The sequence below is a fragment of the Callorhinus ursinus genome, unplaced genomic scaffold (genome assembly GCF_003265705.2).
Source record: "Callorhinus ursinus isolate GAN/ISIS: 27379988/994484 unplaced genomic scaffold, GSC_fseal_2.0 scaffold109, whole genome shotgun sequence".
NCBI lineage: Eukaryota > Metazoa > Chordata > Mammalia > Carnivora > Otariidae > Callorhinus > Callorhinus ursinus.
The window spans coordinates 1,258,431-1,327,601 of NW_027397171.1; the positions used below are offsets into that span (position 1 = coordinate 1,258,431).

The following is a 69,171-nucleotide window of genomic DNA, read 5'->3' on the forward strand; positions in this document are numbered from 1 at the left end:
AGCGTCCTGCACCCCAGCACCTCGGCCCCCACATCATCTGTAAATGTCCCTCTGACTTCTGCCTCTACTTTTTACCCTCCACAGCACCTCCTGCAGTGCTGGGCACACAGCAGGTGGTCAATAAAGACTTGTGGAACGAACAGCCTGGGTTCATATATTCTATTATAACCTTCATGTGGCTCCGTAGCGGTTGCGTGGACAGCAGTGGCCTGGGGTCTCTCCTGGGACACCCCGCTGCCCCCGTGCCTGCTGTCTGCCCCCAGACAGGAGCCCCCACATCTCCCTCTCCCGCTGTGCTGGCCCCATGTCGACACCGAGCATCCATGCAGCCCATGACGGCCTGTGACACGGCGACATTCCGTGGCACACCCAGAATCTTCCCTTGGAAAATGCGCGGTGCCTGCCCAGAAGGAAACGCAACCAGCCGAGCCTCCGTCCTGCCCTTGGACACACTCAGCCACCTAACCATTTCCGGTCTCTTCTTTCGGCTGGTTTTTTAATTGCCATGTTAAAGATAGAAAAGGAAGAATTACATAAAGCCCTTTCAAGATCTCATTTATGACTCTTCCCCCTTTTTATTTTTCATTTGTTCTTTTTACTTTTCTTTCTAAATACGGATATGCAAAGTGTGTCAATTATTAGAAACAAGACATTAATATAATGAGGTCAGTTAATCTACAGTTGAATCTTGAGAGACAATAATCAGTAACATATTCTTGAAAATGTACATTTATTTTGTTGATCGATGTGAATTGTTCCCTAAAATTATATCTCCTAATCTTTTATTTATGGGAAAAATTTTAGAATTCTCAAAATGCCTTTTATCCTTTCTTGGAAAGAATTTTTATATAACGAGATTTCTGAAACTTTTTAAGGTGATCATTGTATAATTAAAATTTCCTAGTTATTAAATAGGGAACATTTGCATTTGAACAAAATATAAATGCTTTCGGGTAATGGTTTAATCAGGTTCCTGAGTGTGAAACTTCCAGAGTGAACTGTAGACGATGAAGTTTCTGCATGAAACAGCCTTTGAAAATCATAAACACGTGCATGTTATGCCACCACCTGAGGACAGAAAGTTGCCGTGTGGTACTTATTTGGCTAATTCTTTTGAACCTTTTTATTTTTTATAATCATATTTTTAAGTATTTTTTTATGTGAACGTCACCTACACGTATGGTCAGATCTACGTAGTGTTTATCACGGAGGGAGAAAAAAGCAGCCCCCTCCCTCTCCCAGGGCGCTTCTTGGCGGACCGTTTCCTCGACAGCGCTGGTGTGGGACCCTGTGGGACCCTGTCGTCCGAGCCCCCAGCAGCCGAGGCTCTGGGCCCGGCCCCGGCCCCGAGCGCACGCGCCCCACCCGTCGGTCCCGGCGGCCGAGCGGGAGCTCGGCGCCCACGGCTGTGTCTGCAGAAGCTGTCTGTGGGGACAGCCCGCGCTTCCTGGACTGGGGAATTGCCTTCTTCTGCCCTTTGGCTTCATTGCCTGCGTCTGTCTTAGTAATCAAAGCCCGGCGTCCTTACCCGTTGTCAGCACCCGTCGGGATGGCGGGTCGTCAGGGGCTCTGTCGTGTTGTCCCGCAGCCTGCGGCCTATGCACAGCTCTTCGGGGGTCGTGGCTTGGCTTTGCTGCTTCCTGACCCTGTGTTTCCTGTGTCCCTGACCCTCTTCTTAGCTGACTTCCTCGTCCTGGCCCAGTAGCTTCCTGAGGGCGCCTGTAGGTTGCTATTCTGAAATGCTGAGTATCGGCAGGTTTATGGCCCCTGGGTTCTGGGAACGTTACCGAGTTATTTCTTGATGGTTGCTGTCTCCTTCGTGGTCTCCAGCCTTCGCAGAGCTCCTGCCTGGGTTACTGAGAGGCCGGGCTAGGCCAGGATGTTTCCCGGCTAGGGCAGCGGTGAGGCACGCGTGCAGGTTATATTCCAGTGCAGGGCGACAGGCAGGGAACTGGCATAGGACGGTGACGGGCGGTGCGCCGCTGTCCGCTTTCCAGGTCAGCCAGGGCTGCTCCGAGGAGGACAGTCTGGGATCGCACCGGCCAGGGTCACGGGCAGGGACAGGCTGGGCCGGAACGCCCTCGTGTCTGCAGTGCAGTGGGCAGAGGGGCGGGAGAGCAGGGCAGGGGTGGGCACAGGCGAACCCTGTGGGCCTCGTGGACCACGCGGCAGGGTCCGGGGTTTCTCCCGAGTGCAGTGCGGTGGGGGAAGGGGCGGGAGAGCAGCCGAGGGGTCGGCGGCCTTGTGGACCGCGCTGCAGGGTCCCGGGTTTCCCCCGAGGGCGTTGGGAAGCTGCTCAAGCCTTACAGGGCAGAGGAGTAGTGGTTCAACTCACACACCAGTATGCTGCACCTCGTATTGACCAGGTACTGTTCTTCATTGGGATGCTTCCAGTCTTCAAGGAGCTCATTCTACAACAGACGCAAAGTTACGCATGACGGGCGCCTGGGAGCCTCTGGGGGTTGAGCATCGAACTCTTGATTTCGGCTCAGGTCGTGATCTCAGGATCGTGGGATCCATCAGTGCCTTGGGCTCCACCCTCAGTGGGGGAGGGGGGTGCTGCGTCTCTCTCTCCCTCTGCCCCTCCCCCGTTCATGCTCTCTCTCAAATAAATTAACAAATCTTAAAAAATAAATAAGCAAATAATAAAAATAAGCATGGCAAATACAAAACATAGCGTATGTTAGAAAATAAGCACAATGGACCAAAAACACTACGGTTGCTTTTTGAAACATCTTTGTGCAGAGAAGTGAGGAAGCAGGGAGTCCTGGAGAGGAGACGTTTGTGGTGAATCCGCCGAGTGATGATAGTGTAGACTGTGGTGGTAGAAGGAGCGGGTTCCAGGCGGTGAACACGACTTGCTGCAGGCTGGCGGCCCCTGGGTTTGGGGTCCAGGCGCGGGCAGCTACGCGTGGTTGGGGAGAGGCTTTGGAGGCCGCGGTGGCAGGATCGGGCTCTCGTCTTGCTCGTGTTCCGTCCGAGACGTCTGTCGGGCATCCGAATGGAGAAGTCACGCAGGGAAAGGGCTCTCAGAGGACCGAAGCCACAGACTTGGGAGTCAGAAACACACAGGTGCCAGCCAGTCAGGCCCTGGGCAGGTGTGAAACTCGACACTAGGATGGGGCCGTGCTGACCCCTGGGCGCACGGGCATCCGTCCACGGGCCAGAAGTGAGCAGCAGCGGGTTAGGAAGAGGTGCAGCGGAGGAGGACATGAACTCAAGAGCTGGTGGGGGGGCGCCCCCGAGCGGTCTCCGAGCTTGCATCGGAGCTGGGGCTCCCCGCCTCGCCCCTGCAGCGCAGTGATGCTTCGCCGCCCCGCGGGGTTTGCTGAGCCCCGCACGCATCTTTGTAAATAGTCCCTCCACTGAGCTCCCCTCAGTCACCCCTGTTGATAGAAGACCAGCCCTGGGCTGGGGTGATGGAGGAACGGAGAGGGGGCGAGGTTGCGGCTGCTGCAACCAGGAGCTGGCCTGTGACACGCGCATTTCCAGGACAGGAACGGAGAAGGCCCTCGGCACCTGGCTTGTGCTGTTCGCATTAAATTCCAGGCCCTTGGCCCTCCTGCGGAGGGGTAAGATGCTGATGATTCAGGTAGTCTTCCAAGGGCAGTGATAAGAGAAAAAGAGGAGCGGGCGCCTGGGTGGCTCAGTCGTTGAGCGTCTGCCTTCGGCTCAGATCGTGATCCCAGGGTCCTGGGGTCGAGCCTCGCATCTGGCTCCCTGCTCGGCGGGGAGTCCGCTTCTCCCTCTCCCACTCCCCCTGCTTGTGTTCCCTCTCTCGCTGTGTCTCTCTCTGTCAAATAAATAAATAAAATCTTTAAAAAAAGAGAGAGAGAGAGAGGGGCGCCTGGGCGGCTCAGCTGGTGACGCGTCTGCCTTCGGCCCAGGTCATGATCCCGGGGTCCTGGGGTCGAGCCCCGCTGAGCATGGAACCTGATTCTCCCTCTCCCTCTGCCCCTTCCCCGACTCATTCTCTCGCTCTCAAATAAATAAAATCTTTTTAAAAAGAGAGAGAGAAAGCAGCTTGCAGCAGGTGCTTGGCTTGGAGGACTGATGGGTTGGTGCCCTGCCCAGATCACAGCCCAGGACAGAGAGGAAAGATCAGAGGTTCCCAGAGAATCTGCCTGCACATGGGGAGCAGTTTTGAATAAAAACAGATTGCACAATGAACATGATGGTAGAAACCATGAGAGATTTCCTTCTTTGATCTCAATACTCACACTCCTTGGGTAAGTATTGCTCTTTTATTTAATTGGCTAGCAGGAGGATGACAGCATCTTTGTCTTGTTCCTCATTTTAAAAGGATGCTTCCGTGTTTTAGTTAGGATTATTAAGTGTGTTGAATTCAATGTTTGATGTATCATTTTTTAAGGTGTGCTTTATAGGGTAAGAAAATTCAGTCCTTAGTGTATGAAGCATTTTCAGTGGAAGGAGTATTCAGTTATATCAGGTGCATTTCTATTTCTCTTGAAGTGATATTTCTTCCCTCCGTTAATCTATTAATGAATGAGATTGATGATTTTTTTAATGTTAAACCGATGTTTATATTCCAAGGGTAAACTGTATGATTTAATACCGTTTTTGCCAAGTTCTGTTTATTAACTTTATTTAGGACTTTTGAATCTGTGTTCGTAAGTAAAACTGGCCGGCTGATTCCCCCTATCTACATCTAGTTTTAGTTTCTCATTTACACGGGGCTGATAAAGTGGTTTGGGGAGCATCTCTCTGTTTTCTGTAATACTTTGGTGTGGGCATTATCTCTTTCTTAGAAGGTTTGATAAAGTTTGCCTGTAAGATGCCAGTGGATCTGATATTTAATTTTGTTGGAGGGGAGGAGGAGGGAGGGCTTAAAATTTTAATTTCTAACTTGATTTAATAAATGGTAATAGATCTATTCAGGTCTTCTGTGTCAGCATGCGTCAGTATTGGTAAGTGATATTTTCTACAAAATTGTCCAGTACATCTCTGTTTTCAAAGTTATTGATGTAAATTTCTCCCCAATTCTGCAGTGGCCCTGTTTCCCATTGTTTTTTAAGATTTTATTTATTCATTTGAGAGAGAGAGAGACAGAGAGAGCACAAGCAGGGGGAGAGGCAGAGGGAGAAGGAGAAGCCCAGTCTCCAATGAGCTGGGAGCCTGACATGGGGCTCGATCCCAGGACCTGAAGATCATGACCTGAGCCAAAGGCAGACGCTCAAGGACTGAGCCACCCAGGCACCCCTCTGTTGCCCATTTTTAATATTGTTGTTTGTACTTTTGCTTGTCTTGACCAGTCTTGCTGAAGAGTTGCTACCTGAGTGGTCTTTTCAAAGAATGAGCTTTCAGTGTTGTTGAACATTCTAGCATTTCCTTCACTTATGTTTGCTCACTCACTTCCTCTTTCTTTAAGCTTACTACATTCTTTTTAATTTGTTGACTGAGATAGTTTAATTTTACGATTTCATTTATCTCTAGCAAATGCACCTAAGGCTGTAAATTTTCATCCCAGCAACACTGTCGTGGATTTAAAGTTGTGTGCACAGAGTTCTTTGCTATCTCCGTTCAGGAGATAAAGCTTAGTTCCTCTCCCCTGGGTGTGGGGGGCTCACTCCTCACAGACAGGACTCTGAGCGGTGCTTGTGAGCGATGAACTGGACGGTCCAGCTTCTGGCGGCCACGGCTGCAGCCGGCACCTCAAATGCCCAGGAGAGACTGTGAGCCAGAGCTGCCCAGCGCAGCTGCCCCCATTGCTGACCCACAGAAACCAGGGTCGTGAATGTTGGTCACCTCAAGCTGCTAAATTTGGGGGCCAGGTGCTGTTAGGCCCCAACAGCTGACGAACACAAGTGTTAGCTGCATCATGCCCTTTTGGTGTTTGCCTTACCTTTAGTTTTAATACTTCAAAATTTTCATTATGATTTCAAATTTGGCCCATAACTAATTTAGAAGTGTGTTTTTAAACATAAAATCTTCTATAAATGTAGAGAAATTGACTTTATTTTTTGATTTTTCATTCTGTTACACTGTGGTCAGAGATCTTCCTCAGACACACTTTTAGGAAAACAGCTCTGTTACTTGTGACTTTATGATGTTTGCGGGTGGGAGGGGGTTCAGGTGGTTTTTAAAGCTCTTTGGATTAATAAATCTTTCAAACATTTATACTTTTAGAAAGCATGATTATTCAGATATTATTCCCTGAGCAATTATGATCATGCAAGAAATCATTTAATAAAGCAAACACTGTGGAGACTAGAAGTTTTACCGGATTCTACAGAGCAGTCATAATATGTGGAGTTGAGGAACCCTGAAATACTCTCTTGTTATAAATAACATTTGCAAGAACACTTTTCTGACGGCAGAACACGGACCGGGCAGTCGTGGTCCTGAGCCGCCATCCAGCCCCACGACCTGTGATGCCCTCGGAGACGCCCCCGGCTAGACCCCTCCGCAGAACTAGCAGGAGGGGGGCTCTGCTCCGTGTGCCTTCCTGATACTCTTTGCACGGCAGCTGGGGTGCAGGAGAGTGAAACACGAGGGCTGTGTTGGTCACGAGCAAGAAAACAGAGCTGAAGGAGAGGGGTTAAAATTCACACATGGGGGCGCCTGGGTGGCTCAGTTGGTTGAGCGACTCCCTTCGGCTCGGGTCATGATCCTGGAGTCCCGGGATCGAGTCCCGCATCGGGCTCCCTGCGCAGCGGGGAGTCTGCTTCTCCCTCTGACCCTCCCCCCCTCTCATGTGCTTTCTCTCTCTCATTCTCTCTGTCTCTCAAATGAATAAATAAAATCTTTAAAAAAAAAATTCACACATGGAAGAAAGCTTGAAACAGACAATGATAGTGATGTTTGACTTTGGTACCTAGGACTTGTTCGCTTTTTTCCTAATGTTCCATGAGTGTTCAAAAAGACACTATGTTTGGGGCACCCGGGTAGCTCAGTCGGTTGAGCATCTGCCTTCGGCTCAGGTCATGATCCCGGGTCCTGGGATCGAGTCCCGCATCGGGATCCCTGCTCGGCAGACAGTCTGCTTCTCCCTCTGCCTCTGATCCTTCTCCCTGCTTGTGCTCTCTCTGTCTCAAATAAATAAAATCTTTTTTAAAAAAAGACTGTTTACTGTTAAGTTCAAGGTTCTTTGTATAATCATAAGATGAATTTTATTTTGTTATTCAAATACAGTGTATCTTTATTAGAAGAATCTTATTTTGTGCTTCAAATATTCTAGATCCTTATTATTTTCTTCGTATTTGAGTATCAGTGACTGAAAGAAATATCTTTTAAAATCTGCTAAGTTCTTTCTGTAACTGATCAGGAATTGTTAGACGTATGAGAGCTTAGAATTGTCACAGTTTCCAGATAAATTGTTCCTTTTACCAGAATTTGGTGTCCCTGTTTCTCCACCTAATAATACTTCTTGCATTGAAATATATCTTCTCTGATATTGATATAGTCACATCAACTTTCCCTTCACTATCGCTGCCCAGTATGTTATTTTTAATCTTTCAGGGTCATTGTTTTACTACTTATTTTGTGAACAGCATAGCTGGATTTTTTTCCATTTTAGAAGCTGATCTTTTGGCAAACATGAGTTATCCTGTTTACATTTATTGTGTTTATTGATAAATCAATAAATTTCTATGATGTTATTTTATGATTTCTATTTATCGTTCTTTTCTGTGCTTTTTTTTTTTTTCCTTATCTTTGTTAGGTTAAGTTTTCTTTATTCCCTTGTTTCTCCTCTGCTGGTTTGGAAGTTACCTATTTTCTTTCTCTCTTCCCATAAAATCTTACATGCATGCTTGAATTAACAAAAGACGGGGCGCCTGGGTGGCTCAGATGGTTAAGCGTCTGCCTTCGGCTCAGGTCATGATCCCAGGGTCCTGGGATCGAGTCCCGCATCGGGCTCCCTGCTCCTTGGGAGCCTGCTTCTCTCTCTGCTTCTCTCTCTCTCTCTCTCTGTCTCTCACGAATGAATAAATAAAAAAAAAAATCTTAAAAAAAAAAACAAAAACAAAACAAAACAAAAAAACAAAAAACAAAAGACGGAGTGTCTCAGTGTCCCTCTGTCCTTCCAGACAGTACAAGACCTTGGAAAGCTTGAACTTGGAACACATCTTCATGTGCATGATATTATTATTCATAGCTTGGTTCCACATTTGTGTCGTTTCCAGTCTCTCACCACCCTAACAATGCTGCGAAGTGTATCTGTGCCTCCCTCCCAGTGAGCGTGTGCAGGAGTCTCTCCAGGACAGACACATAAGTGAAATTCGGGTCATACCGTAGTACGTCTTCAGTTTTACCAGGCGATGCCAAACTGCTTCTGAAAGTGGTCATGTTGATTCACACTCCAGCTGTGGCATCTGAACCTTCTCACCACTCTTGCGTTTTGGTTCCGGCAGCCCTGTGAGCTCCTCCCCGTGGATCTCACTGTGGTTGTAGTTTGCATTTCCCAGCGAGCTGAGGAGGGTGGCTCTGGGATTCCTCTCTGGGTAGTGCCTGCTCAAGTCTTCAGTATTTTTCTCTGAGGTTTTCTTGCATCTGCCAGTTTGTGACTTATCTCTTCACTCTCTTTTGCTGTCTTAATAATGAGAAGTTCTCAACTTTAATGCTGGGAGATTTATGGGTCTATACCTTTGTGGCTAGTGCTGTATTTATCCATTTATTAATTGGTCTTACTTAAGAAATCTTCCCTTACCCCATGGTCATGGGGATTTCCCCCCATATTACCTTCTAAAAGTTTTACAGTGTCTCCCTTACATTTTGATGTCTAACTTACCTGAAAACAGTCATGTGCCCCTTGGTTTTCATATGCCTGCCATTAGGCCCTGTTATTGTTGGTCTGTAGAATTAGGGTTTCCTGATGTTCACTCACGTGTTTGCCGGTTATGAGTCACCGCACACTGTTAGCAGCAGCAGCAACGGCCGGGAGCCTTGCCCCGCGCCAGGCAACATGCCCGTATTTCCACCCGTTGTGAGATAGTAGAACGTACGTACATCGGTCTCGGCCCCGGTTCCTGGCAGAGTTCCTAAAACCCTTGTAATGTCCTACGTGATAACAGCACCAGGAGCATCTCCTGCTCAGTGTGGTGACTCTGGGCGGGTTCCCGGATGGGGGCTCCTCACCGGAGACCAAGCCACTACTAGCAGTTTGGAATTCCCCACGCCATCCCCCACTCTCCAGAAAGGTTAGAGGCTGGGAATGGAGGTAATGATTCATCATGCCTACATGAGGGAGCCTCCATAAAATCCCAATCGTACAGAGTTGAGGGAGCTTCCAGGCGGCTGAGGACACCCACGCCCGGAGTGTGACACCCCAACTCCGTGGGGACAAAACTCCTGCGCCTGGGACCCTCTCCCTGTGTGTCTCTTCATCTGACTGTTCACCTGCATCCTTTATCATGTCCTTAAATAAACTAGTAAATGAAAATCAGTGTTTCTCTGCGTGCTGTGAGCGTTCCTAACAAGTTAATCAACCCAAGGAGCCCCCATTGGAACTCTGATCTACAGCTGATCAGCAGAAGCACAGGTGATAATGTGGGCTGCTGAAGGGCTTCTGACATGGCAGGGGGGCAGTCCTGTGGGACTGAGCCCTTAACCTGTGGGGTCTGACACTGTGTGCAGTGGAGAGTGTCAGCATAGAGAATCACAGGGCATCCCCCTGCTGTCTCCGAGGACGGCTTGATGCAGGGAAAATTCTGCACTTGCTGACCAGAAGTGACGTGTTGCCTGCAAACAGGACGGGAGACTCAGTAGAAACACACAGTAGGAAGAGCTGTGTGTTTCCCCACCGAGAAGGGAAATCTGTGCTTCTCCTTACACAGGTATTGTCTCGTTCACGCCTTATAACAGTCCCAAAGTAGGCACTTGTTCTCAGTTTTCAGACCAGCAGACCAGACGTTTAGGAAGATTAAGTAAACCTCCTGAAGCTCACACAAGTAAAACGTGGGAATCCCTGGTTCCTAGAGCCCATGGTTTCCACTGAGCGCAAAGGTACGAGGTCACTGCTTTGCCGGGGGACCTGGGAGACAGTGCATGTGCTTGGTCCCCAACCCTGTGGGAAACAAGGTGATGCTTCAGGGCGTAGAAGCCCACTCGTCCGGCCTGTGAATGGACTGCTCTGTGAGCACAAGTGTGAAGACACACGGTCCTGAAGGTGGGAGGGATCCTCTCTGCTCTCGGGCCCTGGGCAGAGGGGAGGATTCCCCAAGGTTGAGTCAGGTGCAGTCAAGAGCCCTTGTTCCCCAGGGCACTGCGCCGACTTCTCGCACACTCACTGTTCCTTCTGCACGGCTCTCGGGCCCCACCCAGCCAGTCTCTGGAGGCCTCTACAAAGAGACATCTGTGAGCCGATCCTGGTGGCAATGGCCTTATCGTCACATGAGGATAATTAGCTTTTTGTCCTCTTTCGGAAGGGGGTAGGGCAGAAAGAATATACAAAGATAATATTCACTGCTGATAGCCACCTAGTCCCAAACTAAAGGTAGTCTACACAGCGCTTCTCAGTTTAATTTTCTTGCCTCTTCTGTTGGATTTGAATACACTACCCACCCCCCACCCGCCCTATTCTGACCCTCCGGCAATGAAGCTACAGTGCTCTTTGAATTCGAGAGGTACCCAGCCCTGGAGATGCCGGAAAGCCGGCCACGATCAGAAGCCACTCCTTCCTTCACCGGTGGTGCTGAGTGTGAGCTCTGGGCCTCGGTCATCTCTGTCCCTGAGTGTTGTACTGGACTTAGCCCAGATTTCTCACTTTGACCACAGACTTTTCAATTACATGTGAGGGAAGGAACAGATAGTGGAGATTACCCGGCTCCTAAATAGGTTTGTTTGTTTTTTTTTTTTTCTGGCAGATGAATGGATAATGAAGAAGTAGTTGCATAAACACACACACACAATGGAATATTACTCAGCCTTCAAAAGGAATGAACTCTTGCCATTTGCATCAACGTGGATGGAACTGGAGGGGATTATGTTAAGTGAAATAAGTCAGTTAGAGAAAGACAAATACCATACAATTTTACTCCATGTGGAATTTAAGAAACAAAACAGATGAACATAGGGGAAGGGAAGGAAAAATAAAATAAAGCCCTTAACCTGTGAAATCTGATGCTGTTCTTGGGTAGATGGTGTCAGAATTGAGTGGAATCTGGTGGACACCCAGCTGGTGTCCAGATCATTGGTGTCAATGTCAGGAAAACCCAACTACCCCACATTGGGGTTGGGTTCCAGAATCATATTACACATATTAATCCATTTAGCCACATTTAATCCTATAGAACAGGCATTTTGATCTCTTCTTCACATGAGGCTATGACTCAGAGAAATTAAGTAAATTGCCTCTGGCAGAACTATGGTTTGAACTCATAATAACCAAGCAAAGGGCTATGAACTGCAGCAGGTACTGTTGGCCACAATGATTGGCCCTGAGGTGCTTACCCAGGGTCACCAGACACACATGGGCTAGTGACTTGCAATCCGGCACAGAAGTCAGTACCCAACCAATCAAAAGCCTCTGTCAGGAATTTGGGATTGAAGGTCCACAGTAGGGTGTGTTGGGTGAAAGCAGTGATGTAGACCCCCACTTAGACTGGGGTCTAATTGCAGTCTTAGCGTCACCCTAGAGCTTTTAGAAAATCTAAGTACCTCCCTACATTTTCTGAATCAGAACTGGCATTTGAACAAAACTCTCAGATGCTGTTTAAATGCTAAGGTTTGTGAAGCACTGAGGTAGATGGTGGCTCAGCCAACAGGGTCCTGGGCGGGTTAAAGAATCTGTATGTGATTATGAAACACTTCAACAGTGAACTACATCGTTATTAGGTAAAGTTATCAGAAAAGTCAGGACGCCTGGGTGGCTCAGTTGGTGAAGCATCTGCCTTCGGCTCAGGTCATGATCTCAGGGTCCTGGGATCGAGCCCCATGCCAGGCTCCTTGCTCAGCGAGGAGCCTGCTTCTCCCTCTCCCACTCCCCGTGCTTGTGCTCTCTCTCTCTCTCACACACAAATAAATAAAATCTTTAAAGTTATCAGAAAAACAATGATGGTCTAACATCAGACACTCTGACAGTGGGATGACCACACCCATGGTCAAATAGAGAGAAATCACAATGATTATCTTGAAACATGAAAAAGGGTATTTGATAACGCTTAAAACTTAGGTATTATTTGAAAAACTCTAAGAATACTAGGAATAGAAAAGCTCTCTCTAACTTGATGAAGGCTTTCTACCAAGAAATCCACAATAATCATTATGCTTAACCGAGAAACCTTAGCGAGCTGCTTTTCCTGTTAGCGATGGACTAAGGATGCCCTCTCTCCGTACTGTTCAACAGCATGCTGGTGTGGGCCCACACAACAGGATGCAAAATGGCAGTGAGAGTTATATAGATTAGAAGGAAAGAGTCAAAACTGTTATTTTCAGATGAAGAAATAACAATTTTCTACATAGGTAACCCTATGAATTAACAAACTATTAGAACTAATAAGGATGTGACAAAATTGCTAAAAACAAGATTAGCAAAATCAATATCATTCCTCCATATCAGAATAATCAATACGAGTTATAATTTTTTTACAAGGAATGTTTTATAATAACAATGCAATCCTTATAACAATTGTAGCCCCCCCCCAAAATGTACACATTTTATGAAGAGCAAGTTTTGTTTTTTCTTATAAAGTATTTCAGATCCACAGAAGAGTGTTCTAAGTAAGCCACTGCTCAACTCCCTCAAACCATTGTCTTTTGAGGAACGTGACTTACTTTCCTCCCTGCCCTCCAGACCAGAAGGAGCCACTATGATTCATTTGTTTTCACTGTTGTATGGTGCTCTCTATGAATATACCAGTTGGTTATCTGTTCTATGACGTAAACTATGCCGTACCAAACTGTTGTACGCTTGTGTGAACATTTGTCTGGAGGGAAAATGACCAGGTCAACGGACAGACATGTCACTAGATGTTGCCAAAGTCTTATCTGCAGAAAACCTCAAAATTCCATTAAAGGCATAAAAGGAGATCTAAACTGCCAGAGAGATAACACGTTTATGGATAGGATGACGCCCATTTGCTCCAAACTAATTTCCTCCAATCCTCAAATCCAATAAAATTATGATCAATGCCAATGTAATTTCAGTTAAAAGAGCACCAGGATTGTTTTAAAAAGAACCTGACAAATTGATTCTAAATTTATAGGGAAGCATAAACGTCTACAGATAAGTAAGACACATTTGAAAAAGAAGCCAAGGCGGGGAGAGCAGTCCGATTAGACATTACGTTGCATTACAAGGTCCTGGCAATAAAAAGCAGCACGTCCCGGTTCCAGGGACAATGGAATCGAAAGCTCAGAAAACAGTGTCTGCATTCATGGGAAATGGGTGTTGTAGACGTGCTACCAGCCAGTATGACCAAGATGGATTATCTAAGCAGATAGGGTCAGAAGAATGGGCTTATTATGTGAGGAAAAATAAAGCTGGTTGTCTTCTTCATTCCACATAAACTAAAGGTATTAGTGTGAACAGTAATATCCTAGAACTAGTGGCAATATGTTTAAACACACACACACAATCTTGTGGTGGTGAAAAAGGATCTTAAAAATATAAACCACAAAGTGAAAACTTTATCAAATTTGTCATCAAAATTCAGGATTTTTTAAAGATTTTATTTATTTATTTGACAGAGAGAAAATACAAGCCGGGGGAGCAGCAGAGGGAAAGGGAGAAGCAGGCTCCCCGCTGAGCAGGGAGCCCGATGCAGGGATCCATCCCAGGACCCTGGGACCATGACCTGAGCCGAAGGCAGATGCTTAACCGACTGAGCCACCCAGGCGCCCCCAAAATTCTGGATTTCTATCTAATGAATAACACCACTATCAAAGTAAATAAGTGAGTGATATTTTCAAGCCCAAAATGAGCAAGAGATTAGTAGCTAGAGTAAGTAAGAAATTCCTGGAAATCAATGAAAGAAAGATGGGAACATGAAAGATGGGGAAAAGATGGAGAAAATTCGAGAAGAGATGCACAATCTGATGGGTGGGAAAGGACAAATTTTTAGAAAAATGAGGTGTCGCTTGGGCGCCTGCGTGGCTCAGTCGGTTGAGCAGCCAACTCTTGATTTCGGCTCAGGTCGTGAGATCGAGCCCAGTGTCGGGCTCCGTGCTCAGTGGGGACACTCCCTCCCTCGCCCTCTGCCACTGCCCGTCGCACTCACTTGCTCTCTCTCCCTTTCTCAAATAAATAAATAAATCTTTAAAAAATGAGATAACACATTACAGTCATCAGATTTGCAGAAATGAGCAAGTCTGATAGCACCCATTGTTGGTATGGGGGTCGGAAAGCAGGAATCTCTGTGCCCCTCTGGTGGAAGTATATGTGAATACAGGCATCTTGGGGAGAAACCTGGTGGCACTGAAGGAAAGTGAGTGTGCAAATGCCAGTCACCCCCTCCTGGGGGTGAACCTTACCTTCATAAGGGGAGAGTATGAGGCTGCTTGTCGTCAATCTTGCTCACTGTCGTAGGCAGAAGGAGGTAACCCACATGTTCTGTGCCAAAAGGAAGTACAATGAAACGTGGCTGACGTGTTCTATAGAATAGTATTCAGCCATTAGAAGCCATAAACTAGATGCATGGACAGCAACATGACTAGATCTTAAAGCTGTGGTACTAGGTCAAAAAAAGGAAGCAACAGAGCTAGTCCTGTACTAGGTATATATTCAGAGATCCGTCTGTATCCAAGGTAATGCGAAAACACTAGAGTAGTGCCCGGGGGGTGAGGAGAATGGGAGAGACAGGAGAAAGTATAAAGAACACGAGAAGACCTGCCTGGACTGCTGATGACTGCGCACCAGGAACCATGCAGTATGACTGAGACAACTCTCTGCCCTGAAGTCACAGGAAAAGGGAGGAATGGAAAGGAGTGGGAAAATAAAGGGCACAAGGAAAGCCAGCAAACCTGCCCACAGACAGGAAAACTGCCCTGTGCGCAGAGCAGAGCGAGTAGACTGGAAACAGTGCTGGGGCTCACAGCTATAATCATGGTTCTTGGGCTTTGGACAGATTCCTCCTACAGACCCCAGCTGGGTCCTCACAACCACCCATCCGGTTCTCTGGGGCACCTCAAATGCATGACAGCCCCTTACAGAAGCCAGCAGCCTGGCAGTTATGGGGGAGGGGGGGCAATGTCTTTTGCCTCCTGCCCCGAAGCAGACAGAGCTCGGCCGTCTCACATTCCCGGAGACAGGCAATGGTTACAGAAGCATTGAGCCCAAGGCGGATTGGGCTGAGGCTCCCCTGCAGGAGATAAGCGGTGGTTTACATCACAAACACTGTAACACAAATATTTTCCGACCACCCAGTGCGGCCACCAGAAGGATTCTTTCCCTCCAGGCAGCACCCAGTCCTCTTATTTGAGTCTTGGAGACTCCTAAACCTCCTTCTCCTCAAGCTTTTAAATTCCATTTTCTTTCTTAAGCAGTGCAATTTAATTTTGTCCCAGAGCCTCCATCTGTGCCTATCCACACCCCTAAATTACCTGGGCCACTCACCCTAAATTTAATCACACTTGGAAATACAGTGTAAGTGGCTCATTTGTTTTTTCAATTTCATACTCGGCCAAAAAAAAAAAAAAAAAGCCTTGCTTGTCCAAAACAGTAGATCAGTGCATAGGAAGTGAAACAAAGCCCCATCATCCAAATAATAATAATGGTAATAGTAAATATCTGAGAGGTTCGTTAAACCTGAACAGTGGGGTCTGGTTCCACTGCCATCAGGAGAGGATTGTGTCGTGGTCCCCGAGACTCCATGGACTTTCCGCGCGAATGAGACACATGACATGCAGAAGTCTGGCTAGTTCCTACACTTTATTAGACATCCTCTACAAGAAAGAAACATGGCCTAAACGTCAGAAAGGCAGGGGGCCTGGGTCCACCCGGGTCTCAGGAAGAGGCCCTGCGCCTGAAGCGTCCCCAAGCACGTGTCACAACTGAAACGGTCAGCTGTTAGTGCAAGCCCGACAAAGTTCTGCTTTCCCCCACGATGATTATTTCTGAAGCTCTAGCAGTCTTTATTGGAGTGGCGTTTTGTTCGTTTCTCAAAAGCGCGCGGGCTCCCCAGCATTGCCTGGGTGCCGTTGTAGCCCCTGGGTCTCCTGTGGCCAGCTCGGCCGCTCTCCGCTGCAGCGCCCCTTGGACGCCCCGCTCGGCCGCTCAGCCCGGCAGGAACCCGCTTCGCAGACCGCGAAGCAGGGGAGTCTGCGGGGACGCAGGCGGCGAAGGCGGGGTCCCGCTCCGCGGCAGGGCGGAGCCGGGCAGGTGCGCACCCGGAGCGGCAGGTGCAAAAGCGGCAGGTCCGAGCGCCGGGCCCGCCTCCTCGCTGCCCGCCTCCCCGCGGGCTCCCGGCTGCACCTGCCGGTGGTGGCGCCCGGAGGGACAGCCGGGGGAGCCCCGCGCCGCCGGGACACCCTCGGAACGCAGGGGGCTGTGCGGCGGGATCTGCTTGTCCCGGGGGAACGTCGCCGGCTTCCTGTCCTCGGAGAGGGCCAGGCTCCGGCTGGCGGTCTGAGCGTCCAGCGTGACGGCCCCTGCGGGAGGAGAGCGGGGCCTGGGGGGATGCGCCCTAGAGCGCACGCCATGCGTGGGGCACTGCGCGGCCTGCCAACGCCTGGCTTCCCCTCGGTTTCCGGACAGAGAACGGCGGACTTCCGCCGGCTCGCAGGTGCTCCTGCGCTGGGGGGGTTCGCTTCTCAGAGCGCGGCCGGAGACCAGCGGCATCCGCTTGGCCAGGGAGCCGGCGAGAACTGCAGAATCCTGGGCCCCGTCCCAGACCTACTGAATCACAGTCTGCCTTTTAACAAGACCCCCTGGTTGTTTCTTCTGCACGTTAAGTTTGAGACGCAAAATGAGGTGATATTTGTGGAAATAGTTTCTAAACTAAGCACCATCTTCGAAGTAAATGCTATTTTTTTTTAAATTATACAATATTGGGGCGCCTGGGTGGCTCAGTTGGTTAAGCGACTGCCTTCGGCTCAGGTCATGATCCTGGAGTCCTGGGATCGAGTCCCACATCGGGCTCCCTCTCAGCAGGGAGTCTGCTTCTCCCTCTGACCCTCTTCCCTCTCGTGCTCTCTGTCTCTCATTCTCTCTCTCTCTCAAAATAAATAAATAAAATCTTTAAAAAAAATAAAATAAAATAAAATTATACAATATTTGTGTAAGTCGACAGAGTCTGGCACAATGCTGGGCAGAACACACACACACCCAACCAAGACCTTCGTAAGTATTTTTGAGGAAATAATATCCATACACGGAACAAACACTAACAGCACTAAGCTCTTGACATGTATGCATTCCTTTATCTCGTGGCTGCTCATGGGGTCAGGACTAGTGTGTGTTCCATTTTAAGGTGAACAAACCGGAACCAGGAGGTACACTGGCTTGCCCATGGCTCATAACCAGCAAGAGCGAGAACAGAGGACCCAGGGATCAAGCTCCAGACTTCATATATGTAATTGCTCTGTTTGCTGGCTTGGATTGAGTGGAGGGAGGAGAGAATGGATCCCCAAACCCCCAGCTGTTTACCTGAGTCTGTTTCCAGATGGTGTGCCAGGTTTTCTGAGGGAAACAGAAACAGAAAGAGATGTGACTTGTTATTTCCCACAGGCATTCCCAAGGGCAGTGCTGGGAACCATGTGAGCACAGGGGTGGGGGACGGCCTTCTGCTCTACGCCTTCTGCTGGGGTCTACTGAGACAGAAGCAGTCCTCACCTGCCTGGTCGCTCAGCCCAGTGCAGGCCCCTGGGGAGAGAAGATGCTCTCGGGATGGTCCCGCTGGGCAGAGTGGTACCACCAAGGGAAGGCTTAAGGGAAGGAAGACACCGTGAACCAGGCTTGGCGGGTAGGGGAAGACGGTGATGCGTGGAAGACACTGCTGTTCCGCCATCAGGGGATGGGGAAACCTGCTGCCCCTCCTCTTTACCTGAGAAGGTCCTCAGCATCACTGGGAGGGGGAGTATTTTCCTGTGGAGATCTCGGATCTTCTCGACAAGGTCTGGAGAAATGGTCTCTGGACTCACAAAAGTCTTTGTTTCATACCTACAGACAACCAGTCCCTTAAGAATTAGAGGTCGGTCCTTTAAGAGAATGTTTGGGGTCTGTGGAGGCTGCACGGGGCAGAGGTCATTACCCTGTTTGCCTCTAGAGGACAGTACAGTGTCACTTTAAAAAAAAACGACCTTAAACTCCTTTCTAATTTGGGTGCTGTTCATCACTAGGGGAAAGGGAGTTGGGGCGGGGAGGGGATGAGAGAAAACACGAATCAGCTCCGTCCCTGCCTGTCCCCCAAGGCGTGACCGCGAGCAGGCTCAGGGTCCTCGTAGGCGTGACCACGAGCAGGCTCAGGGTCCTCGTCACACCAGAAGACCTGCACAGCCCTTTAGCTCCACACCTCTAACACTCTTGGCAAGTTTGGGAGACACCTCCTGAGTCCGGGACCCCGGGTCCAGGTCCTTATGGCTGCATGAGAAGGGTTCCTTACGGGGCGAGCGCGGAGAAGGCGCAGGTGCTCCCAGCAGGGGACACACGGGACCAGCGGCTGCCCTTTGTGGTGGGGTCTGTGACCCGGAAGGACACGCAGCAGCTGAGTGGGGGACATGAGTGAAAGGACAGGCTGGTCTTCCCCCGCTCCGCTCCGTGCCTACCACAGTTTAGAGACGGTATCTCGCCTCGGAGTTACAGTTTACATGCTGTTCAATACGGACTCGAGCACCAATAACTTCGGGAATTAAACAGATGTTCCTGCATCAGCCTAAAAACATGATTATGGCTTATAACTTCACCTCCAGGGGAAAACTGTATCCCTGGTGCCAAACAACCAGTTTAAAAATGGACTCGTAGGGGCGCCCGGGTGGCTCAGTCGTTAAGCGTCTGCCTTCGGCTCGGGTCATGGTCCCAGGGTCCTGGGATCGAGCCCCGCATCGGGCTCCCTGCTCCGCGGGAAGCCTGCTTCTCCCTCTGCCACTCCCCCTGCTTGTGCTCTCTCTCGCGCTGCGTGTCAAATAAATTAATAAAATCTTTTAAAAAAAATTAAAAAAATGGACTCTTAGAGCACAAACTTTTATGTGAAGGCTGTGTGTGTGTGTGTGTGTGTCAAAGTGAATTTGCATTTCTGTGGGGGGCAGGGTAGGGAGTGACCCCCCCTCAGTCTCCGTGTCCAGGGGAACAGAGGTGAGAAGAACAAAGTGTACACGCCAGGCAGAAAGGAGGCCCTACCTGCTCTGGTTGCCTCTGACATCCTACAAAAGAAAAAGAACATGCACTCAGTGTCCACAAGTCCTTCCCACCGAGACTCTGCACAGCCTGTCGCCTTAGCATCTGGCCTCAAAGCTCTCTCTTCCAGAGAGTTGTATCCGCTCTGTTACATCAGGCCTCCTGACCCACTTGGGACTCTGCTCAGGTCATTTGAGCTGACTTCTTGGTCCTAGCCTTCTCTCAGAACTGTGTTCTACCTCCAGGGCTTGAGGGATGCTGGAGAACAGGGTCCAGGCTTGACTTACCCGCCGGACCTGATGTGAAACGGGAAGATACAACGGTAGTCACACGGATCTGTGTGTGCCAGGGACCGTGCTACACGTTCTGTATGGATTGTTTCTTATACTCCTTGCACGAGCTCTGTGAGGGAGGTGCTGTTATTATCCCCCACGTTTAGGGGGCTCACAAGGCTCACCACGGTCACACGGCTGGAAGAGCCTGCCCTCGAACCCAAGGCCCTCTGACTCCAAAGTCCTTGACACGACCACGGTGGGTGGCAGTCATCCAGCCTTCCTGGGTCTGCACGTCTGTAAGCTCTCCAGGCCAAAGGAACCCAAGGACTGGCAGTCCCTCCCCGCAGAAACAAGGTTCGCTTGCCCTTCCCGCCTGTGTCCAGCAGCCCCGGCCCTCTGCTGGCATCCCCGCCTGTGCAGCCCCTCTCCTAGCCCACAGGGTGGTGGGGACGGCCTCACTTGTAGCAGGGCCCTGGCTGGCTGCTGACTCTGCTCCTTCAGCTCCTGGGCCTGGGCCCCAAGCCTGGCGACCTCCTCAGATGACCTGAAGGTGTATTCGTCTCTCTCCATGTGGAGCTGCGTCTCCAGCTCCCTCAGCCTGGCCTGCAGCAGACGCTGCTGGTCCATCAGCTCCTGCTGCAACCTCTCAAACACTGTGTCCACCTGCTGTTTCTTGCTTTCAATGTGGGTCTGCAAGGGGTGGAAAGATAGACAGGGCCAGGAAAAAGATCAAGAGGCCGGCCTGCAGGAGGATCATCTGGGTCTTCCTGATTCAGAGACTAGCTCCCTCAGTACTACGTTAGAAGCAGGTGGGTCTCAGAATTGACTCAGCAGCAGTGAGGGCTATATGCTTTTGTCTTACCTGGGGATTCTAACAACAATGCCCCATACGCCCTCAGAGCCGTGTTGAACTTTTCAAGCATCCTTCCCCATCTACAACACCGTCCTAACCCCACCATGCCTTCCCTAGAGTCAGGAGGAGCAGGGGGTAGTCGTCCATCGGAGAGCCACTGAAGGAAACAGGCCGTGGTTCGAGTCAGTGCAGAGGGTGCGGCATCGCTCTCGGGCCCTGACGTCGCCTTCTGCGCAGCATGCTTGGGAGGGAGCCGAGGGGTGCTGCGGATCTCTTCCTGCCCCCAGCTCTGCCGCCTTGCTCAGGGCACCAGAAGTTCTCAGACTGCGGCTTTCCTCCGGGATGACTGAGGAGCTCACCAATACACCGCTCTCCCACAGTGGGCAGGCCAGCTTCAATCAGGACTGGAGGCAGACACGGGTACCAGCTTCTGCCCCACCCTTCCTGTCTGAGGGCAGTGCTTTCGGGCACACAGACTGGGATGGGAAGGGTGGCTCCGGGTCAAGACACCCAGCTTCTAGGGACGCCTGGTGGCTCACTCGCTGAAGCATCTGACTCGATTTCAGCTCAGGTCAGGATCTCAGGATCGTGAGATCCAGCCCCGTGTCGGGCTCTGAGCTCAGCGGGGAGTCTGCTTGTCTCTCTCCCTCTGCTCTTCCCTGCTCTCTCTCTCTCTCTCTCTCAAATAAATAAATGTTAAGAGAGAGAAAGATCCAGGTTGTAGCCATGTCCTCGTGAACATGGGCTTTGCTCTCTGTGGACCGTCACGCTCCTGGACCAGTTCTCGGCTCTGTAGAATGGCTGGTAAGATGGGTCTTGGGCTAGATGTCAGAACCATCTCCAGCTGCGAAGCTCTGGGATTCCATAGCCTTGACCCCAAATGCCCTCACACAGATGCAGGGAAGTGAATGAGAACAGTACAAAAGTACCAGACAGCAAGCTTCCCCAGAATCTGCTCAGAAAACCCCCAAGAGAGCAGGTGGCAGAAGCACTTTACCAGAAGCGCTTGGAGCTTCCCGTCTTCCCGCCTCCGTGTGTCCTCCATCTCTTTCTTCTCCAAGCTCAGAGCTTCCGACTGGTTCCGGAGATGATCCTGTGCGGAGAAGAATGGGCAGGAAGAGGTGGCTGAGTCTACAGGTCTTGTCTGCTGAGTCCCAGGCGCACGGCTGATGGTGAGAGAGTCAAAGGTGAACAGCGCCCGTCTGTGTCCCTGCAGAGATTACCTCGAGGTCGCCTCCAGCCTGGTCACTCATGGCTGAAGTACGGACAGACAAAGGCGGGGTCAGTGTGCCAGTGTGCTGTCAGAGACAGCAGGCATTTACAGTGGGGTGGCGAGGACCACATGCCCCGACTGTACACTTAGAAATTGCTGAAGTGGTTTAAAAAGAAAGAGTTCGGGGAGAGGAGAGCAGTCTGGGAGGAAGAGTCAGAAGCAGGAAAGCGCAGAGACGTCCAGGAGACAGCAGGTGCACACGGGCCAGTCCGCCGGACACGCGGTGCCTGGGGGGGCGGCTGGGGCTGAGGTGGACAGGCGGGGTCCACGTCCTCAACACAGGGCATTGGTGCCGCGCTGATGAGGATGGGCTTTCCCGGCGCTGGGGACCCCAGGAGGGTTTGGCACCGGGGTGCACCATGGTCTGCTGTGTGTTTTGGGGGATTGGAGGGTGCTTCAGAGGGTGAGAATGGAGACAGGGAGTGCATTCGAGGCTGTGCAAGGTCTGGCTGAGGACGGCGACAGCCTGCATTTGGAGGTGGTTGTGGGGACAAGGCCGAGTTCAAGATTCAAGAGGTACTTCTAAGGAAATCACTTCTAGAGCTGGACACTGGATGGCCAGAGCGATCTGAGGGCAGCCCGGGGTGGGGGGCTCCACGTCGGGCCTCCCATTCTCACAAGGAAGAGTGGCACCTGCAGGCTGCCCTTGCTGGCCCCTCGCGTCCCTCTGAGCCCAGCAGTCTGGGCCTCGGTAGGTCCCACAACCAGTGTGCGTCCTGGGAGACTTGCAAGTTCACCCTGCCCATGGTGGGAGAAGACCCTCCCATGCACTCATGCCTGCTGGTGTGTCTCCTCCTTGTGTCTCTACCCCACAGTTCTGTCCCGTAGGGCCCCCTGAGGCGGGAGTCCCGCTAAGCCTGGGAATGGCCCCAGGTCCCCGGGGAACCGCGGTCCTTCATCCAGATCCCTATCGATTCCCTTCACTATGGATGACGGGACACTGTCCCAGCCCACACAGGCCCAAGGAAAAGCCATCCATCTTACCCGGTAGGGCTGAACCGCTGCGTCGAGGACACCCACGGGGTGGGTGCGGTGGGAGGGACCCTCCCGACAGACCATACAGAGGAACTCAGCATCGACCTTGCAGAAGAAGTAAATCTTCTCAGCGTGCTGCTCACAGCGTGTCTCCTCCAGAGGGTCCAGGAGCACAGGGGCCACGAGAGTCTCCGTGGGCTCCTTCTCCTGGCAGATTGCACAGAGCAGCCCCTGGCCGGAAGGCTGGGCCCCCATCTGGGAGGGCGGGAGGACGTGCAGCCCCACAGAAGGTGTGTCCACAGGCGCTGGTCACTGCATCCTTCTGGGGTCCCCTGCAGGCCAGACAGGTGGTCTCCTCATGGGAAGGCGTGGAGGACATCCCGGTGCCATCCCCAGCCTGTCCACGGAAGCCTCTGCCTCAGGCCACACAAATCCCCGATCCCTGAAATTAGTCACTTCTGCGTGAGTCATGGAGGGAAGACAATAGGAGGCTGAGAGCAGAAAGCAGGAGGGTTCAGCCTGGGAAGCCACCGGGCGCCACCTGGTCACCACCCATCAGCTGAGTGGGTTCAAACTCCAGGGCACCTCGAATGACCCAGCATTCCCAGCAGGGGCCTGGTCAGCCCGTTCTCCACTCCTTCTGTCTCCTTCCGTCCCTGGGGTGGGGAGCCCAGCGTGTATGAGCTCACAGGGATATGGGTTTCCTGGAACCGCACCCTTGGCCACTGTGGGGTGGAGACACAAAGAGGAGACACAGCTTCCTGCCATTGGAACAGGTGGGAGCCGTCAGCTTCTGGCTCTGAGGTGTGCTCTCAGCATCAAAGTCCAGACTGCGGTGGGAGGCGCGGTCGGGGCCCCTCCTCTGCTTCCTTAGCTCCTCATCTCATCCACCCAGGCTGGCCTCCTAAACTCTACTGCTGCTAGGCCTGAACCCAGTGCCCCCAAACACGGTGACACTGGGTCACAGAGTCCTTCGATTTTAGTTTTTAACTTCAGGCGGGAGAAGGCAAGAAACTAATACAAATGATTTATGTCCCTAAGATTTAGAAAACTCAGCCCAAGCGATAACAGACTTAATAAGTACATTTATGCGGGCTCAGTATTTTCCTATTACTGCACCCAATCAGATAACAGCCCTCTGGGACAGGCATGATCACCTCCATTTTACAGAAAGACACGTGAAGTGACTTCCCCTCGGTCACGGAGCTGGAGAGCTGCGAGGCGGGGTCAGTCCGAGTCTCCTGGCTTCGGCCGTGGTCCCCCCGTGGCCCTCCCCCCACAAGACGGTCCACACCTCGGTTCTTCATCTGCGCCCTGCATCTGTGCGTAAAACCCAAGGAAACTCCCACTCTGACGCTAGCGATCCGCCCTGCACTGTTTCCCTCGCTCTGAACCTGAGCTGGTGTGTGTACCCCGTTTCCTTCCCGCCCGCCCTGGCCCTCCCGGGGGTGCAGCCCCTCCCCCACCCTGCACGGGAGCCCCCAGCCCCACGGCGCCGCCGAGCACAGGAATGCAGCCGGTCCCAGCGGAGATTGCGCGGCCGTCCGAACTACACATCAGTTAGAAGGAACGCAAAATATCTCATTACTAATTCTTAGACTGATTACACTGGAAATGATCATATTTGGGGCTAAATAAAATAAATATTAAAATTAACTTCTTTTTTTCAAATGTGGTACGCGGAAACTAGCTGCACAGGTGGCTCACGTGGTGTTTGTGTGAGGGCAGGGCTCTGGGACACTCAGATCTGAGTGCACATTGCGCCCCCACCTTCCCACGCACACGCGGGGCTGGCCGCGCGAACAGCGAACTCACCGCCGGGAGGCTCCGCTCCAGAGCGGCCAGGGGGGCTCGGGGCGCGCCGCGGACGGACGCAGGCCTGGGGTGTGAGTCATTAACAGGTGCGGGCTGCTGCGGGTTTCCTTCCTGCTCCCGCACAGGGCTTATTCCAACCTCCGTGGAAGCCGGTGCCCCGCCGGTGAAGTGCTCCGCGAGCATAGCCACCTTATCTGCGCCCTCGCGCTCCCTGCGCAGGCTGATACCCGTATCTCCCTGGAGACAGCTGGTCCTACTGCGGGGGGGGGGGGGCTGGTGTGGCGTCTCTGCTCCCCGACCAGGTCCCCCTCCCACCCCAGAGCAAGGACTATTTCTGTCGGCTGTGGACGGCCAAGATACCACTTCACCTTTACCGTGAGCGTGTGCGGATGCACGGGAGCGACGCAGGGCCCCCGGCTGTGGGCAGCAGCCCGGACACTAACTGAGGCCCTGTCTGGAAGGCCGTGGCCCCTCCTCCCTCCCCCTCCTGGAGCGTGTGTGTCCGCTCCTTTTGGAGGAGGACGGGAGGACCTGGGCATGCAGGTGGGCGCCCTGCCCTTGGGCGAGCATGTCTGCGTGTGCGTGTGCGTGCGTGCGCTCGTCCACGACCGTGAGGCCGTTGGCGTGTATTTAAGGCGGGCCGTGTCTGGCTGTGCGGGGTGAATGTGTGTCCTTGCTGTTCTCCCAGATCCTCCCCGCTCAGCCACGCACAGACGGTAACCTTGAGGAGCCAACGGGCACAGCCACGCCATGGCCTCAGCCGCCTCTGTGACCAGCCTGGCGGACGAGGTCAACTGCCCCATCTGCCAGGGCACCCTGAGGGAGCCGGTCACCATCGACTGTGGCCACAACTTCTGCCGGGGCTGTCTCACCCGCTACTGCGAAATCCCAGGCCCAGACCCCGAGGAAGCCCTCACCTGCCCCCTCTGCAAGGAGCCTTTCCGTCCTGGAAGCTTCCGGCCCAACTGGCAGCTGGCCAGCGTGGTGGAGAACATCGAGCGCCTCAAGCTGGTGTCCACCCCGGGCTCAGACGAGGAGGACGTCTGCCAGGAGCATGGGGAAAAGATCTACTTCTTCTGTGAGGACGATGAGACGCAGCTGTGTGTGGTGTGCCGGGAGGCCTGGGGACACCGGGCACACACCGTGCGCTTCCTGGAGGACGCAGCAGGGCCCTACAGGGTAGGACAGGGGACGCAGGGTCTCCCTCTTCCCGTCCCCCCTCAGGCAGGGGCCCGGGTGTGCGTGCTGAAGCATGTTCTGTGTTGTTTACTTATGGCCGACACAGACCAGGGCTTCAACAAGGACATGCGGGGTGGCTGAGTGACCACAGTGGGTCAGGCAGGCGCTTCTGAGGATGTCCGCGTTTGGGGGAACAACTGTGCAAATAGTGTGTGATGTGCACGAACGTGTGCATGGTTCCCGTGCATGTGGTGTTTGGGGGGAGGTCTGCGTGCTTGTATTTTTAAATAAACTAGTGTTTATATGCAGGGCCAGTAAACATGTGGTGTGCAGTCTTATCCACCAATAACTGCCTGCTCGTTTTAGTCATTTACACCATATGCTCTAGTAAAAGTGGGCCTCTGTCTGTGCCGATTAGTTCCCTAGCGTTTGACGGTGAGAGCGTTAATTATATTTCTGAATGTCCCTATGTGGACATTTGTGTGTGAATACCTGTTCCTAACTCTATTCTAGAGCGAGCAGTTTTTAAAACAGAGTGTCGACTCTTTATATTATCCAAGTTTCTTCTCCCATCTGGAATCATACACAGAAAATGGATTCTGTTCACAAGAAAGGATTGTGTGTATATGTTCCCTTTGAGATATGCGAGCAAGTTGGAACACTTTCAAAGAAGGGCATATCAGGCTGGGGACAGATCCCAGATCTAACTTACCAAAGAAAAACAAACCAGGGATTTTAAGCTGAAGGCTGCCAGGCTCAGATGGGGAAACCGAGTCGCGGACTGTGCCGGCACAGGGAGAAGGGACAGCTCTGGTCAGAGTTCCTGGAGAGCAAAGCTAGAAGGAAAAGGCCTGGAGAGGGCCAGCTGCCAAGGACAGTCCGGGTGCAGGTGTTGGCGGCGAGGGGAGGGCTCACTCCCTCCCTCGGGCGCGTCCGTCCTGGAGGCAGCGGGCCGACCCCTCTTCACAAGTCATTGCTTCCATGTAACATAACTTCATGCTCTTTCTCTCCAGGAGCAAATACAGAAGTGTCTTGAGTGTCTAAGAAAAGAGAGAGAGGAGATTCAAAGAATCCAGTCAAGAGAAAACGAGAGGATACAAGTCCTCCTGGTAGGTCTCCGTGCCCTCCCGGGACCGGCCTGCCCGGGGATCCAGCGCCCCCCTGAAGCCAAGGCAGGGTAGCCAGCGTAGGCGGTGGGAAGTCGCTCTAGTCCCAGCACTGACCAACTAGCACGTCTCTGTTTTTGTGTGAGGTGGGGAGTAGAAGTCGGCAGGCCCTCCCACACTTGCTGAAACGCTGTAAGGACCGAAGGCGATTGGGCCCACGAGGCAGCCTCGTGCTGTGCGGACAGTGCAGGGACCTGGGGCCGGGGCTCCGATTTTCCACCGAGCGTGGAGGACGTGGATGTGGGCCAGAGGGAGCCAGGGGTGGACAAGTAAGGAAACAGAGGGATCACCCCCCGGCCTCCCCCCTACCGTCCCTTCAGGGTCAGGTGGCCACCAAGAGACAGAAAGTGATCTTCGAGTTCGCACATCTGAGCCAGTTCCTGGAGGAACAGCAGAGCGTCCTCCTGGCCCAGCTAGAGAAGCTGGATGCGGACATCCTGAAGCAACAGGATGACTTTGACGTCCTGGTCAGCGAGGAGATCAGCCGGTTCAGCAGCCTGATCTCCGAACTGGAGGAGAAGAACAGGAGGCCGGCCCGGGGGCTCCTGACGGTGAGACCTGCCCCCCCCACAGGCCAGCCTGACTCCTGGCATCTCACTGTCCAAGCCACCTGCCCTTCATCCCGTGTCCCTGCATCCCGTGTGCAAGACAGGTCCTGAACTCCTCTCCCTGCTCCCCGGACAGTTCCCCGGTCACTCTGCTCCCTGGCCTCTCACTGTCCGGCCCACATCCATCTAATCGGGGGGCTCCTTCCCTTACCTACCTGTCAGGGGCTCTGTGAGGATCCAACGGGAAAATGCAGTGGAAACTAGCAGTCTGGAAAGCATCATGTGCTCTGCAAACATGTCACGTGCTGTTTCTGAGGCAGACTATGTTGTGTCGCCACCCTCAGGAAGTTCTTCCTGGTCTGTGGCACCTGAGGGAAGATATCGGGGTCCCAACAAGGCATCAGAAGGGCAGCATGATTGGGGGCCACACTCCTGGTTTATGGGACTGAGAGCAGGGGCCTTGGCCTCCAGCTGCAGGCAGGTCCCTCCACTGTGTGGATGCATGAGATAAAGGAGTGGCCTCTGTGACCCCAGACACCTCATCAATCCCAAAACTCTGTGCCTACAGGATCTTGGGCCCTTTTTCCTATGTGGGAATGTGGTATTTGTCTTTGCTGAATTCCTCTCCCCTCTCTCTCCTAGGACATCAGAAGTACTCTGATAAGGTAAGCTGCCATTCCGTCATCCTCCGAGGGCGCGCACACAAACTGCTTCGCGCATCTGGCTATTGCACGCCGGCAGGGCACACCTTCATGCATGCGCATGCATTTGCACGGGCAGTTGCCCAAGCCTGGGCAGTGGGGTGCGTCCCTGAGGAAGTGTGTCTGCCTGTGTCCGTCTCCGTGCCCAGTTCGCAGGCAGCCAGCTGGGTCTGGAGAATTCCCAAACCCCACTATTTCTGTGCCCCTAGATGTGAAACCAGAAAGTGCCGGAAACCAGAGGCTGTGTCCCCTGAGCTGGGCCAGAGGATTCGGGACTTCCCCCAGCAGGCCATCCCTCTGCAGAGGAAGATGAAGATGTTTCTGGGTAAGAGGACCCCAGGGCTCCCCGCGGGTGGGAGTCCATGAAGCCCAGGCCTAGGAACGCCCCCCATGCTCCACTGCCAGAGGCTTGAGTGGCCTTTGGCTGGTACCCTTCTGGTGCCTTCCTTGGCTATCCTTACTTGCACATCTTTATAAAATCTGCCTATCGGGATAACATGACACTGAACAGAGATAGTAAAGATGAAGATTTCTGAAAAAAAAAATTAACTGTCTTGAAAAGTAATTACACAAATAAATCTGATCCGCTGACCTTGAACAATATAAAAAGTAATGATTAACAAAACCTGCCATTCTCAATAATTTAAAAAATCTACAGAGGCCCTTGTAATACATGATAAGTTTCTGATGATGAACACGGTTAATTAATAACCAGAGATAGCCTTTCTCCGCACTGTGGGGCGGCTGACTCTCTCTCGCATCCCGCCATCCCGCGGGCGCTCCAGGCCCCTGGGGGGGACTCTTCCGGCTTTCCTGGAACCGGCGGTGCTGGTGGGAAAGGGCGTGATAATGGGGAATGAGTCAGGCGCGCCGCTCTCCGCCAGCACCCTTCGGACGCCCGCAATGATGCCGCCCCGTGGCCCGCCCCATAGCAGCGTCGCCCCGGGCGAGCCCACACTCAAACTCGGGGCTGGCCGTGACGGACATTGTCCTCTAATCAAACCTAACCTTCGACTATTCCCAAAATTGTTTCCAAGGACAGTAAGAAATAAATTAAGCCCCTTATCCATTCATGCGGTGGATGGGATCTCATCCTGGTTTGTATCCTCTTTACAGAGAAACTCTGCTTCGAGTTGGACTATGAGCCAGGTAGGCAGCCTGGGACGCGAGGGAGTGGGGGGGCCGCGTTGCGTAGGGTTCCCGCCCACGCACGCCCATGCGCGCGGGCACACACATCCCCCCGGCTCGGAGCGCGTGTTCTCATCTGCTCGTCACAGGCCGGGAGAAAGGTCAGACCAGAACAGGACGAGGGCTATCAGGAGGGGCTTCCTGGGCGAGGGGACTTTGATCTGGGTTTAGGAGCCCATTGTTGGAGTCCCTGGAAACCGCCCCCCGTCAGGTGGAGCTTCACAGTTAGGGTAGCTGGAGGGAAGGCGGCCGGTGGCAGGACGCCACCCAGGGCGTCTGTCAGCCAGAGACCCGGGGAGTCGCGTTGTTGGAAGGGACTCTCTGACCCGTCGCCACATCGGAATTTACGAGTGTCTCAACTTAACGGATATTTTTTTTTTTTAAAGATTTTATTTATTTATTCGAGAGAGAGAGAGAGAGAGAATGAAAGATAGAAAGCACGAGAGGGAAGAGGGTCAGAGGGAGAAGCAGACTCCCTGCTGAGCAGGAAGCCCGATGCGGGACTCGATCCCGGGACTCCAGGATCATGACCTGAGCCGAAGGCAGTCGCCCAACCAACTGAGCCACCCAGGCGCCCTCAACTTAACGGATATTAAAAGCCACACTGGGCAGGGTGCCTGGGAGCTCTTCGTGCTAAGAAGTGGTCCTCTGACTCTGGTGGTCTTAAAATGACTGAGGCAGCAGAAATAACCCGCGGACGAGCCAGAGAGCTTGCGGGAGCGGGTGGTGAACGCGCCCTGACGTTCGGGTGGAGCCGAGGCGTCTCCGCCCTCTGAGATCTCAGACGCGGGAGCGGGGCGGGTGTCGGCGGCAGCGGGCGCGGCCTTGGGAGACCACCCATTTGCCGGGACAGAGCTGCTTTCCGAGGACCGCGCTGAGCCGATGATGGCGGGCGTGCGGGAGCCAGGCGTCCTGTGGGCAGGCGGTAACACGCGCCAGTCACCAGCTCAAAGCCCAGACTCTGCTCGGGGTGGTCTGGGGTGAAGTCGGAGCGAGGGGATTTCTACCACCGTCCCGGGTGACGCCCACGCAGCCGGTCCACCCGGACTCTCGCGCACACACACGCGACGTGGAGAAGGACACTAGCGGGTGGAGGCAGGGCTTTTAGGGCCTCCTGCAGGTGATAGATGTCTGCTGACGCCTCTGTCCCCCGCAGCTGACATCTGTCTGGACCCCCAGACCTCCCACCCCAAGCTCCTCTTGTCTGAGGACCAGCGGCGCGCCCAGTTCTCCTACAAGTGGCAGAACTCGCCAGACAACCCCCAGCGTTTTGACCGGGCCACCTGTGTCCTGGCCCACGGCGGCTTCACAGAGGGGAGACACACGTGGCTGGTGAAGGTGGACCTGGCCCACGGCGGCAGCTGCACGGTGGGCGTGGTGAGCGAGGACGTGGCGCGGAAGGGGGAGCTGCGCCTGCGGCCGGAGGAGGGCGTGTGGGCCCTGAGGCTGGCCTGGGGCTTCGTGTCGGCGCTGGGCTCCTTCCCCACGCGGCTGGCGCTGGGGGAGCAGCCGCGGCAGGTGCGCGTGTCCCTGGACTATGAGGTGGGCTGGGTGACTTTCGTCAACGCTGTCAGCCAGGAGCCCATCTACACCTTCACGGCCTCCTTCACCCAGAAGGTCTTTCCCTTCTTTGGGCTCTGGGGCCGAGGGTCTAGCTTCTCCGTGAGTTCCTGAGTCACCCTCCCGTCAGACGAACTTGACCCTCCGGGCTCACCTGGCGTTGGGCAGAAGCGCGGCAGACTAAGGACTTGCAAGGACAAAGTGGGTGACCATTTCCCTGACCCCCAGGGGCCAGGGGCTCCGGGGACGTGGCCCAGCGGTCCTAGCAGACACAGGAGACCCAGGTCTGGAGCCAGCTCCAGACCAGCCTGTGGCCGACCGTTGTGTGATCTTGGGCACCTGTCTTCATTACATCTTCTTCCAGAAAAATGAGGGTTCATATACATGAACCTTCAAGAAACATTTCCTGGGTGCTACCTGTGAACCAGGCAGGATGGTCACCACTGGTGGTATGAAAATGAAAGGAAAGTCTGTTTGATATCTGGAGGAACTCAGGGACCAGAGGCAGGGAGAGGACATGGCAGGGGGGCGGCAGGTGCTGGGTGGGCTGCCCTGTGTGTGGGGAGCTCAGGGCAAGGGGCCCAGCAGCAGGGAGGGCTTCCTGGGGAGGACAGCTGTAGGGGACTGGAGAGCTGAGTCAGGGGAGGAGGGCTGGCAGACACCCGGCTGGCTGACCCTGCAGCCCTTGGACGCTGGGCCATGAGACCCTGACGCCAGCTGCGGCCTCCCTCCCCCGGGAGCTCGTCCGGCTGAGAGACGGGAGGCCTGGCCACCACAGGGTAACCCACAGCCCGCACTCTCCCCTGCGGAGAACCCCGTTCCTGCTGCGGTGAGCTCACCGTCTGAGCTCGAGCGCGGGAGGGTGGGAAGGGATGAGGCTCAGAGAGCTCCACTGCAGGGGCAGAGACGGCAGGGCGTGCTGGGTGACCTGCAGCAGCATTGACGAGGCTCTGGGGCTGCAGGGATGAGCCTGGAATTCGGAGAATGACGTCAGCTGCCCCAGGGTGGAATGTGAGATCCTAGGCCCAGTAGAAGTATGGTCTCCACACCTTTTGTTTCCTGGTTGCTGTCTTTCACTCTGTTTAAAGGTACCACTCACTGACAACCTCTTTAATACGATGTGTTTGCTCTGCTTGGACACAAACTGAAGTGTTCGGTCACCTCCCCACCGGGGCCCAGGAGGCCTGTGCAGGCTGAGGCCCTGGGCGCGGGGGTCTGCCTCTCCTCCTCCGGCCAGCAGGTGGAGGAGACGTGGGCCCAGGGGCAGGGGCTGCACAGGGGCTGACTGCTTCCTCTGGGCATGTTCTCATTGTCTATAAAATACAGTCACAGAAAATGTTGTATATTCCAAACAATAGGCACATTTGAGTTTCTGTATGATGATAATACACATCCAAAGCCCCAAACCTGGGGTTCCACCAAGACGTGGATTGTGCTTTTCTGTGTATTTTTACTGGCGTTAGCAGGGCCTGTTAAATGACAATTGGCCTACAGGGTCTCCACCTGTGGGAGGACGGGCGTGCTTTATGTCCCCTAACCTTGGTCACTGCAGGAGGTGCTTCCTGCTGGTACCTTCCGGTGAAGCGTGGGTGTCTGCACAGCTGAGATCACGCAGCCAGGATTGGAAGCCCGTCTGACTAAGGGGCCTGAACCACTGCGGGGCACACCTCGTTCAGAAACAGGTGCGCAGGGTCCCGGTGAACAAGCTAACGGCGGCCACACCCCCCACGAGGGGCCTGCTTCCCGAAAGACAACTTGTTTCCCTCGCTGAGAAATACAACCGCTAGTGAGTGAAGACACTCAGACTGCGCGTCCAACCCTCAGTTCTGCTGACCTGACCTGGAGCGGGAGCCTCCGTGCAGAGGAGGAGGGTGGATCCCTCCACGGGTGACTCGGTGACTCAGCCTGGCTGCTCTGCTTGTCCCAGATCTGCCCTTGGGGCCCCTGCCCTCCCCAGAAGTGCTCGGGTCTAAGCCCCTCCTCCCGCCACCCTCCCCAGGCCCCATGGGAGGGATGCAGCCCTGTCCTGACCGCTGTGGGCTCACCTGAGGTTTTCACACCCTACGTGGCAGCGGCGCTTTCTAGTACTGAGAACGGAGCTTCCTCAAGTTAGTCCCAAAAAAGAAAAGCTTGTTGTAAGAACAGACGTGTAAAGAAGGAAATGGGGTTTTCCACCATTAGCCAGGCGTCGTGGGAAGCTGTGGCCGGGGTGGTGAGGGGGCAAAACCAGGCCTCGGAGGAAGAGCTAGGAAACACACATGGAACTCTCCTCTGACACGTCCCCCAACAGCCGATGAGGAGGGTGTTGGCACTAGTAAGCCCGCTGTGTACGTGAGAGAACAAGACCTGTGCAGGCTGACCAGCCGTCCCAAATCAGCAGGGAGCGAAGAGCAAGGACACACACGGCACATCTGCATTCGGGGGTTTGGCTCCACTCCCGCGCCCAAGACCCCTGTCAGTGTCTGGGTGTCCCGGGCCCCGCGGAACCTCTGCCTGGGGTCTCCCCAGGCTGCAAGCAGGGCGCAGCAGGCCCGGGCCTCCCGGAGGCTCGCTCAGATGGTTGGCAGGGCTCACGTTCTTGCAGCAACAGGACTGAGGGCCCTGCTGCCTGGGGGCTGGGGGCTGGAGGCTGTTGCTGGTCGGAGGGGCCGCCTGCTGGTCCCCATGCCGGCCTTTACCCTTCATCAGCCAAGCAGGTTCGGTGTCCGAGGAGTCCTACCAGCCGTGACCACACAGCACAGTCTCCGGAGGGACACTCCATGCCCTTTGCCGTACCCCATTCCAGTCTCAGTCCTGCTCACGGGAAAGGGGGTCACGGAAATACAGAGCGGGAGCGGGGGTCCCGTGCAGGCGTGTGGGCCCCCCCGGGCGTCTGGGCGTTCCTGTCCTGTACGACATCATGAGGGTACCACCGTCTGCTCTCAGACTGAGCGGAGGCCATGGGCCCTGACGCGTGTGGGGGCAGCCGTGAGCAGGAGCGTAGCTCGGGAAGGAGGCCATGACCCCCGTGCCTGGGTCAGACGCTCAGGCATCGGGTCCCAGCTGCGGGGATGAGCTCAGGGGCTCATGTTCGGGAGATGGGGGTGGTGAGGACATCCTGGGCTGACCTCGTGGGGGGCTGGATGGGCTGGGAGAGGGAGAGCCAGGAGGTGAAGGCGAGTCTGAGGCAAGGTGGCCCGGGAATGGGCAGGTCGGAGCCGCTGAGGATGGCAGAAGGCACGGCTGGATTCTTTTCTCCAGCTGGGGGTACACAGCCTCTAATTTCTGTGGTGTGCTCCTAGAAACAAAGAAATTCTTCAGTATGCCCTGTTGAATCGTTCGCTGGCCGTGCTGCATGACGGGACACGAGCGGCGGGCCAGGGATCCCCCAGACCGTGGTGAGGCCGAGCGCAGGTGTGTGTTTGTGGGTGTGGCAGCGCGGGCGAGCGTGGGAGACGGGACGGCTCCTACCTGTCCAGTAAGTCTCTGGCCTCCTAGGACACAGGGCAAGAGAGTGACAGTCACAGTGGGTCCCCAGGTTCCTGCCACCTGCAACCCCCTCCCCAACCTGTCAGCGGGCACCACGCAGAACCAGAGGGGGCACTGCTCCCCAGTGCCCTACTCTGCCCCGCGCGTCACAGGGAAGCCTGTCCCTGTCACACCAGCCAGCAGGTGCCCCCAGCTACCGAGGAGGAGCACAGCCTTCAGGGGGCCTCGCGGTCTGCACCTTCAGCGTGTCCATGCCCAGTCCCTTGGTGGTCTTGTCCAGAGCGGCGACCAGGCTGCGGAGCTGCGCTGTGGCCCGCGACACGTCCAGGATTCTGGCACCCGGGGCCGGCGTGTCCTCCAGCAGGTCTGGCCACTGCTTGAGGGGGGCATCCTGCTCCCTCCTGCTCTGTGGCTGGCTCTCCAGCTCAGCCTCCAGCCTGCAGGTCCCACAGCCTACCTGGGCCTACAGAAAGCAGATTCCCAGAGACTCGCTGTCGGTGCGCCCCTCCCGGCCCTTCAGCCTCTGGATATTCCCGCGAGAACGCTTTCCCCCACCCCACGCTCTCAGACTATCCACAGAGGCCACAGCACAGCCTGCCTGGAGCTCCCTGCCCGTCCCAGGCGGAGGAGAGACCCCACATTTACGGGAGCAAGAGGGGCAGACAGACAGTCTTTGGGGGCCTCGCGGTCTGCACCTTCAGCGTGTCCACGCCCATCAGAGACAAAGGCCTACGGTTTGTGTGATTTCCAGTGGTGAGCTGCTCGTCAGCTTTGATGGTCGCTGCAAGCCGGGCGGATGAGACTGGCTTCGACGCACGTTTAAACCACACGAAGATCACAGGGCTGGATGTGACCTGAGTCACCCAGCCCACAGGCTTCTGGCCCCCAGGCCCCCCTCCCGACACACCCATCAGGCTGCTCAGACATGGTGGCCAGAACAGGGCATCCGGCTGCCAGGACCCTCAGAGGCGCCCCTCCCGAGACCCCGTGAATCCCACCTGCACTGCCCACAGCTTCTCCTCTTCCTGCGCTCTGAGCCGGCAGAGCGCCCTCAGGTCTCTTCGGAGTCTCCTCCTCCTGCGGCTGAGCCGTTCCTAGAGAGATGCACACACCTGTCTGTCAGCCTGGGGGTGCAGGGGTGCTTGATGGCATGCACCGGGCGGTTGTGATCCCAGGATGAGGTACAGGAAAGTTCTGCCGAAAACCAGAGCATGCTGGAAGCGTCGTGCTTGGGGCAAGGGGCACCCGAGCTCACTGAATAGAGGATGTCGGGGAAAGCAATGGGTAATTGTTTAAAGCCTTAACTACACAAAAATAACACAGTAGCAGGACTTTTTCCATTGACTCCAAGGTGTTTTCTGCCAACATCTAAAAGCTGTATGGGGATCCGGGCAACTGTGCACCCAGTGAAGCCAGTCTAGCAGGACTGACTCCGCGGAGACGCAAAGCCTCTGGCACCTCCTCCCCCGTCCTGGCTACGTGGACAAGAGCCCCAGGGCCCACAAACCCACAGCTCGAGGAGGCAAGGCCTCTCTCTCAATCCCAAATCAGTGTCTCAGTGGGTCCCTATGTCCCTGAAGCTACAGATATATTGAATGATTTCAGTTCCTAAAAAATCTGCTTTCAAGTTTTTTATAAACAAGGGAAACTAAACTAAGCTGGTGCTGCTATCGACATAGGATTTCGTGATGAAAGTGGAAGGGAAGGTGGGGGTGTCAGCAAAGGGCAGCCCCTGTCGGACCAGCTACAGGTGTGTGTGCCCTGCGGGATGACAGGACCGACAAAGCCGTGGAGATAAAACGGTACAGTCCCAGGACAAGATCACACAGAAACTGTAGAACGTAATCAGTGAGGGAAGGGGCCGAGTCTGGAGAAGACCACGCTGTGAAAACTGGCTCACAACAATAGAGAAAAACTAAGCTGGGTCGCTCCCTGGACCCATATGTGACTCTAGATGGAGTAAGGACCCAAGCGTGAAGGTAAACCTATAAAGTTAGCAGAAAATAATGTCAAAGAATAAATCGTGACCTGTGGGGAGGGAAAGCTGTCTGGAGATGAACCCCCATCAACAGTCACTATTGTGGTTCAGTGACAACACCATGGACAAAATTCACAGCGAAAGGCCAGGTTGAGAGGTCACAGCACAGTGTCCAAAACCAACAAGAGACTTGGATGTGGAATACGGAAAGGAAAGCCGGCACATCAGTAGCAAGACAGGAACCTAAGAGAAAGGTTCGCAAAGAACATGAATAGTTAATTCCCAGAAGCAGGCATGCAAAGGGCAGTGTGTGAATTGATGCCCAAGCTCACCAGTGACCAGAGAAATGGAAACTCACAGAACGACGAAACATTATTGGATGTCCGTCAGACTAATACCAATCAGACACCTGGATAACCCCTGGGCAAGAGGAGATGACGGTGATGTAAGGACTTGTGGGCAAGCCGGTGACAGGTGCACAGGCTCAGCCACCTAAATGTGCTTTCCTCTATGATCCAGTGGTCCTGTCTCTGGGTAAGTGTCCCAGGGGCTCCCTCACGTCGGTGCTAAGAGGAAGGCTCATGACAGCATCCCTGTGCCACCAGAGAGATGGGGTCACGTCCAGTCCGCTCCTGGGAATGTGCGAGGGCAACGTAGCAGTGAGGAAAAGCAAGAAACAGCACGAGCCTACAATAGCATTGTGTTAATTCAGCACAGAAGCACACGGTGCAGCAATATGTTTTACCAAGCCATCTACAAATAAAAATCCAAGAAAGACTTCAAAGGTTGCCCTGGGAGGGGGAGGGACAGTAATTAAGTAGAAAAATAAGTAAGACAAGAAGGGCATTTGTGGGCTGAAGATAAGGATGTGCTGTTAACTGAAGAGTAGGTTTCATTCACTAGATCTTTCCCGCAGCAGGTCAGAAAAATATTTTTAGGAGATGTTGTTGTTGCTGTTGGCTCTTTATGAGGAGCATTTTTTTTTATTTTTATCATTTTTTGCCTCATTTCCTCTTGTAAACTCTCAAAATGCATTGCTTTGGTAAAGGAGAGATGTATAGGGAGAGCCTAGAGTTGGAGGAGGTGACTTCGGAAGTTCTTCCTGGCCCTCAGAGTCTGTGGGTGAATCGAGGCCAAAGGCCAGAGGTCAGCAGAGACATCCAAGCAGTCAGAAAGCCAAGTAGGCAGAGTGGGCAGGAATGTCACCAGGTGTCACCTGCAGCATTTGGCAGAAGGAGTTGGGCGGGGGGTAAATGGGTACCGTGGATGATCCCGAGGGTCCCGTGGCAGAGGTGGAGGGGAGATGTCCAGGTGAATGCAAAAGCTCCAACAAGCAAACAGACGGCCCTCACCTCACGTTCCCAGGCTGTTCTTTCTCTACTCTCACAACCCACCTTCTGGGCCCCACTTCCTCAGGGCCCCTGCGCTGCTCAGCCAGGGGCTGGCTTCTCTTTGGAAACCTCTCCCTCCAAGGTCCCCAGAGATCTCTGGGAATGAAGTCCATCCAGAGGGCCTCTCTTCTTTGAGGTGACTGTCCCCATGTCCCTCCCCATTTCCCCCACCCTCACCCATCCTTCCTTGCCCTGGACCCTCCCACTGCTGCCCCTCTGCCTCTGCACTTTTCCCGGGGAAGGGCGCCTTCCTCAGGTTGCTTCTTGAACCCTTCTCCATCTCCACACTGTGCCCTTAATTTTCCATTCTGGAGGCTTCAGATTTCATCCTAATTCCCAACACAGATATTTTCCCCTAACAGTCGATCCCATGTTTCCAGCTGAGAGCTAAGTCTCTCCTACTGCCCTATCAGCAGCTCAAAGTCAACATGGAACGTCAAGCATCATCTTGTTGGCCACTCTTCTGTGCAGTCCACTGCTCTGTCATTGGACTCACCATCTGCTGTCCTCCTGCTGGACACCTCAGTCATATTTCATCTTTGACCCATGTTATTCCTCTCTTCAAAATGACTTCTCATTACCAAAGATAAGCCCAAACTCCTTAACCCCGTGTCCAAGGCTCTCAGGGACCTGACCCCACACTCCGTTCCCAGTGCTTCCCCCCCGCCAGGCTCCCCACTAACCAGAGGAATTACGTGTGGCTTCCTGAACACACCCCATGCGGCCACACCCCCTCTAGCCTTATCGCTGACTTCCCTCTGCCAGGAATGCTACCTGTTTCTGCCTGTCAGAATCAGGCCGATTCTCAAGATCCAGGTGAAAAGCCACAGTCTTACCTCCTGGTATAGTTTAAAATTTATTTTTTTAATTTAAATTCAATTAGCCAACATATAGTATATCATTGGTTTCAGATGTAGTGTTCGATAATTCATCAGTTGTGTATGACACCCAATGCTCATCACATCAGGTTCCTTCCTTAATGCCCATCCCCTAGTTACTCCATCCCTCACCCCCTCCCCTCCAGCAACCCTCAGTTTGTTTCTTATGATTAAGAGTCTCTCATGGTTTGTCTCCCCCTCTGCTTATATAGTTTAAAACTTTAATAAAAAGTTTGAAGTCAACTGCAAACATTGTGTAAGTGAAAAAAGAAAGCAAAGGTAGTAATAAAGATAAATGCATGAAATAATCAAAGATAATACAGACCTATCATCGCCAATATTCAAATGAATAAGGTAAAGTCCACTTTTTTTAATGGATCCCTCCATTTTTGCATTAAAATAACATTTAGTAGGTGAATGTCATACGAATGTGCACTCATTAGAATTAAAAATCAAAATTGTATAAACTTTTGCTTTCCTAAAATATCCCGCAGAGAAAAAAAGTACAGATTGAAATACAGGGAATAGTGCAAGACCTCTTTTGTCATAATGAATATTTTTAACCGTTTGTGATCCTATCAGATATGAGATAAAATGTGGTTTCACAGTAAGAAAAACTGACCAAAAAGGGCACTGAGTAGTAATGAAATGTGAGAATCTAGCAACATTGAAATTCCTTCTCAAAAGCTTTGTTCACAAAATGCATAACAGAAGTGGCTAACAGACCAAAATTTACATTTTCCTAATACAGTAGCCAAAACAAATTACCAGCTTTCAAAAATATGCTCCCTATGAAGCCAAAAGTGTCCCAAAATATGAATAAGAATGAAATCACCCATTACATTTTATGAGGGGGAATGGTGTTGATGACCAAGCCTGACAATGTCCACATGACCGTGCATCTAGAAAAGATCCGGAAAGTAGCTTACAGGAAATATGAGCCCAGCAGACTCTCATTTGAATCTACAGTACTAACTGCCTGAAAATGAACGTTATAATACAGAAAGAGCATTTTTAAACTTTTTATTGTATTATATATATATAGTTTTTATACATATATTAGTTATACATCTATATATATATGTTAGTTTTTAGTTTTTTTCTTCTTTTCCTTTTCTTTTCTTTCTTACGACCTTTCTTCTAACAAGCTTCTCATAACAAGCAGACCAAAACACACCTAGGTACTAGCTTCCTATATGTATATTATTTTATCTTATGTTATTTTTAATTTTTTAATTTTTTTCATTTTTATTTTTCATTTTTTTATTCTTATTTCTTTTTTCTATTTTTTCTTTCTTTTTTATTTCCTCCAAAATGACAAGATGGAGGAATTCACTCCAAAAGAAAGAACAGGAAGAAATGACAGCCAGAGATTTAATCAATGCAGATGTAAGTAATGTCTGAACTTAGAATTTAAAACAATGATTATAAGGATACTAGCTGGGCTTGAAAAAGCATAGACGACACTAGTAAGAATCCCTTACTGCAGAGATAAAAGAACTAAAATCTAGTCAGGCTGAAATAAAAAATGCTACAACCGATATGCAGTCCCAAGTGGAAGCCATAAAAACAAGGATGAACGAATCAGAAGAGTGAATCAGTGATACAGAAGATAAAATGATGAGAAATAATGACGCTGCAATGAAGAGGGAAAGAAAACTATTAGATCACAAAGGTAGACTTAGGGAACTAAGTGATTCCATAAAGCAAAATAATATCCCTATTATAGGAGTCCCAGAAGAGGAAGAGCAGGGAAAGGGGGGAAGAACATTTATTTGAACAAATTATAGCTGAGAACTTCCCTAATCTAGGTAAGGAAACAGGCATTCGTCCAAGAGGTACAGAGAACTCCCCTCAAAATCAACAAAAATAGGTTAACACTATGACATAGTATAGTGAAACTTGCAAATTTCAGAGATAAAGAGAAGATCCTAAAAGCAGCTTGGGACAAGAGGTCCTTAACCTACAAGAGTAGACACATTAGGCTGGCCGCTGTGCAGCCAAGAATACTATGTCCAGCTAGGCTGTCATTGAAAATGGAGAGATAAATATGCAGCCAAGAATACTATGTCCAGCTAGGCTGTCATTGAAAATGGAGAGATAAAAAGTTTCCAGGACAAACAAAACCTAAAAGAATTTGCAAACACCAAACCAGCCCTACAAGAAATATGGAAAGGGGTCCTCTAAGCAAAGAAAGAGCCTAAAAGTAACATAGACCAGAAAGGAACACAGACACTATACAGTAACGGTCACCTTACAGGCAATACAATGGCACTAAATTCATATCTTGCAAGAGTCACTCAGCGTAAATGGACTAAATGCTCCAATCAAAAGACATAGGGTAGGAGATTGGACAACAAAATAAGATCCATTGATATGTTGTCTACAAGAGACTCACTTTTGACCCAAAGACACCTCCAGATTGAAAGTGAGGGAGTGGAGCCATTTATCATGCTAATAGGATATCAAAAGAAAGCTGGAGTAGCAATCCTCCTATCAAACAAACTAGATTTTAAACCAAAGACTGTAATAAGAGATGAAGAAGGACACCATATCATAATAAACCTTGTTAAAATGTCTATACTACCCAAAGCAATCTACACATTCAATGCAATCCCTATCAAAATACCATCAACATTTTTTACAGAGCTGGAACAATCCTAAAATTTGTGTGGAACCAGAAAAGACCCCGTATCGCCAGAGGAATGTTGAAAAAGAAAAGCAAAGCTGGCGGCATCACATTTCCGGACTTCCAGCTCTATTACAAAGCTGTCATCATCAAGACAGTATGGTACTGGCACAAAAACAGACACATAGATCAATGGAACAGAATCGAGGGCCCAGAAATGGACCCTCAACTCTATGATCAACTCATCTTTGACAAAGCAGGAAAGAATGTCCACTGGAAAAAAGACAGTCTCTTCAACAAATGGTGTTGGGAAAATTGGACAGCCACATGCAGAAGAATGAAACTGGACCACTTTCTTACACCATATACAAAAAATAAATTCAAACTGGGTGAAAGACCTAAATGTGAGGCAGGAATCCATCAAAATCCTAGAGGAGAGGGCACCTGGGTGGCTCAGTCAGTTAAACGTCTGCCTTTGGCTCATGTCACGATCCCAGGGTCCTGGGATCGAGTCCCACATTGGGCTCCCTGTTCTTCAGGGAGTCTGCTTCTCCCTCTGCCCCTCCTCCCACTCGTTCTCCTAATCTCTCTCTCTCTCAAATAAATAAATAAACTCTTAAAAAAATCCTGGAGGAGAACACAGGCAGCAACCTCTGTGACCTTAGCTGCAGCTACTTCTTGCTAGACACGTCTCCAAGGCAAGGGAAACAAAAGCAAAAATGAACTTTTGGGACTTCATCAAGATAAAAATCTTCTGCACAGCAAAGGAAACAGTCAACAAAACTCAGAGGCAACCCACAGAATGGGAGAAGATATTTGCAAATGACACTACGGACAAAGGCCACCATTACTCCCATGTCCGACCCTTGTTTATTTTCCTCCTAGCTCATAAAAAAACTCACAGTTTGCTTGACTTCTTGTCTGTCTCCCGCCCTCAGCTGCGGAACCCTCACAGCAGGGATGGCATCTGTTTTGTCCACCGTATTCCCAGCATATATGGTCATTTCTGACACACTCCAGGAATTTCTTTAAGTCTTTCACAAGTGAACAGATATTGTTAATTTCAGGCTTCCTGTCATAATTTAAAGGCAGACCAAGGACAGGGGTTCTGAATCACCTCTGCTTCCTGCAACACCATACAACATCCTACACAGAGCACAGAGCTGAATAAATCACTGAGTGATTGTGCCGGGCTCGCTAGTGGTGGGAGACCTCTCCCTGTGCCCTGCACCGAGGGAACCTGGCCTCCCTGGCTTTCTAAACTATGTCTTCACTTCCCATCCTCCCCTCCAACCTGGACTCCCCCTTCTCCTATATCAGAACACGTTCTCAAAAAGTAAAGTATCTAAAGGAAGATTCTGAATAGTCATCTTTCATTACTGGACAGAAAGACACCCTGGTGAAAATATGTCAGTTTTCCACCCAATCAAATACTAACTGGATTGGGGTTGGAGGGTGGGCAGGTTCATAAAAATAATGATAAAGCCAAGGGGCAAAATAAACATAATGAATATCCACAAAAAATCTAACATATCAGAGTATCATGAGGGTTCTAAGACCTACCTGACGTTAATACACGTTGCAAAGGTGTGTATTTCAAATGCTTGGGCGCACAGGCAGGAAGAGACAGAAGAGGGAGTCAGGAAAACATGCAGCTATATGTGCATATGAAGCAGGGATCCAGATCCGTGGGGCAACTCTGGATTAGTCCATAAACTGGGACGGGAAAAACCATCCTCACTTGGAAGGTAACTCACACTGTCAGCAAAATGTTATCTTGGATACGCTGAGTCCTCTAAAACATGTGTTGAAGGATGTTCCCTGCAACGTTCTATGCGATCTCAAAACAAAACAATAACCTTGAAATAACTCAATGTCCGCCAGTTCATGCACTCATAGAATTGAGTACCGTGTGGTGGTTGCAAAAGACTTCACAAGAATTTATCTACACACACTGATAGGAAAATGGGAAAATGTCCAAGATGTACTTATAGACGACAAAAATGACTTACAAAAAAAAAAAAAACATGGAGAATCCATGGTGGGGAGTGTTAAAGAGTGCATTCACACGCACAGTTCTCTGGAAGGGTGATACACAAAAACCAACAGTGGTTACCTTCGGGAAGCAGGAAGATTTTTATTTTGACTTCATACCTTACAGTGTTGACTGAATGTATTACCAAGAGCATGTAACTTTTATGATAATAAATTAAATAGGATAAAAATAACCACTATAGGAAGGAAGGAAGGGAGGGAGGGAGACAAAGGAAGAGGTAAAAGAGAGAATCATGTACTAATTTCCAGGCTTCAATATATTTTCAGGACAGACAAATACCATATGATTTCACTCCTGTGTGGTATTTGAGAAACAAAACAAATGAGCAAAGGGAAGAGAGAGAGAGGAAACCATAAAACAGACTGTGAACTCTGGAGAACACCCTGATCACCCGAGGGGAGGTGAGTGGGGATGGGGGAAACGTGATGGGGATGAAGGAGAGCACTTGTTGGGACGAGCATGGGGCCGTGTATGGAGATGATGAATCACTACGTTGCACACCTGAAACTAACATTACACCGTATGTTAACTATACTGGAGTTTAAATTTTAAAAACCATAGTTACAAAAGTCTCATGAAATATATATATATTTGCAGGATAATTATCAGCATATGCAAAAGCTGATTACATCTCCCACCAAATTTCTAGTTCTATCAAGCAGGGGAACCAGGTAGTCTAGGCCTGAAAGATCTGTGCATTCTCAGGCTCAAGTCCATCCTACAGATGAGCAAACTGAGGGCAAAGCATGCTTCCTGGGAATGCATCACCACAGAGACAGCGCTGCTCAGACTCCTATCAATGCACTGACACGTATATGGTGGAAAAGTCAGGGCAAGGGTCCAAAGTAGAATGAAGCAGAAGAACCAGGAAACTGTTAGTTCCGGAGCCTGTGTGGGCAGAGGGTAGGAGGGAGCTCTGGGGCAGGTGGTGGCCTGGCCTTACCTTGTAGTGGCTGAGTGCATCTTCAATGGCCAGCTCATGGTGCCCCTGGTGCTCAGGCGACACCAGGCACTCCCCGCACAGAAGAAGTCTGCTCTCCTCACAGAAATAGCACACTTTCTTCTGGTGGCTGGAGCAGAGGTAGCCCGCCCCCAGCACCCCCTCGGAACAGGGCTTCCGGCACAGGGGACAGCGGAGGACTCCGGAGGCTGAGGCCTTCACCACGTGCCAAGCCAGGCACCCTCGACAGAAGTGGTGTCTGCACTCGGTGCTCACAGCGTCCTTCAGGAGCTCCTGGCAGATGGGGCAGATGCCCTCTCCCCGGCCATCCTCCTGTGGAGGAACCATGGCCTCTGCCGACCTCCCGGCCCCAGGGCCTCCTTCTCCCACTGGGTTTTGGAGGGCCTGAACCAAGGCAGTCCAGACAAGAAGGCCCAGCTGGGGGGGGGCAGCCCCCCGGCAGCGAAGAGAGCTCGGCTCGGCCCCCAACGTCAGGCAACTGCTGGAACCACAGCCCGACCACGCACGCCCCAGTCTGCACCCGTGGCAAAGCTCTCTGCTCAGCCTTGATGCGCTCCCTCCAGCCGCTGAAAATCTCTTCTTATTTGTCACACGTCGGGAGCAAACCGGCGATTCGGAAGCCACTGTTTTCCTCTCAGAGCTTTCTGTGTTTGCTCAGCTCAGAGTGACAAGGCCAGAGCGTCATGAACTTTGAAGCTGGTCGTCTTTGCTGACGGGCCCGAGGTGGAGACAGTGCGGCAGGGGCTCGGCGTGTCCTCCCCCACACGGGACAGCAGGAGGCTCGTGGCAACAGCCCAAGAATTTAGCTACTGCCACCGAGTCCAGCCGTTGCATCCGTGTCTCTTTCTCTCAGCCAACATCCTTTCTGGGGTTACATGGATTCCACGGTGAGAGAGAAAGAGAAAGAACAGGGCGTGTGGAGCAGACCAGGGGCCTGTGCAAAGTCTGAAGGCCTTTTCCCTTCCTTTCAGAGTGTCTCCAAAGAGGGGCCAAGACGGCCGCACTTGTCTGAAACATCCTCACTCCTGCATCCGCAAACCGCTTGCCTGGTCCTCCTCCCGAGAAGCTCCCTTGGGCTCCACTCCAGGACGTCTTCCGGGCTGTCTGGACAGAGGGCCAGCAGGTGAACGGCTCTCTTCCCCGAGTGCCAGTTTGGACAATGGCCGTGTGTCGGGAACACCCTCTCTGGGAACACTGGATTGCCAGGAAGGTGAAGCTCGCGGGGCCGGGTGGCGGGTCTAGGGTAGCAGACAGGTGAGGTGGACGTTGGCTGGAGAAGGTGTGGCTTGTTTGCACACAGGGAGGAGGAAGGTCTCCGTGCGTTCCGTGTGAATATGACACAAGCGAGAGCCAACGGTCAGCGTGAACACTCCCCAGAACCCCAGCTTGTGCAGCCCTGGGTCCGGTGTCCCTGAACCCCACATCTACGCACGACCCCGGGACGGTCCCGCCCACTGTCTTGGGGCTGACCCCCGCCCTGACACCAGGCTGCCCGGGGGTCCTGCTGATGAGGCTGACAGGAGGGTGCCGGGCTGGCTCCGTCGCTGGAGCCTGCGACTCTTGACCCTGAGTCCAAGCCCCTCGTGGGGTATAGAAATGACTTAAAAATGAAATCTTTAAGAAACGAAAACAGCTGCCACAGATGCTGCAAAAGTCCGGGGTTCTTGGGAGAGCCTCACTCCGCAGCCCCTCTCCCCCCTCTGGCCCCGGCCTGCTGCCCAGGTCCTTGACTTCTGCTCCGAGGAGGCAGCTCCCGGGAAGCTCCGCGCATGGGTGGGGTGGCATCCTCCTCACTGCACGCACCACCTCATTGCGTGGCTTCCCTGAGCCGGGGAGCTCGTGCCCACTCTCCTCTTCCAAGCCGGCCTCCACAGAGCTGCCTCTCGAAATGCACACGCACGCACGGGGGCTGTGTGCAAGAGGCCCCCAGCTTCTCCCCACCTGCCCCCTGAACATCCAGCATGGAGCCCCTTCCACTCCTTCACTTGCTCAGCCCAGCGACCTCCCTCTGAAACGTGGCAGAACTGAGATTTCACCTCCTGAAATCAGCAATGCAGGACAGCACCCCAGCTCCACCTGACCGAATCTGTTCTTCAGGCTCTAATCCTTGATCCTTCCACATTTCTGTCCTATTTCATGATGTGAGATGGGGAACCTGCCCATGGCCCCTTAGGGCAAATGGAGAGCCGGGACCCAGGTCCCGATGTGTGTCGTGCTGAGCACAGGCTCCCTCACCACAGAATGTCGTGTCTTAGAGCTCAGCACAGGCTTCATAAGTGGATGGGGGACAAACAGCTGGATTCTGGACAGACGGGAAGAACCAGCACCTTAGACCATCTGGTAGTGTCTACAGTCACTCGGTGCTCTCTTGATTTTCCTACCAGCTAACTGAACAACTGCAAGGCAGGGGTCCACTCTATCCGAGTTCACACCAGCTTAAGAACATTTCAGTGAAGACATCGTGCAAGGAAAGACAGAGTCAGCCCCATCTAGAAAGATCTGCGTGGAGGGAGTTCGGTCAGGACCCTGAGATGATATTGCATGGGAACACATGGTGACGGCGCTCGTGGTGATGAGCCGCGCGTACTGCGCGTGACTGTCCATCCTCCATGTTGTGCGCCTGAAACACAGTAACACTCTTGTCCACTATGCTTCAGTAATAAATAGTTTCTTAAATCTCTCCGCGGAAAAAAAAACATAAACGCAATGTCAAGAGATGAATGACCAAATGAAATCGTAAAAACAAACATGTTGGCAACTATCATCAAATTCAAGGGCTGATTTGCCGACATAGCGAGAGTGCTTACAAACACAAAAGTAATATTAACTTTAGGTAGAAAATTGGGCAGAGTAAATGGACACTTCATAGAAAAACTACAAAATAACTCATAAGAAGATGCTCAATCTCACTCACATGAAGAAAATCCCTTTAAAATGACACTGAAATCAGATGTCTGGGTGAGTAGAGGACAGGACGGGGACCCCACCTGCACATTTTAACTTGGAACAAAGTTTAAACCATTACTTAAGTTTTCACATGATTTAGAAGAGGAACAATCGGTCACTAGAATGAAAGGAATTCTAGACTCAGCAAAACGTCTGGGTGTCAAGGCACCTGGTGGCTCAGTCGTTGAGCGACTGCCTTCGGCTCAGGTCATGATCCCAGGGTCCTGGGATCGAGTCCCCTGTCGGGCTCCCTGCTCAGTGGAAAGTCTGCTTCTCCCTCTCCCTCTGCTGCTCCCCCTGCTTGTGCGTGCTCTCTCTCTCTGTCAAATAAATAAATAAAATCTTAAAAAAAAAAAAAAAAAGCCTGAATCATGGTCCTCTAATTCCAGAGGTTTAGAGCTCCCTGTTTGGGGCCCTTCGGCCTGCATCCCGGACAGTGGGTCAGGTGTCCCAGCTGGGAATGGAGGTGCAGTTATTGGAGGATGCTGTTATTACCCCGTCTCAGGCCTATGTGGCCTAGCTCCTGCATAGAGTAGGTGCTTAATATGTTTTTGAACGATTTTAGCTCCTGTAAAATATCGCAGCCAGGAGTCAGATGATTTGCATCTTTTCCCTCTGCTTGGCCCCCTGTTGCTGCCTCAGTCGGAGGCTTCCCTGCATCCTCCCTGCAGCCACCCTGAGCTACTCACATCAGCTTGAGCCCCGCTCAGCCGGTTTCCTGCCTGAGACCTTCCCGACCACTCACTCTTCGTCCCTTCGGGGCCCCCACGGACAGCTGGGCAGGCTGCCCACTGCACATGTGCAGGCCGCAGAGAGGGCGGCCCTCCAGGGGAGGCCACATCCAGCCGTCCACTCTGCCCCTTGGCAGTGGAGCTTACATGAGCCTGTGGCCCCCCTGAGCCACAGGGCCATCCAGATCCTTCCCTCTGCTCCTGGTCTCCGTACTGATTCTTGGATGCATCATCACCACCTCAAATTCAAGGTACCTTCTGAATTATTCTTACCTGGATTACCTGCCCCCCAGCCTGGAACAGGCAAAGGAGGGCGTCCTTCAGCTGTGCGTGGCCCTGTCTCTCCGTGGGCCGCAGGGGGGCGCTGTCCCCCAACACAGGGCGCAGCTCCATGCACTTGTCTGGACCAGACAACGCTGCCAGGACCCAGGGGCCCTGCAATATTTCTTTTTAAAAAGGATGGCTTCCCGGAGGGCAGGGGGGATGGTTGAAACAGGCAGTGGGAATTAGAGAAGACACTTATCAGGATGAGCACTGAGTGATGTATAGAATTGCTGAATCACTGTACCGTACGCCTGAAACTAATAGGACCCTGTGTTAACTACAGTGGAATTAAAATAAAGAACTTGGGGCACCTTGGTGGCTCAGTCCGTGGAGCGCCCAACTCTGGATCTCCGCTCAGGTCATGATCTCAGGGTGCTGAGGTTGAGCCCCACGTTAGGCTCGGCATTGGGCTCCATGCTGGACATGGAGCCTACTTTAAAAGTAAATAAATCAAATAAAAAACGTAACTAAAAATAAAAAGGATAGCTTTAAAGCGGGCATTGTAATTCCTCAGGACAAGAGATTTCTGGCCAAGGCAAGTTAACTGTCAATGCGTAGGTCTGGGAGGGGAAGGGGGCATCCAGCTGTGCAAGAGGAAGAAGGGTCTAGCCCAGGAGAGTCAGCCTGCAGGGCAGCCCGGGCCAGGGGGCCCAGGAAGGAGGCTTGCCAGGAAAATGTCAAAGAAGTAAGAACAGAACCTCTAATACTGAGCCTTAAGGTATCTCTGGAATTATGAAAAGCAAGGTCGAGGGAGCAGGGTGCCCCAAGATGCAAGACTCGGGAGACTTGGAGAACTCGGTAAACACCTTAGGAGCTGCTGCTGAAAGCAACCCATCCTTGGTGGAGCCTCCAGATTCTGCCCAAGAGCGGGAAGGGCACTGAGGCAACCAGCCCCTCCTCCAGGCTGTTAAAGGACCCTTGAGTGCTAAACACCATATGATCCACTCACATGTGCAGCATAAGGAATAGCGGGGAGGAAGGACCACAGGGGAAGGGAGGGAAAACTGAAGGGGAAGGAGTCAGAGAGGGAGGAGAGCCATGAGAGACCCTGGACTCCGGGAAACAACAGAGGGTTTCAGAAGGGAGGGGGCCGGGGGATGGACACTGGGGAGGGCACGTGATGTAACGAGCACTGGGTGTTGTACGCAACTGATGAATCACTGACCTCTACCCTTGAAACTAAGAAAACACTGTATGTTAATTTAATGGAATTTAAATTTTAAAAAACTAAGGAAATAAAATTAACTGAAGCTGGAAAAAAAAAAAAGAATCCTTGAGTCCTGTGGAGTCAGCCAGATGGACCTACGTAGACACTCTGACTGCAGGGGTGGTAGGAAGGGCCAAATCCCCCCACCCCCAGGGACATTCGTGTGCGGGGCTGTCAGCTCTGGGTTGGAAACACCTGTTTCAACAAAAGGATGGCGATACGCAATTAGCCCCTTCCCCATAAAGGGGGATTTGTGAACCTCCAGTTCCAGACTCGCGGAGGGAGGCGTGCAGGAGAATCAACAGCAGCTCACAGGACAGGCAAGGCAGAGTGAGGGTCAGTGGACGCCTGCCGGCACAGAGGACTCCAGAGGCCATGTGGCTGCCAGAATGCGGGGGGGGGGGGGACACGCACAGGACAATCCTACAGCAAGCTCCTCACTCGCTCACACTGGCCCTTTCCAAGGCCCCGTGATGCGCCCCAGCAGTGTATTCATACCATCACACTCGTTTGTACAATGTGCAGAATATATTAGAACCACAGTTAAGATTGCTGTCTCTTTCTACTTCAACTTCGCCCTGTCACATTTTCCTTTGTGTCAGGTGGCATTTTGGGGCGAGATCCAGCTGGGGAGAAATGGAGCTGGGCTTACGTGGTTTGGGGGTTCATTAGTTCTTGCCAGGTGTCTCTGCATACAAAGGGCTTCCAGGAACACCTCTGCCGCCCACTGAGACAACTCACCCGGCATCCGGGATTAAAGTGCAAGGCCCACAGATGTGTCACGGTAAGAATATGTCATGTGACTCCCTGCACCAGAAATCTGGGGACGGCAGAGCCAGCAAACCCTCCCAACCCCCAGACAATTGTAAGTGCACGATTCAGTCCATCAGTGTCTGGTCAAAGTGCAAGTTCTCTTCTTCAGGAATATACTTATTATATTTGTATTACTATATACAATTCTCTACAGCATAAAATAAAATTATATTTCACATGTTTCTATATGAAATCAACAGAAGCTATTCTGACATCAGAAAGTGAATGGAAAGAAAAATATTTTCAGATCAAACCCAAATCAACAACTGAGGAGATAAACTTTTAAATAGAAGATACTCCTAGATCTCTTGAAAATCAATTGATGAAAAAGAATAAACCTATAAGCACATTGAAATTTTTTAAAATTTCTTGTTGATTTGGCAATACGGGCATCTACAAAGAATCTAGAACTCATAATACACTTTTACAATGAATGAAAAATAAGCACACCAATGACCTTTAGCAATTTAAAGTCAGTCACCGCCCAAGAAAACTTGAAATGCCCTTAAATCGTACAGCTCACCTAAGAATGTCTTGATAGAATTTTTCCCAAAGTTAACAATACTGAAAACGGACATTACCAATAATCACTGTAAACTGAAATTAACTTTTCTAAACTTTCAATTTAAAAACCTCAAGTTAACCATGCTAGAGGAAATATCAAATTATTCATTCTTGTCAGAGAAAATGTATTAAAAATTGTTGTCAAATAAAGATGGAATCAAAAGGTATTAAGCTAAAAACATAGGGGAAATATATAGGTGATCAGACAGTTAAAAATGTGTTTGTGGATGTTTTGATGTTTTGGTCATCTTTTTAATATTTGTAACTTGATGTTATTGCAAGTAAATATTCACTTTGGCTCCTAATTACATTTTCCCATTTTTGGATCCTTTTTATTTTTTATTTTTTCCATTTTATTTTGCGGGGCTTGAACTCACCCCTGAGATCAAGGGTCAGATGCTCTACCGAGTGGGCCAGCCGGGCGGCCCTGTGTCCTTTTTTTTGACGGGGGCCCAGCGATGTGTCAGTTTCAAGCCCCACCAGCCTGGGGCTGCCCCCCACTCCTCCCGCCCAGGACAGTGTGGGGATGGCGAGTGCCCCGCCGGGAGAGTGGCTGTGAGGTCCTAACGCAGAACTGGGAGTGGCTCCAGGGGCAGCGGCATGTGGGGGACAGCGGCAGGTGGGGTGACGGCAGGTGGGGGTGACGGCAGGTGGGGGACAGCGGCAGGTGGGGTGACGCAGCAGGTGGGGTGCAGAGACAGGTGGGGGCCGCGGCAGGGGGGGACAGCGGCAGGTGCGAAGCGGGGTGCGCGCCCCGCCAGTGCGCCCCGCGGCCACGAGCTCAGGAGCCCGCGCTCCGCGCTGTTTTCCGTTCCGCCCGCGCAGCTGCCGACTTCTAGGCAGGGCTCCACCTGCACGGAAAGTGGGGCAATAAAATCAGGATTGACCCCAAATCCGTTGATTTTTAAACTCCCTCAGTCCCCCAGGCGCGGGGGGCGCGCGCCCGGCTCCTCCCCGAGCGCGCCCACCGGCCACCCGCGCCCCAACCACGCCAACGTTCCCAACGGCCACCCAACGACACCCCTGACCAGGGCCGCTCGGCCACCCTACACTCAGCCGCTCTCGGCCACGGAGGCGCCGCCCGGGGGTAACGTCCGCCGACTGTCCGCGCCGCCACCGTCTGGCCTGCCCGACCCCGCACAGCGGTCCTGCAGCAGAGCGCCATCTCCATCCGACAGATGGAGCGCCGCGCCCCGGGGTCCTGAAAGGGTGCTCACCAAAGCCAGTTCCGCAAGTGACTCTGGAAAAGATCCACACTCCATTTCCCACCAGAGAGGCAGCCTCAGAAAACCGACCTTTTTCGCTGTGGGGACCTCAGCCCTTCAAGTCAGCCCTGCACCAATCCACTTAGCAAAAGCTCTAGGAACAGTTCAGCCCAAACCAGTGGGATGAAGAAGCTTTGTCTAAAAGTGGAGGCTTCTGAAATCTTTGTTCACTTACAGGTTTTTAATGCATCATTAACACCACTGAGTGTTTTCTGTTCAGCTCCTCTTTCTGCCTCTAGAGCTGACTCAGCTCCAAGCTCCTGTCACATCCTGGTCTGCAAACTGAGACCTATCAGGGGCCCTAAGGCCTCAGGGCAGCTCCTGCTGTTGGTGTTGAAAGGAAGCTAGAATTCCTGGGTGTGCAGCCTGGGTCTTCTGGATGCAAGATTGGGGGCGTGGGGGCTGTGTGTGAGCTCAAGACTTTCCTACTAAAGGAAACAAAGGAAAGCAGGTTTTCTGAAAGCCAACCCCTGAGAAACCAGAGCCTGGATCACAAAGGGTTTCCACCTCCTCGGGTGCACTGAGGAATTCCAACTTCCTTCAAGTGAAGACAACTAAAAAGTCTGGATAAAATATTTTTAAAGTATCTGAAAAATTCAAAATTTGGGAAAGGAAAGGGTGCTGTAGAGGGGAGCCAGGCACCTGGGGTTGCTTCTGTCTAGGGACATTTGCTGACTTTGCAGGCTGGTGAGATGCCAAGCTGTATTTTGGGCAGCCTTTAAAGGACCTAGAAATGAAGTGCCAGGCCCCAAAATGTCGTGTTGACCTTGTTTAAGGTGACTCTTAGACAGCTCATGTCAAAAATGAAAATCTTTCCGGGAAGAAACTAATAGTGTAAGCCTCGAACGATTTCTGCAGATACTTTTCCAAATATCTAGCTCACAAGCAAAGGTAACCGGCACCAGAGGGAGAAGAGAGCAGGACTAGGGCAGACAGGAGACAAGAGGATGAGGGCCGCAGGGTCGTCAGACACTGGGGTTGCTGGACGCAGACCCTGCGCTCAAGGAAGTCAAAGCCGAGCTGGGAAGACCTGACAGAGAACTAGGAATTATGACAAGTGGCATAGCAGACTTGGGGAAAAAATTTTTTAAAAGACTGAGATAGTGTTGGGCCCCAAAGTCATAAAGTCGTGGGAGCGGAGTCCGGTGGGCTTGCTGGTGCATCGTGAGCCCAGGAAGTGGAAAGATCACAGTGATTTGGAGAGAGTAGCTCCCTATTTCCTGTTCAGCTTCTTCCATGACAAAATGATACAGCCCCCAAAATAAAATATTTAATGTGATTCTCACGATGTAATTTAATTTTTGAAGGATTATACACTTACTTTTTAAAAAGATTTTATGTATTTGAGAGAGGGAGCACAAGCAGGGGGAGCTGCAGAGGGAGAGGAAGAAGCAGAGTCCCGATGCGGGGCTCCATCCCAGGACCCTGGGGTCATGACCTGAGCTGGAGGCAGACGCTGAACGACTGAGCCTCCCAGGTGCCTCCGACACTCACTCACTTGCTTCAATAATTAATACATAAAAAGATGTTCATCCACCCCACCTCTATTCAGGCCTCTGCCATGAACCCATCCCTGCCCCACAGAGCAATTCTTTGTTTAGTTTCAGTGTTTCTTTAAGTAGAAGTAAATCAAGTATATATTTGTGTTTCTCCCTTTTATTAAGCAAAATTTTGCGCACTGAACACTGCTGTGTTTTCACTTAACAAGGTAGCCTAGAGATTTGTGTCACCTCAGCACATAAAGGCTCTATAAAATGGCTCAGGGGTTTTGGGGGGTTTTGTGTTTTGTTTTTTTAAGATTTTATTTGCCAGAGAGCATGTGAGAGCACAAGCAGGGGTAACGGCAGACAGAGGGAAAAACAGGCCCCCCACTGAGCAGGAAGTCTGATGCAGGACTTGATCCCGGACTCTGGGATCATGACCTGAGCCGAAGGCAGACGCTTAACCGACTGATCCACTCCGGAGTCCCAGAATGGCTCAGTTTAACATAGCAACGAAAATCAGCTATTTTGCACCAGGCGCTGGGGTAGGTGCTGAGGACATCAAGATGGAGAGACGTGGTCATGGGGGAGAACCTTGATCCTCACAGTCTTGAAGGGAAAGCTCGTCTAGAGTTTGGCTGTGGGCAAGATGACACTGCGCCGTGGACTCATTGTAGCAGCGGCCGGGGTCAGAAGGCTTTGCACACGGCACGTTGCGATGCTGATGATAACCTGGGAGCTTCTGGCCGCTGGGCACACGGCTCTCCTTGCCACCTTGGCCAGAGCGCAGGGCTGTCTCGCAGGAGAATGGGGGAGCATTGTCTGCTGCAGGCTGGACTTGTGCAGCTAAAGATCGGGGTGAGGGACCCTGTCAAGCAACAGGGTCTGCAACAAAAGCTGTCCGTTTTAACAGGCTCCTTACATTATTCACCTAAAACCAATAAAATGTAATTTTTTTTGACACTAGGGTTAAAAAAATGACTAAGGACATTTTACCTCAATTAAAATAGTTGGAAGATTGAAATAAATGTCCTGTAGACTAGAATACAGTTTCTTTTCTAGGGAAAATTTCAGAGCCTCTGGCCATTCACCTTTTTACCCCACTCCAGGGTCAGAGGCCTCTGATCAAAGGCGCATTCTTTTTTTTTTTTTTTTTTAAAGAATCTCTACACCCAACATGGGGCTTGAACTCACAACCCCGAGATCGAGGTGCAACTGAGTTCCACCTCTGAGTCATCCAGGCACCCCGAAAGGTCCAAAGGTGCATTATCTACAGAAAAGCCGCAAGCCACCCCAGACATACCTTATGGAGGGGTTGACAGGCTTGTGGTTCTGTCCACCCCCAAATCACCCACAACCCTGCCTAAATGGAAAGATTGGGGAAGATGGAAAAGATTATTCCAGCTGATGGCCAAGGAAAATCACTTGTAGTGTCGCCAGATAAAATATGGAGAGGATACTCAAACTTGAATTTTAGATAATTTGTTAGTATGTCTCAAATAATTGCATTATTCATTCTCTGAAATTCAGATTTAACTGCGTGTCCCATACTTTTTATTTGCCAAATAAAGTAGGCAGCCCTACTTGGCAAATGTGGGTCACAGAGTATCTGTCCAACTGGACAAGACAGTTTGTCCGGAGAGGAGCGAAAGATGAGTTTGGGTGGAGGCGGGGAGGCCGCTGGAGGCCCCTACCTGTCAGACTTTATCCCGGAGAAAACGGGAGTGGATGGAAGACTTGGTTTGTAAGTAATATTTATTGTGGGTTTTTTCTAATTGTAAAAACAAGCATGTTAACTGCAATATATCCAGAAAGCACAGAAGAGAAGAAAATAATTAGCCATAATTCCACCAGCCAGCCATGACCTCGTGGACGTGTCACTGTTAAGTGCCTGCCAGGCACTGCTGGGTTATCACCCCCCGGCCTGTTTAGGCGCCCTACTAAGAACTGGGCCATTCCCTCCTCCTTCCCTGCCCCGTCCTGCTTTATTTTTCCTCCATCATATTCCTGTCTAACGGGCGCTCCATCTGGTTGGCTGACTTGTCCGGCTGTGCCCCGATGGCTGAGGTCACCAGCGCCCGGAGCTATGTCTGGCCAGTAGAAATGCTGCCTGGAGGGCGTGCAAGGGGGGGGGGGTTGATGATGGAGGAAGCAATCAGCCAAGAGCATGACTGTGTGTGTGGCTGGGGTGCATGGAACAGGGAGACCCCTCCCACACCCCTGTGGGGAACTGGGCACTCCGACCTGGGGGGAGATGCAGGTCGGCCTCTAGAACTATCCATGGGGGGTTAGTCTGTACGTCAGTTAGAGCTACCATAACGCAATACCCCACACTGGGTGGTTTCAGCAACGTACGTATTTGCTCAGTGTTCTGGAGATTAGAAGTCCAAGATCAACGTGGTTTGGGCCTCTCCCCATGACTGGCCACTGGCCAGCTCCTTGCTGTGTCCCCACAGGCCTTTGTTGGAATCTCTGTCCTCACAGGGACACCAGTCAGATTAGATTAGGGCCAGCCTCACAGGCTGTTGCATTGCCAAGTCCTGCGAGTTAGGACTTTGACATATGGCTTCCAGCCCGTAGCCATCTGCACAGAGGCCTGGAGACCTCACCACCAGCCTAAGCTCAGAAGGCAGCTCCCCTGTGCTCGAGTCCCCTCTGCTAACACCAGCTCTTCATCTGCCCCTCCTGCCATGGGATTCCTCCTGGAAGGCGGTCCCGTCTCTTTCTGTGGATGCCTTTATCAAAAGGTGGCTCTCAGAGTGGAGAATTACAAAGGGTTCTGTGCTGGGCTACGGGCACAGTAAATCTGTGCTGCGAAGTCAAACAGGCCAATGTCTTCTGATAGGGGTCTGTTGAGACCCTTAGCTGCAATCCCATTTCCTGCCAGTCTTCTCTGATGTCATGTACTGCACAAGTACTGTGATGACTGAGGGTGGGCAGACGGGGTTAGGGTTCTCCAGAGAAACAACCAATACAACGTCTGCGGAGAGAGCTTTAGGAAATGGGCTCATGCAGTCGTCCAGACGGCAAGTTCAAACTCAGTGGGGCAGGCCAGCAGGTGGGAGAGCCAAGGACGACTTGATGCTGCAGCTGGAGGCAGAATTCTCTCTTCGTCAGGGGAACCTCAACCCCCCACATCAGGGAAGGTCATCTGCTGTACTCAGAGTCCACTGATTTAAATGTTAATCTCACCTAAACACATCCTCACAGCAACATCTAGACCAAGCGCCTGGGTACCGAAGCTTGGCTAAATTCACACATGAAATTAACCAGGCCCTCACACAGGCCAATCCAATGATTTAAACAATCTCTTGATGTCTTCTTTGGAGAAAAATCTGTTTGTTTAAGTCTTCTGCACATTTTTAATTGGATTATTTGTTTTTTGGGTGCTGAATTGTAGAATTCTTTATATATGTTGGATAGTAACCCTTTACGATTTCATTCATATGTAGAATTTAAGAAACAAACCAAATGAGCAAAGGGGAACAAACACAGAGAGGCAAACCAAGAAACAGACTCTGAACTCTAGAGAACACACTGATGGTCACCAGAGGGGAGGCGAGTGGGGGGGATGGGGGAAACAGGTGCTGGGGATGAAGGAGGCCACCTGTCCTGATGAGCACTGGGTGATGTACGAAGTGTCAAATCACTGTATTGTACACCTGAAACTAATATTACACTGTATGTTCACCAACAAATTAAAATAAAAACTTAATTCAAAAAATTTAAAAAAACGTTTTAAAAAGTGAATAATCTCTTTAGGTAACTGAGTCAAGTGAGGACTAAGTCTTTTCGGCTTCTCTCCCTGACCCTGCTAGCGTCTATGTTGGAGCTGGGGTGTTTAGGCAGCCTGCGGTTTCTCCTGGCAGAGGGAGACAGGCGAGCCTGCCACGGGATTCCCTCATCTGCACTGACACGGCAGCCTCTAGATCATGCTCACGTCTTTTATTTTATTCATTTATTAAGTAGGTCCCATGCCCAGCATGGAGCCTAACGTGTGGCTTGAACTCATGACCCTGAGCCCAAGACCTGAGATCAAGGCCTGAGCTGAGATCAAGAGTGAGATGCTTAGCCGATGGAGCACCCAAGGGCCTCTTTTAATGGGTCTGTCCAGGGAAGAAAAGGAACAGCACATTTGCTGGATTGTTTAATCCCATTACCAATCCCGTTTTTGAGCAGTTCAGTCCCTGTTATGTTGAATGCACTATTACCTACAAACTGACTTCATTACCCCATGCCTTGACTTTTATGGTGGTTTTTCTTTGTTCTTTGTCTGCATGTACCTGATTTTTGTGGAGGACTTTCAACTCTGTACTCCCTTTAAGTGGGGACAGATGATGACCTCACCCAATCTACCAATTTAGCAAACATTTTAAGCATCAAGGTATTTTAAACAGAACTGTTTTTATTTATTTCAGTTTCTAATTCCTATTTTTAATGAAGCAAAATCTGTCTCTCCTAGGGAAACCAGGTACAGGATTTCTCTGAGCAGGCTGTCCCTTTACCTTATTGCTACCCCGCAGTCTTAACCTGAAGTCTGAAATCCTTTCACTTTTCTTATAATATACTTCCTAGTCACCAGTTGGTTGCATTTTCTATCACTTGCCTTGATCCTTTCTGACTTAAGACTGTGACCATTCACATTCCTACCAGCAATGTATGAAGGGTCTCATTTTTCCACATCCTTATCAGGTTTGAAAATTTAAAAAAAAATGCCTATCTGGTGAGTACAAAGTTTTATCTCATTATTGTGTTTGTATCTCATTATTTGTACTAGGGAATTTGAACTTTTTAATTTTAGAATTTAAGAATTACTTTGAATATTTATTTTTATCTTTATTCGTTTTTATATGTTTCCTTTTTAACTAAATTGTTTTATTTTGAAAAAATTAATATGGAAAAGAATAGAAAATCATATAATAAGCACCCTTGTAACCATAAGCCAGAGTTAACAAATGTAAACATTGTGCCATATTTGCTTCAGGTTTTTGTCGAATGAAATTAAATGTTAGAGATAAATTGGAGGCTCTACTCCTCTCCCTCTCCCTCCAAGTGCAAATAGTCGCACATCTAGCGTGTGCCCCGGGCCATGTGTTTGTGCTTCTGTCACATATCCATGAGGCCACGAGCCGTACAGAGTATTTTGTGTGTTTTTAAATGTGCATAAATGATCTCACACTCATTACCGTGTGGCGATCTAACCATATGAACAAATAAAATCCGTGGTTTTCCAGCCCAGGTTCTGTCCCCCAGGGCAGACATGAAGGACGTAGAAGAGTTTCCACCACTGGACCTGCCTTACAAGAAATGCTGAAAGGTGGACTTTAAGCTGAAATGAAAGACCACTAATTCGTAAAATGAAAACATATGAAAATATACAGCACACTGGTAAAGGCAGGTATAGAGTCAGATTCAGAACATTCTAATACAACCACTTAACACTTGCATAAAAGTTAAAGGAAAAAGGTATTAAAAATAACCATAACTACAGTAACTTGTTCATGGACACACAATATAAAAAAATGTAAATTGTGACATCAAAAAACATAAAAGGGGGAGTAAAGGGTAGTCTTTTGTATGTGATCAAAAATAAGTTGTGATCAGTTTGAAGCAGACTGTTACATCTAGAAGATGCTTCAAGAAATCCTCAGGGTGACCACAAAACAAAAACATCTCGTAGATATCCACAACATAAAGAGAAAGGAACCCGAGCGCAGCACCACGGAAAACCATCAATTCACAAAAGAAGGGAGCAGGACAGAGGAAAGGAGCTATGAAACAGACAGAAAACAATTAACAAGACAGGAATAGTCACTCCTTACCTATCAACAATTACTTAATTAGTCAAGAGGCACAGCGTGGATTACTGGATTGACAAACCAGACCCAGTGATCAGTGCTGCCCACGAGAGACTCCCACGTTGGTGGGAATGTAAGTGGGTGCAGCTGGTGTGGGGAAAAGTATGGGGGTTCCTCATAAAATAAAAAGTAGAAATACCATACAATCCAGCAATGCTATTGCTGAGTATTTATCCAAAGAAAATGAAGACGTTAGTTCGAAGGGAGAGAGGTGCCCCTGTGTTTATGGCGGCCGAGATGTGGAACCAGCCCAAGCGTCCATCCGTAGATGAATGCATATATGCGGAATACACACCCAGTGGAATATTACTCAGCCACTGAAAAGATGAGATCTTGCCATTTGCAACAGGGAGCATGGTGAATACAATTGTAATAACCTCGTATGGTGACTTATGGTGAGCACTGCATAATGTATGGAATCGTCGAAAAAAGAAAACCCTATTTATATGTATGTATATGTATATCTACATGAATGTTATTCAGCCATTTGAAAAAAGAAGGAAATCCTGCCCTTTGTAACACCATGGGTGGACCTTGAGGGCATGGTGCTGAGTGAAATTCCAGACAAAGAAAGAGAGATACTGTATGATCTCGCTTCTCCATGGAAACTAACAACATGGCAGTTGCAGAGACAGAGACCGTGGTCGTCCGGCCGGATGGGGAAAAAATGGGGAGACGCTGCTCAGAAGGTCCACGCTTCCCGTTGTAAGCTGAGTACGTTCCACGGGTCTGTGTAGTGTGGCGACTACAGTTAAAAACGCCGACCGTATACTTGAAAGTCGCTCCAAGAGTAGATGGTCGGTGTTCTTACCACCACCACCACAACAACCTGGTAATTATGTAGGGTGAAGGGTGTGTGTACTGATCTCACGTAGGAGACATTTTCACAACGTGTTCGTGCATCAAATCATCACGTTGTGCACCGTAACCCTTCCCCATGTCACACATCAATTATCTCTCAGTAAAGCTGAGAGGAAACGGTCCAGCACCTTCAGGGGCTGGGCAGACAAGAGGTAATAGGGACAGTAGCCACCGTCTATAAAGGCATTTACATCCTCATTATTTTTAAAACCACCAGGCCAGTCAAGCAAAACTTGTCTAAAAGTTAAATTCTAGGGGCGCCTGAGTGGCTCAGTCGGTTCAGCGTCCTCCTCTCGATCTCTGGGTCGTGAGATCAAGCCCCACATTGGGCTCCACGATGAGCATGGAGTCTGCTTGGGATTCTCTCCCTCTGGCCCCTCCCCCACTGCTCATGCACCCTCTCTCTCTCATTCTCTCAAAATATAAAAATAAATAAAATATAAAAGTTACATTCTTCCTCCAGGGGTCAGCAGTTTAGAATGAGTATGAACTCTAAAATATTATACAAATGTTAAGATGCTTTAGTTCACATGAGAGATGATGGACTCTGAAAAACAAACTGAGGGTTCTAGAGGGGAGGGGGGGAGGGGGATGGGTTATCCTGGTGATGGGTATTGAGGAGGGCACGTTCTGCATGGAGCACTGGGTGTTATGAACAAACAATGAATCATGGAACACTGCACCAAAAACTAATGATGTAATATATGGTGATTAACATAACAATAAAAAAATTAAAAAAAAAAGATGCTTTAGTTCATTCAACCTCAAAGAAAACAAAGGTCTGTTATTCTCTCTCTCCCTTTTGATCACATTTCTGAAAGCCCCTGCTCTCCGCTCTGATTCGGGTAACAGGGGGAGGAAGGAGAAGAGGTTGAGCGGCAGAAGGCGGTGCGGATGGGGCTGGCTGGTACGTTCCTCGCCAGGACAGCGGCCCGGGAAGGCAAGCCAGGGCCCAGAGAAGCGCCAACAAGCAGGAAGAAACAGAGCAAACAAAGAATGGGCATGCGGACCCTAGAGCCAGGGCAACCCAGAAGAAGACAGACTGCTCCCCGCACTGTGGCCCAGAGCACCCTGCAGAGAAGGACCTTCGGAAAGCGAGCTCCCCGCTCTTCCTGCCGCACAGGGAGGCCCCGTGAGAGGACGGGCGCTTGTCCTGATCGCTGGAAGTTCCCTGAGGTGAGTGGCCGTACCTTCCACGTTTTCACCTCACGTGTGGAGCCCTGGGACCTGGGGCCGCTCTCCCAGGCTGGGGGCTCTGCCGGCGGGAGCGGCCTGAACCTCTGCGTGCAGTTGGGCGCCCTGGTCGTTCTGGTCCCAGGAACCTCCGTGGGTGCGAGGCTCAGGACCACACAGCCCGCGTCACAAGCAGCACATGTCTATAGGTGGTATCCGCGCTCTGGAGAGGGGCTGGCGGGGCATCGTCCGCCTGCTTCCCTCCTGTCCTGCCTCCCTTCTAATGTTTACTCTTTTCTACTGTTCCTTTGATTTCTCCGTCTCCCTCCTTTTGCTTTTTGCTTCCTCCCTGCTCCTCTTCGGCCTCCGGGTCCTTCTCCCTCCCCAGAGCCAGTGTCCACTGCAGCCGGGGGCAGCCCTCTGCCCAGGCTCGGCCAGGAAACTGTCCCGCCGGCGTGGACATTCTGTAGGACCCTGTCACCACCGACCATGGGCCCCACGTCTCCCTCAGATGCGTCACCCAAGTGGGAAGCATCTGACCATACTCTCAAGTGTCCTTGGGCAACGGCTCCGTGGGGAGGAGGACACTCAGGCCCAGCTGGCCGAGGGTGAACCCACGGGAGACGGTCGGAACCCTGGAGCCCTCGGACATGCAGCCAGAAAGAGGCTCTGTGAGCACGATGGGGAGCTCCTCTGCTGTGTGCTGAGTCCAAGGACCCACAAATTCCACCACAGAATTCGACAGAAGCTTCCGTTGTTACCAGGGGAGCCCTTCCCTGCCCCCCACCCGACCAGGAGCTCCAGGAGGCCCTGGGGACGGTCACTTCCTCGCTCTGGCCCCACAACCCGTTAACCCCATCCTTGCCCACGAGTAGGCAGTTCACCAGGGGCTCCAACAGTTCATGGCTATTGAAATCAAGGCATCATGGAGAACGGGAAGAACATGGAGTTTTGAGTCAGAAGGTCTGGGCTCAAGGTCAGACTCCTGAGTTTACTGCATGACCTTCGAGGACTCACTCTCCCGCTCTGCGGCTCAGGTGCCTCACCCTTCACAGGTGGCAAACACAACATACCTCTCAGAGATGCTGCTACGATAAATCAGGGCAAGTCTGTGGAAGTTCTTGGATGCTCCCAAAGCACCCTCCGAATATTAGCCATAATGTATTAGTTATAATTTGCATTCCTGTCTTGCAGGTCACTGGGGCTGCAGATGTCTCCGGCCCCATCACACCCCAGCCCCGGCCTGAGCAACAAAGGGGGCTCTAATGATCATTACACTGGGACTCCCCTGGTGAGCCTCCCCACCATCCTGAGGGAGAGCTCCAGGCACAGCTTCCCAAACTCTCTCCCCACAGGGGCAGTTTCATTTGGATTGAGGCCTCTTTTCTCTTTTAAGATTTATTTATTTATTTGAAAGAGAGAGAGTACAGAAGAACAAGGGGAAGAGCAGAGGGGGAGGCAGGGCAGGGGGAGAGTATCTCAAGCAGACTCCTCACTGAGCAGGGAGCCTGATGCGGGACTCGATCCCGGGACCCTGAGACCACGACCTGGGCTGAATGTCCACTGCTCAACTCACTGAGCCACCCGGGTGCCCCTGGATCCAGGTTTTGCAGCCAAAGGAGACAGCGACAGCGCAAATGAAGGTGAACAGGATCAAGGTCTTCACAGTAGAAGAAACTCAGCTGTGGGTCTGTCTGTCCCGTGGGCTCGGGACCAAAAACATCGTCTGTGCACCCCCTCATCCCACTGACCACTTAGGGAGAGGCCCCAGAACACAGAAACAGAGCCCCAGAGCGGGCCGGCGTGGGGCAGTGGCAGCCTGGGGGGCACACAGAGAGTGGTGGCCCCATGGCTCAAGGGGTGTTCATGCCTCCCCCCCACACAGTGTGGCGCTTGGCTCCTTCTCCGTCCAGCCTTGTATTCCTGGAGTGGGTGGGCTGCTTGGTCTCCTCCACCTGGGGACCCGGCGCCGGTCATGGAATGAGAACTACCGTCTTCGAGGCCCAGCTCTGCTCTCTCAGTCCCCTACTAACTAGAGAGGGAGTCCCCAGGTAGACAGTGAGGACACTTGCAAGCCCACCCAACATCTTTGCCGGAGTTTTCTGTGGATCAAAGGAAAGCTCCATGTGAAAGCAGATTATGAAGTGAAAAGCCTTCTGGAAATGTGACTGCTACATACTTGAATGTTAAGTATTAGATTAGGTAGTTAGGTCCTCGAAGGCAAAAATGGGAAAACATGAATGAATGACCTGACACTAAAGCAGAGCACAGAGTAACTCATCCGGAACGTTCACAGTCACGTTTCCTTCCCTCTAGCTCTGCCTCAGCTCACTGTTCCAGTACTCAGCATAAACTTAAATTAGAAATTGGAATGTGGAACGAATGGTCTGGAAGGACCCGTGAGGCCATATGCTCTCATCTTCTGGCCCAGGTGGGACTTGAGAAGCAAAGGGTCATCCCAGAACGCAGGCCGCTGCACCAGGTCCTGAGAGAGAGACCCGTCGTCCTGTGGGGATGCAGAGGCTGGGTCAGCAGGGAGCCAGGGGGAGGCTCTAGTAACTTCCCTGAGACACAGCAGGAGCTCCTCCTCCCCCTTCCTCCTCCCCCTCCCCTTCCTCCCCTCCCCCAGGCCCCTCCCCTTCCCCCCCTCCAGACCCCTTTCCTGCCTGCTGGCCCACCTCCCCAGCTGATGACTACTAAGCATTGTAAATGGTATTTGTGCTGGGCTAGATGGCTAACTCAGAGAAACAAAGAAGGCATCTCTCCGTGTTTTCTACCTTCCTGGTCCACTAAGAGCAGAGGCAAATCCAGCTGCTGCCAGCCCACGGCACTTCAGATCTTCACCCCGCTGCGCCGTCCCGGGTTTCTTGCTCACGCTCTCTAGACTGTCCCCACCTCATTTCCCTGTCTCCCCACAGACACCTCCAGGCTGATAGGAAGAAAGGGAAGAGCAGATTTCTCAGAAGGAGCTGTAAGTGGGGTTGCCGGTTGTCTCTGCCGGGTGGGGAAAGAGAGAAGGGGCAGGGGTTCTGTCTCTAGGGCCACGTGAAAGCCAGACATGGCGAACGCCCATTCCTCAGCCAACTGGGAAGAACAGGCAAATGGACATGCTTTATTATTTTAAACTTGGGTAACTCACAAAACAGTGACCAATCCCCAAATTTAAAAGCTTCAAAAGTAATAGAAGATTATAAATGTGCTTCTTCATTCCTCGGAGCAAGGAGGGAGGTCGCACAAGGAGGAGCTGTTAGGTGCCCTCAGCCCCACGCTGGGTTTCTGGGCAAACCCCTGGGGGGTGGGTAATAAAGTCAGGACGGCTCAGGGGACGCAGACAGTTCTGCCCCCTGAGATGGTAACACTACGCAGGACCATTTCTTAAAGACCTACTATGTGCTAAACATGACACGTCTGATATTTCAAAAACCCAACAACTATCCTCCAAACTAGGTGTTGTTACCTGCAATTTACGGATAACTAAGGTCCCTGCAACTGCCTGTTACCCAGGTCCTGTGACTACTAAGTGGAAGAGACCGAAGTAGAGCTGGTTTCATCAAAGCCAGAAACTGTATCACGCATTCCAAAGCCAGACAACGGGATCTAGCGATTCTGTTCCAACCGAGAGAGGCGCTGCTGGCCTCTGCAGAGGACAGGTCTCCACAGTGCTCTCTGCCTTGTGCCCTGTCCTGGGCTTCACACCCCAGCTCCTCCCCCCCCAGAAGCCCCACGGCTGCAGAGAAGCCCCTCCTGCGGGCAGCAGCAGGGTGGAAAGGTTTCCACACTTGCCCTCACAGATAACCGGTGACAGACGTCCTACTGATGACCGCGTGGTGTTTGTTTGTGCGGCTTCTGCTTATTGAGACCACAATGGGTGCTCTCTCCCCAGTTCTCGTCTGCCAGAGAAAAATAAATGCTAAAAGGAACAGAACCTCAGAGCCTGGGTCGCTGTGTCCAGGTTTTCCGTGGTGTCCTGAAGGGGCCTCCACTTCTGCAGGGGGTCAGACACTCCACCCCAAGCACAGACTGGAATCCACCCAACTGGCCTGAAGCGGGTGCGGGATCAGACTGCAGGAAGAACTTCCAGCGCACAAGGTCATCCTCTGTGACCGCAGTCGGGTGAGGCTGAGGGACATCTCTGGGGAAGGGAATAGGGATAGAGCGGAGGCACGAACTGAGAGGCTGTAAGAGCGGCTGGGGGTGGGGGGGGGGGACGACGGGCTGTGGAGTCTACAGGTTTTGCGGACATCGGGTACTCAGACGCGCAGGGATGCAGGGGTGGGGGATGGGGGCATCTCCTCCGCCTCCTCTGCTCCTCCCAAATTATTCCTCCTGCAGGAAATCCCACGCCCACCCCCGGGTCAACTCCCTCCCACCTCGTTCAGGGGCACCTTCTAGAGTCTCACCTCCATCTCTCCTGCTGTATCTGGAGCTCAGCAGCCTTTTCTGGCAGGATTTCCGCAGCTCTGCCTCCACAGACCTCTCTTGTCTCCCGTCTTTCTCCCTCAAAGATGGCAGAACTACACCTGTGTCACAAACCCCACCTCTCAGCTCCCCGTTGCCCCCGACTGCGGGCCTCCCGGGCTGGGAAAACCGCCGCTCCAGCATTGCTCCTTCCGGAAGGTTTCCCTAAACCCAGCCAGCTCTGCGAGCGCAGGACTGGCGCCGGAGCAGGGCCCTGAAGGACCGCAGGTGGGCTGAGAGCTGCCGCGGGTCCCGGGTCCCTCCCGACCGAGGAGCGCAGCGCGGGGCGGGGAGGGGGCGACTCGTGCCGAGGAGCGCAGCGCGGGGTGGGGGGGGACGGGAGGAGGAGCGTAGGGTGGGGGGGACGCGCGGAGGAGCGCAGCGCGGGGTGGGGGGGGGGGGCCGGTGGGGGCGGCGTCGGGGGGGGGGGGCGGGGCGGGGGACGTGAAGACTCTCGGAAGGGACGCGGGTGTGCCCGAGCACAGCCGGGAAAGAGGAGCGGGGGCGCCCGGCACTCTTGGCTCCTGACTGCTTGGGCGGTGGTGCGATCTGGTGGATAAACTACGCCCTTAGAGCTGATGCCTCCGTCCACTCGTTCCTTTTTCACAACCGTCGACCGAGGCAGCAGTTCAGCCCGGCGTGGGGGCCAGAGAGGAGTAAAGCCTGGCTTCACCCATCCCATGCACCCGACCGCTCGGCTTCCTCACACCCCCACCTCCTCCATCCCCCCCCCCGGCCCCTCACAACCAGCCGAGGGAAAGTAATAATATTGCAGTAAGAGGGTGTGAGATAACCAGGAGGCAGGAGGCCCCCAGTCCTAAGACTTTAGCGGAGACTGGAACCACCGTCCTCCAGCCGTCGGGGAAGGTAGGGGAAGGCCCTTGTTGCCTGGATGAACTAGGACTCCGCGTTCAAACGCAGTTAACGATCCACGCATCCCTGTCTTTGCGGGGCTCCGCTGGAAAATTACCCGACTTCAGAAAGTCTGAGCCTCGACACCTCTTACATCAGCCCCAAATCTTGCTTTAGATGTGAGAATCAGGGACCCCAGGAAAGCGGGAAGGAAGAGGAGATAGGAGACAGCTCAGCTTCGGGTGTTAAAATGAACGCCCCCCCCACCACAGGTGAGGCTCTCCCGCTCTGCACCCACAGAGCAGCCCGTGGTGAAATTTAGGGATTAATTGCAAGGAGGCTATGACATCCCTGGGGACAAGGAGGGCGAGACTGTGAAGAAAGCCTCCGTCCGGCTGCATCCAGGGGAGCTCGGAGGTAGGGGGCCGGACAACCTGACCCGGGGCGTCCGCCTTCCTCCTCCTCATCTTCCCGCAGCTCCCAGGGCTTTGAAAGGGGCCTCGGCCCGCCTGGACCTCGTCATTTCCCGGGGTCTGAAGACATTGGCTCTGGACCCCCTCCTCCCGGCGGCTCCGACGCACCCCTGAGCCTGCGAGCGTCTGGGGCGGTAGGGTGCGCGTGGCTGGCCCTGCCTCTCGTCAGGCCCCAAGCCTGGGAGGCGGAGCTCCGCTGCCCCGGGGGCGGGGACCTGGCTGGTGGGCGTGGCATCGAGTGGGTTCGGGGCGGGGCTTCCTGGAGCCCTCCGGGCGCTGCGCGGCGGCTGGCCCTGGCCGAGGCCCGCACTCGGGAGGATCTCCCCGAGCGCCCGCGAGGATCACGAGAGCGGGGATGCGGTCCTCCGCGACCACCACCAGCAACGACAGCTACACCTTCCAGGCCTCCTTCCCTGTTGCGGGCGCCTGTTTTGCGGTACCCAGATGGTCCTGACCCCTAGAGTTGTTCCTTTGCCTTCCTCTCTGCCTCCTTCCCTTTGTCCCCCCACTTTGGGATGTGCTGCCGCTGGCAGGGTTGAAGCGGGGCTTCCAGGACCCCTTGAGAAAGGTCACCTCATCGCGCGTCCTAGGCCAGGCTTGATGTCTCTGACCCGGCCCTAAATTCCCCTTCTCTTTCAGTCTCCTTTCCCGCACTATGCCTGTGTCGACCAGAAAGCCTGAAATACGTGAACACACTCCACACAAGGCTGCTCATTGCAGCCCAACTTGTAATAGGACTGGCCAGACTGGACACAGAGCGAACAGGTTATGATGAAGCACTGCCGTGGGGAAGGGTCCAGCTGCGTCCTGGTTGACCCGCACAGAGGATGGACGCCTGCCCCAGACCACTCCTTTCTCCTCCATCATTCCTCCGTCACCTCCTCCCCGCCCCCGCCCCGCCCCGCCCCAACACTGGATGCAGCCTTGGCCCATCTGGATCTCATCCTTCCTGAGGATCTGAAAAACCCGACCCTGGACATTGGCTCTCCAGGCGACTCAGCCAGGCCCTCACCTTCTATCCATTTTGCAAATGAAGAATATCTGTGTATTATTATAGGATGACCTCCAGGATCCATTAAGTGGGGGGGAAAAGGGAAAACAACAAGGTGGGAAACAGACACCTCAGAGAAATGTAAATATACATATTTGTTGTCTTACAGTTTTATAAGTGGAAGTATAAACAAAAGGCTAACAAAAACAGTTACCTATGGGGAGAGGAAAACCAGGTGGAAGAGATGGAAACTGGTATTTTCTGTATGTACCCTGTCTTGTACATTTGAGTTTGGAAACATGTAAATGTTTTACATCATTAAAAAATAAAATAAAACAAGACAAATTGAACCTGTGTACGTAATTGGTAACTTAAACGCACAGAGAGGCATTATTTTAAGTGACTTTAAAATGCAGTAGGGGCGCCTGGGTGTGGCTGTGTGGGTTAAGGGTCTGACTTCAGCGCAAGTCTTGATATGGGGGAGGGGGTGCTGGGATCCAGCCCTGCTCAGCAGAGAGTCTGCTTGTCCCTCTCCTCTGCCCTTCCCCTACCTCTTAGCCCCTCCCCCTGCTCATGCTCTTTCTCTTCTTCTCTCAAATAAATAAAATCTTTAAAAATAAATAAATAAAATGCAGTCATTTGACTGTATGCCCTTAGTGGGATATATTCAAAAAGAATTGCAAATAAAACTTATTTTTTTTCATTTATCATCTTGGTAATAATAGTATTATTGTTGTTATTCTGAATCTATTGTTTATGTGTGTGCATACACATATATAGTAGTGATTATGTCAATGTTACTAGAACCAGAATTTTCAACCTAAAAGATTAGGTTTTCTCTTATGATTATGACATAAAAGGAAGAAATAAAACATAGTAATCCAAAATTTTAATAAAAAAATCAATATAAACTCATCATGTATTTTCTCTTAAAAAATAATAAAATGTATTTTTTAGCTCTGTTTATAAGAAGGCCTAATAATAATGCCCTAACTGGGTATGCTGAGCACACATGCTCGCACTCAGATAGGGGCCTTTAAATATTCCCACTG

The 69,171-nt window shown here is 51.7% G+C and overlaps 4 protein-coding genes and 1 long non-coding RNA gene across 13 annotated transcripts in view; 2 read left to right on the forward strand and 3 right to left on the reverse strand.

Annotated features, from left to right (window-relative positions):
* The window catches only part of LOC112813463 (tripartite motif-containing protein 26), a 70,474-nt gene extending 70,334 nt beyond the window's left edge, over window positions 1-140 (forward strand). For all 6 annotated transcript variants that reach the window (XM_073889566.1, XM_073889567.1, XM_025858511.2 and 3 more), the window contains one exon: window positions 1-140. This exon is cut by the window's left edge and continues 1,685 nt beyond it. The gene's annotated coding sequence lies outside the window, so the exon portion shown is untranslated.
* A 15,676-nt stretch (window positions 141-15,816) lies between these two features.
* On the reverse strand, window positions 15,817-23,139 carry TRIM15 (tripartite motif containing 15). Its single transcript, XM_025858569.2, is given in 8 exon segments — window positions 15,817-16,545; window positions 17,543-17,575; window positions 17,940-18,055; window positions 19,232-19,254; window positions 19,963-20,193; window positions 21,354-21,449; window positions 22,614-22,865; window positions 22,867-23,139. Coding segments are annotated over 8 exon segments (1,242 nt in total). The 5' UTR covers window positions 22,984-23,139; the 3' UTR covers window positions 15,817-16,171.
* A 1,580-nt stretch (window positions 23,140-24,719) lies between these two features.
* Window positions 24,720-32,183, forward strand: LOC112813517 (tripartite motif-containing protein 10). Of its 2 annotated transcripts, XM_025858572.2 has the most exons (8): window positions 24,720-24,962; window positions 25,108-25,598; window positions 26,612-26,707; window positions 27,085-27,315; window positions 27,955-27,977; window positions 28,223-28,338; window positions 29,130-29,162; window positions 30,358-32,183. In XM_025858572.2, the coding sequence occupies exons 2-8, from the start codon at window positions 25,170-25,172 to the stop codon at window positions 30,873-30,875; spliced, it is 1,446 nt and encodes a 481-aa protein (XP_025714357.1). In that variant the 5' UTR covers window positions 24,720-24,962; window positions 25,108-25,169; the 3' UTR covers window positions 30,876-32,183. The 2 variants fall into 2 exon arrangements, with proteins under 2 accessions (XP_025714357.1, XP_025714356.1); XM_025858571.2 differs by having other exon boundaries at window positions 24,720-25,598.
* Window positions 32,184-32,747: 564 nt separating this feature from the next.
* TRIM40 (tripartite motif containing 40) lies at window positions 32,748-45,258 on the reverse strand. 2 transcript variants are annotated; one of them, XM_073889556.1, is made up of 5 exons: window positions 44,105-45,258; window positions 35,228-35,323; window positions 34,468-34,692; window positions 34,212-34,234; window positions 33,196-34,038 (listed from the first exon to the last, which is right to left on the reverse strand). In XM_073889556.1, the coding sequence occupies exons 1-5, from the start codon at window positions 44,447-44,449 to the stop codon at window positions 33,786-33,788; spliced, it is 942 nt and encodes a 313-aa protein (XP_073745657.1). In that variant the 5' UTR covers window positions 44,450-45,258; the 3' UTR covers window positions 33,196-33,785. The 2 variants fall into 2 exon arrangements, with proteins under 2 accessions (XP_073745658.1, XP_073745657.1); XM_073889557.1 differs by lacking the exon at window positions 34,212-34,234 and having other exon boundaries at window positions 32,748-34,038.
* Window positions 45,259-62,755: 17,497 nt separating this feature from the next.
* Window positions 62,756-66,129, reverse strand: LOC141371849 (uncharacterized). 2 transcript variants are annotated; one of them, XR_012377125.1, is made up of 4 exons: window positions 65,746-66,129; window positions 65,272-65,477; window positions 64,123-64,274; window positions 62,756-63,851 (listed from the first exon to the last, which is right to left on the reverse strand). It is a non-coding gene; the product is annotated as an uncharacterized lncRNA (long non-coding RNA). The 2 variants fall into 2 exon arrangements; XR_012377124.1 differs by lacking the exon at window positions 64,123-64,274 and having other exon boundaries at window positions 65,746-66,127.
* Between the last annotated feature and the right edge of the window lie 3,042 nt (window positions 66,130-69,171).

Coding starts and splice junctions, on each gene's coding strand:
- LOC112813517 (XM_025858571.2), top strand. CDS start 25,170: ATGGCCTCAGCCGCCTCTGTGACCAGCCTGGCGGACGAGGTCAACTGC. Junction 25,599..26,611: donor ACGCAGCAGGGCCCTACAGG/GTAGGACAGGGG, acceptor CTTTCTCTCCAG/GAGCAAATACAGAAGTGTCT. Junction 26,708..27,084: donor AGAGGATACAAGTCCTCCTG/GTAGGTCTCCGT, acceptor CCGTCCCTTCAG/GGTCAGGTGGCCACCAAGAG.
- TRIM40 (XM_073889556.1), bottom strand. CDS start 44,449: ATGGTTCCTCCACAGGAGGATGGCCGGGGAGAGGGCATCTGCCCCATC. Junction 35,324..44,104: donor ATGCACTCAGCCACTACAAG/GTAAGGCCAGGC, acceptor GCATCTCTCTAG/GAACGGCTCAGCCGCAGGAG. Junction 34,039..34,211: donor GCCAGAGACTTACTGGACAG/GTAGGAGCCGTC, acceptor CTTTGTTTCTAG/GAGCACACCACAGAAATTAG.